General features: G+C 34.9%; 1 protein-coding gene and 1 long non-coding RNA gene across 2 annotated transcripts; both read left to right on the forward strand.

Annotated features, from left to right (window-relative positions):
* The first annotated feature begins 11,824 nt into the window (after window positions 1-11,824).
* LOC127856395 (uncharacterized) lies at window positions 11,825-39,494 on the forward strand. Its single transcript, XR_008038015.1, has 3 exons — window positions 11,825-11,916; window positions 25,825-26,278; window positions 39,267-39,494. It is a non-coding gene; the product is annotated as an uncharacterized LOC127856395 (long non-coding RNA).
* A 1,754-nt stretch (window positions 39,495-41,248) lies between these two features.
* LOC127854614 (prostatic spermine-binding protein-like) lies at window positions 41,249-42,022 on the forward strand (the record flags this gene model as incomplete). The annotated part of the gene is made up of 1 exon (XM_052389678.1): window positions 41,249-42,022. A coding segment is annotated over exon 1 (774 nt), but the record flags the coding sequence as incomplete, so codon positions are not given.
* Window positions 42,023-72,089: the final 30,067 nt, after the last annotated feature.

Genomic DNA, 72,089 nt, shown 5'->3' on the forward strand with positions numbered 1-72,089 from the left:
TTGCTTATATAAGTAAAACATACATCCGCTTTTATCATGAGCGTTGATGGTCGAGTGGTCTAGGTGGGAGACTTTTTACTCCCGGACTCCAGGGGTCATGGTTCGAGCCCTTTTGATGATAACTTTTTTTCCCCTTTTTTAAATCGTATTCTTTTTTTTACTAGAGATTTTTAGTTCCAATAATTAAATTTATCAATATAAAGCATTTACTGACAAGCTTCAATACATTTATGACATGACAAAATATGTTGGACGGACCCTTTAAACAAACTTATCTTTAAAAAAAACTGCATCAACATGCTTTTTTGAGTATGAGTTACGATAATATAGAGGTCATTTTACAGACAATTGACATAAATGTGAATAAACTTAATAAAAAATAGCCGACAACGGCCGATTAAATATCCCGGATACGTTTTAGTTTATTTATCGTACCCGGGGTACATGTAAGTATACTTAAGAGTACCCGGGGTACATGTAAGTAGTATACGAGCGGACAATGACCAATCGAACGTCATTTATAGTATCAGTAGCTGGTAGATACAACTTAAGTTCGTTGTATTCACTAACATCACACAACTTACAAGGTACAGTTTATAAATAAGCTACGTTGTTTGCGAAAATAATTAAAAAAAGTCGACATAGAATGTCACAAAATGCGTCGTATAAGTGGAGTCTAACAATTTTACCTCCGAGTGGGACACGTTTTCGTTGTTCCGGAAACTGAAAACTGCGGCGTTCGGCCGACTGGATGGTGTTTGTGTCAATGAGCATGTGCAGACTTGGGGCGATCCGGTCGATGTTGCCACTGCGCATGTGCAGACTTTGGGCGATCCGGTCGATGTTGTCACTGCGCGTATGCAGACTTGGTGAGCTCCGGTCGATGTTGTCACTGCGCGTATGCAGACTTGGTGAGCTCCGGTCGATGTTGTCACTGCGCATTTGCAGACTTGGGGCGATTCGGTCGATGTTGTCACTGCGCATGTGCAGACTTAGGGCGACCCGGTCGATGTTGTAACTGCACGAGTGCAGACTTGTTGCGATCCGGTCGATGTTGTCACTGCGCATGTACATACTTGGGGCGATCCGGTCGATGTTGTCACTGTGCATGTGCAGACTTGGGGCGATCCGGTCGATGTTGTCACTGCGCGTATGCAGACTTGGTGAGCTCCGGTCGATGTTGTCACTGCGCGTATGCAGACTTGGTGAGCTCCGGTCGATGTTGTCACTGCGCATTTGCAGACTTGGGGCGATTCGGTCGATGTTGTCACTGCGCATGTGCAGACTTAGGGCGACCCGGTCGATGTTGTAACTGCACGAGTGCAGACTTGTTGCGATCCGGTCGATGTTGTCACTGCGCATGTACATACTTGGGGCGATCCGGTCGATGTTGTCACTGTGCATGTGCAGACTTGGGGCGATCCGGTCGATGTTGTCACTGCGCATATGCAGACTTGGGGCGACCCGGTCGATGTTGTCACTGTGCGAGTGCAGACTTGTTGCGATCCGGTTGATGTTGTCACTGCGCATGTGCAGACTTGGGGCGATCCGGTCGATGTTGTCACTGCGCATTACATTCGCGTCCGGGCAAGCTTGATCATCATTAAGGGATATAAAACAGGAAATAAAATACATATGTAACTAAATTGTTAAAGAGAAAACGATCATACGATTTAAAGGGGCGGGCATTCATCAACATGAGGCAAACATGAGGCAAACATATTAAATGGTAACGCGTGGGTAAAAACGTGCGTTTATTTCAAATACTTGCGTTAAAAGAGAAAAACAATGCATTTCCTCTTATGAGGCTCGATTGGTCATATTTGGCTCGGATCTTACTTAAATGTACCCCGGCTACGGAAAATTAACTAACACGTACCCGGAAAATTTAGACCAATTGAGAAAATTTATTCCCGCCCAAACTCGATGTCGTAAAACTACAAAATTCGAAAAAAACAACATCTTTTTGAACAAAACCTTTCTAAACATGCTTTTTTGAGTAGGAGTTTCGATAATATTTATGCCATTTCACAGAATATTGACATAAATATGAATATTCTTAATTTGACTAAAAAAGCCGAGAACAACTAATTTAGCGTTAGAATTCCCCGTTACGTTTCAGTATGTTTTCCGTACCCGGGGTACATTTAAGTATACTTAAGAGTACCCGGGGTACATTTGAGTAGTAACCGAGCCGACAATGACCAAAGTTGATTTAAAATAATGTTACGATTAGCTCTTGTACTCAGCTGTCAAACATTTTCGTGCACGTGGAACTCATTTTGTTAAAAATAACGACATCAAGCATGAGTTGATCATTAATTATTATTGAAATTACAAGGCGTCATCGTTGACAGAGGTAATTTTCGTATAATAACGATGGTTTAAGGTAATTAATATTTGATACATTTGACACTCACTTGGAACTGATTTTATTAAAGCATTACAACTATTTTCTTTTGACGATTATTAATAAAATTGTAAATTGTATTTTTAAAAATTTCATTAAATATATTCTTTTCAGAATGTAGTTTAATTGGACTATATAACGGACTATATAACGGTTTAGAATTATTCGGTTGTTGTTGTTTTTTTATGTTAAGCAAATCCAATCCGCTTTAAAGGAAATTTGTGTTAAAAATGAAGTGTCATCTTAACGAAAATCCAGGTTAGGCGGATTTACATGGGGCCTAGAATTTCAAGAACGAGGCATGTTAATTTTCATCGGGGATGGGAAAAAGGGAAGTTTGTTTTTGCAGTTATATTTCCTGCCTAGCATCCGATGAATAGAAAAGTGATCTCAGCATAGATCTGGCGATCATCTGATAGCGAACAAACGATACACAAACACCCCATAGAATACCGTGTGAAAGATTTATAGCGAACAGCAAACATTGACTTATGACACGTGATACTTACATCTCTGATCAACAGCGCCCCGTGCGGCGGTCCCGCTATGTGCGTCCGGTTTCTGTGGGCTCTCTCTCCGGGATCGCGGCGCATGGTGGCTGGTGGAGTCATACACGCAGTCCGGGTCCAGCAAAAGGGTACTGGGCCGAAAACCAAGAGCGAATAACATTTGGTACTGATCGGCTGCTGAAATGTCAGCTTACTTCCCCAAACATAGTTTTTTTAATCACAAAATCGTGATAACAAAGTAAGGTATATGTGGTGTTTGTTATACCGTCGAGTTAGCATAATCATTGGGAACATGTCAAAATATACAAAACAAAATTAAATGTATGAACATTGCAGTATTTTATTTATTTACTTGTAGTTGTCTGCACTAAACAGTATAATTTATCTGTAAGTTATTATGTTTAGTTTTATATATCGCTCAATCAATTGCGACAAATCCTACAGACTGACTGATTAAAGTAATCGCAGCGGTTATTTCCTGTTTGCTGATCGAAAGCTGCTTCGTGCGTGTCGTGTTTTTTTAAATTGTGAGCGGTTAGAATGCATGTATATTATTTGCAATCAACACCCTATAACGTATGTCATTAAAGTTGTCTAGAGTCGTACTTGCTGTACTTATTGAAACAAAAAATATTTGTCAGAAAATAATAATCGTTAAAAATGACGTCATCGCATGTTGTTGTTTTTTATAAAGAAGGCAATGTTTTGAACTGAAACATGCTCGGAACCAGTGACATATCTGAATGTGAACATGTCGAGTTTGTCTAAATTACAAGGTATGCACCGATTTCTGAAGGGGAACGGCGAAGCAGGCATACGACTTAATTCAGTGTTTTAATTCAAAAGCTTTGCGCAATCCAAAGATTCTTCATAACACAATTGCAAAATGTGCCCCATCAAAACGAACCAGCAAAATAAATAGAAGCACATTTATTATTAAAATTACGAAATTCCCTTAGGTGTTCAAAAGGTACCTTGGTCATGTCTTATCAAATATTGAACGGACAATTACAGTGACGGCTTAAGGTAGCGCACCTCTAATGATTTCCCGCGATTTATTTTACGATCATTGCCGATCTTCAATGATCGGTTTTTTCCGAGAGATGAATTTTATTTTTTTCAAACTTCGAATTTTGATATGTGTTTACCTTATATATTTAGAATACATTTTTTTCACTATAAATATTGACTTTGATCCAATTATCATCTGAAAAATACGATTTCGCGATTTCTTCAAATATCGACGAGCCTTATTACCTGTTTACTTATGAAAATCTAATTTAAGGCTGCATTGACGTGAAGTTGTCGTGGCCGAGTGGTTAAGGCGATGGACTAAAAATCTTTAAGAATCGTCCCGCGCAGGTTTAAATCCTGCCGACATCGCATACTTTTTGCAACGCATTTTATTTCTTTTCTAACGTAATTTGATTTAATATAGCACATAAGCTATGTTTATTGTTAAAAATGTTGAAAATTGTATGCACATCCTTCAATTTTTTTAAATTAAAACAACATCATGGCTAATTTGGGTAATTAACTGCTGAAAATACGAATGATGCATGTTGCATTTTTATTTTTATTTCAAAAAGTAAACGGTAAATATGTCTATTTCTTGGTATTTTTGCTGTATATAGTGTTTCTATAAAAAAATAGTTTAAAATATAACTTAAATGATTTTATTTTGAATTTTATGACACTTTGTTTTTAACCGACCCAATTTTTACTTGGCTGAAATCACTTACATTTCATTGCGCTATTCCATAGATAAAAATTTGTAAAAAATAAATGTCTGTAAAAGAATACTTATTTCATCTTCTTAAATTTTAAACACCTTTACTGCATATGTACACACCAACTGCATGCTCATATAAGGACATTTGAATGAATTATGGAACTTTTATATACCCCAGGGGTGAAAATAAACTGGACAATAGCCGAGCGTGAGGGTGGTTTGAAAAAAACGGTATATATTTTAAAAAAGCATGGAAAGCCTTCCTACAAATTTGCATGTAGTTCAGTGAAATGATGCTGATTAGGAAAATAATTAATTAAATTATATTTGGATATGTGCCCATTAGGGGTGCGCTACCTTAATTGTATACTCACCGTTAATAGACATCAATCATAAATATTATTCTTAAATAAAGGGAATGTAAACTATTGATAGGAATTTAATAGAATTATTGAAAGAAAAGTTATCTAAGAGGTTAAGACGTGTTATTGTACTTCATCAAAAATTGCACCGTAACTAAAGATAAAACCCGCTCGGAAAAAATGGGCTTTTTGTGTGCGTAAAGTCAAGTGTCGTCCAAGATAAGCATGTACAGTTCGCACAAGCTAATCTAGGATGACACTTTCTGATTATATGGCATGTTTTGTTTAAAGGCAGTAAAATAATTAGCGACCATCCAGCAAACTGCACAGGCTAATATGGGACGACACTTTACGCACATGCATTAAGTCCGGTTTTCCCAGGGCTAAAATATGTATCGTATGATGTTCTATAAGACGGGCTGTATTCAATTACCGACCATTTACCTTTTGCAGAGATGGACGATCTGTCAGGCCCGGCGGTAAAGGGCCGACACCGACCGGAAGTGGGCCGGCTGTCCACTTTATCAACTTCCATGGAGGAACCAGACCCGCCCTGCGCACGCCACTTTGAGAATAGAAATTGTGCTTTAGTAAGGTAAGAGTGTTACAGGGGCCTTTTCACAGATTTTTGGCATGTTATGACGTTTGTCATTAAATGCTTTATATTGCTAAATGTATACATTGGATCTAAAAAGCTCCAGTAAAAGAAAATAATAAAATTAAAGAAAGAAAAAAGCAACCCCCAACTGGGCTCGCAACACTGATCCCTGGCGTAAAATGCTATCGCATAGACAATTCGGCCATCCGCGCTCATACAATGGGTAGTGAATTTTATACTCTTTTTAAGCAATCCTCGTTGTATCACAAAATATAACGACCCCAACAAACTATTCAATTGTTTCTCGTTGCAACGCTTAATAATTTTCAGGTTTTTAAAACGTCAAACAATGCATATAATGGATATTTTAAAGCATGGTAAATGTTCAGTATTAATGTTTCCGCACAAATATCATAACTACAACGAACATTTGCGAATCTGAAGCATTTTTTTTAATTTGTCAATTTACCGAAACGTGTTAAGGCCTAATTCTAGGATTAATGCATGTGCGTAAAGTGCCATTTCAGATAAGCCTGTGCAGTCCGCAAAGGCTAATAGGGACGTCACTCTCCGCATAAATTTAATTTTCGTACAGAAGAGAATTCGTTTTATCGATAAAAACTAAAAAAGCGGAAAGTTTGGTCCCTGATTAGCTGCGGACTGCACAAGCTTAGCTGGGATCGATTTTTATGCATAAACATAAATATCGGCTTTCCGTCTCAGAGAATGAGGCTCGTCATAATCTTGTTGTGCCCTCCCCTTTCCTCCCAAAATTAGATGTGTATATAAAAATAATACCATGTTAACATCTGTTTTCAGTATAGGTGAACATCATTGCTTTTCTTTTTAATTTTATGCATATTTGTCGATTTGTTTTACATTTGAACAAAAGTTAACTTTGGAATTTCGTTGAAATAACAACTATATGACGTCAACATGATGACGTCATTATCAAATTGCGAGTCGGGCACACTTCGTTGTTCGGTTACCTGATAAGATTTCGAGTCTGGGTCGAATGCGAGGATGCTGGTGTAACCCTTCGGTAGCGGTTGATGCTTGAAGAGCTGCGCAGACTCGCGCCCAAGGGCGTGCATAGCGTCGGGGTCCGGCATGTCTCTCCCCCGCCCACCGGCCCCTGCCCAAAGTTGTAGACGGTCACGATGCTGCAGTGGACAGGGGTACGGAACGCGTACTGGGGACCTGATCTTGGAACGAAAAACATTAACATATTAAAATACAAGCGCAGATTGAGTGTTATTATACTGACATTAAACTGATACAATATAACACTGGATATAGTATTTAAGTTGTTAGTAGTTGTTATTAGTACGTAACGCGCATAGGGGACCCGATTTATAAACATAGCAACAGCAGCATGCAGATAAAACAGCAGCAGCAAAAGCAGCAGTAGCAGAAGTAATAGTACAAGAAGTAGTTGATGTTACTGTTGTTGTTGTGGTGGTAGCAGAAGTTATAGTAGTAGTAGTAGTAGTAGTAGTAGTAAAAGTAGTAGTAGTAGTAGTAGTAATAGTAGTAGTAGTAGTAGTAGTAGTAGTAGTAATAGTAGTAGAAGTAGTAGTAGTAGTAGTAGTAGTAGTAGTAGTAGTAGTAGTAGTAGTAGTAGTAGTAGTAGTAGTAGTAGTAGTAGTAGTAGTAGAAGTAGTAGTAGTAGTAGTAGTAGTAGTAGTTGTAGTAGTAGTAGTAGTAGTAGTAGTAGTAGTAGTAGTAGTAGTAGTAGTAGTAGTAGTAGTAGTAGTAGTAGTAGTGGTAGTAGTAGTAGTAGTAGTAGTAGTAGTAGTAGTAGTAGTAGAAGTAGTAGTAGTAGTAGTAGAAGTAGTAGTAGTAGTAGTAGTAGTAGTAGTAGTAGTAGTAGTAGTAGTAATAGTAGTAGTAGTAGTAGTAGAAGTAGTAGTAGTAGTAGTAGTAGTAGTAGTAGTAGTAGTAGTAGTAGTTGTTGTAGTAGTAGAAGTAGTAGTAGTAGTAGTAGTAGTAGTAGTAGTAGTAGTAGTAGTAGTATAGTAGTAGCAGTAGTTGTAGTAGTAGTAGTAGTAGTAGTAGTAGTAGTAGTAGTAGTAGTAGTAGTAGTAGTAGTAGTAGTAGTAGTAGTAGTAGTACGTAGTAGTAGTAGTAGTAGTAGAAGTAGTAGTAGAAGTAGTAGTAGAAATAGTAGTAGAAGTAGTAGTAGTAGTTGTTGTTGTTGTTGTTGTTGTAGTAGTAGAAATCGTAGTAGTAGTAGTTGTTGTAGTAGTAGTAGTAGTAGTAGTAGTAGCAGCAGCAGTAGAAGAAGTAGTAGTAGTAGTAGTAGTAGTTGTTGTTGTTGTTGTTGCTGTTGTAATAGTAGTAGCAGGAAGTAGTAGTAGTAGTAGTAGTAGTAGTAGTAGTAGTTGTAGTAGTAGTAGTAGTAGTAGTAGTACTTGTAGTAGTAGTAGTAGTAGTAGTAGTAGTAGTTGTTGTAGTAGTAGTAGTAGTAGTAGTAGTAGTAGTAGTAGTAGTAGTAGTAGTAGTAGTAGTAGTAGTAGTAGTAGTAGTAGTAGTAGTAGTAGTAGTAGTAGTAGTAGCAGCAGAAGCAGAAACAGTAGCATTAGCAGTAGCAGTAGCAGAAATAGTAGCATTAGCATTAGAAGTAGCAGTGGCAGAGGTAATAGTGGTGGTGGTGATTGTAGTGGTAACGGCAACGGCAGCGGCAGCGGTAGTAATAGTGATAGTATTTGTTGTTGTTGAAGTAGAGGTAGTATTTCGTTAATCATAATCATCATCATCATTATCATCATCATCATCACCACCACCAAAACCAACACCATCAACACTATCTCCATCATTATCCGCATCATCATCAGAATCACTTTCATTATTACCTCACACCTGTTGGCACAGAGCACTGAGATCCCGGCCAATGTCCCGACGACGTCGGTCGCACTTCATCCTCCGTCAGTACGCCTTTCTTAAGTATGAGCGCCTGGCTCGATGTCGGCATTACCTTGGTAACGGAACCGCATTTTTAAAAACCAAAAACGTTTTTTCATAACTAAAAGAAAGTCATAGATTCAAATAAATGTAGATATATTTCACTCTAGACATCGCTTCGTATATGGATAGTAGTCAATAACAATAAATAAAATGATGAAGCATTTGTAACTCTTTTCGTCGATAATTTTAAGAACAATACATTCTGCATTACTGACAGCGTTTAGTTTAAACATATTTATTTTAGCTCGATTGCGTAAACTGCCCCAGGCTAATCGAAACGCTCTCGAGTCCGTTTCCAGGTTTCACTCGGTGTCTTTGGGAGATGAAGACAGAACGCTCCCACAGAAGGGAGCGAACGAGTGACCTCCCGGCGTTTCAATGACAGCGTGTAGAATGTGAAATTTTAGTAGTGACTTTTAGGCCTCTGAATCGCCCTGTGCGATTGATTTACCTCACCAGAACAAAGTTTGATTCCTGATGAATGTATTTTTTTAAATAAATATTCCCGTTATTATTGTAAAAATTTATGCATATAACAAATAATTATAAAAATAAATTTTGGTAGTAGACACGTTTAATAACAGTAAACATCAATACGATAATCCTTCATTCAAATAATGTAACCTGTATTCTAGCAATTCGTGGCTATATATTAAATTGTATTCTCGCATTTCATGGCAAAATGTTTACATATTTTCGGATAATACAATTACATGTACAAGCAAAAACTATGATCGTAAGACTTTTGGACTAAATATATTAATTAGTCATCTATTTTATTAATGATTAGTTGTAAACATTCCAAATTTCTTAAATGGTTCCGTGTCTACATTATATCATTGTGTAACGTAACAATACTTTGCGATGACGATCTATTCTGGCATGCATATGTTATTATTTGATTTACAATGAAGTATAGCATTTTTTATGTGAACAAAATCGAGCTAGGTGAAAAAAATGAGGCGCACTCTTTGAAAATGGGGACTAATGAATATGCTGCGTATAGTGTAATCCCAGATGTGGACTTCACAGGCTAATCAGGGACGACTCTTTCCGCTGTTATGCAAGTTTTCGTTAAAAAAGGAAAATCCAGTTTAAGCGGAAGGTGTTGTGTCTAATTAGCTAGTGCTGACAGTCTTATCTGGGACAACACTTTACGCACATGCATTAAGCGCCGTTTTCCTAGAGTGCTGGTCATATATTTATATTCAGTGAAAACACACACACAATAAAGGCAACCTGTTTCTATCAACAACCTTCGAGTACACTTTTAGACTTTTCTAATACATCACTTTATCATATCAATATAGCTCCCTTATTTTTGAACGGCTTGTGTTGAAATTTCGACCATGGATAATTCTACACATATCTGATAATACCTGAAAATTAAATTGAAATTGAAAAAAAATCAAATAAAACTTACCAAATTTAAAACGTTACTTCAAAGATCAAATTCGCAAACTCGAACAACGTTAAATAATAACAATGTGAAAAGTAAAACGCATAAACTTACACGTCATAATAATTGACCGGCTTGCAACATGCCGATTGAACAGTTTCGCTCCTGAATATCCATACGAGCCATATTGTTTTTCTTTCATTACTGTTATGTTTTCCTCGTGCAAAAATTTACCTAGAATTATGATATTGAAACTAAATCGGAATAACATGTATATCGCCATTTACAACAATTGTTGATTTTTCTAACGCAATACTTTTTAAAACTAACATAGCTCAGTAATGAGTGAATATATTTATTTGAAATTTCACATGTGATCATTTGACTACAATATGTGCAAGCTAACGATAAAATCATTCATCCGTGACGATCAGACGCTTTAACAAGTGAGAAAGGTAGTCTGTAAAATACAAAGTGCGCGATTTCGCTCCTGAATATTCATACGAGCTTTATTGTTTTGTAAATTAATTTTATGTTTTCCTTATGTAAGAACCCTCCTAAAATAATTACATTTAAATAAAAATAGAATTAAATTGCGTTTCAACATTTCCACGTGCAAAAAAATGGAACCACACCTAGCCCACGTGCTGGAAGCACGTGCATTATGTCCAGTTGTCCCAGTTTTGTATGTTTTATTTTTGTGTGTATTAAGAATCCGATTAGATTCTACATAAAGCATCAGATCGTAAACACACTAAACATAAACTTTGAACAAGAAAATGTTAACCGAACAAAATGCCAACAAACCGCATAGCAAATCGGAAAATATATCTGGATTTTGTATAGATGTGTGCTTGTAGCATATATCCTTTGTAGACTTACCTCATAATGCCGTTGCATTAAATCGGTATGTTGCGTATTCCGCACGTCCCAAACTTTTTTGAAAACGGCCATTAGAATTGCGCCGCGCTGTGGGTTAACGGGACTTAATGCATGTGCGTAAAGTTTCGTTCTAGATAATCCCGCACAGGCTAATCACAGACCGACTGCACAGGCTAATCTGGGACGTCGCTGTGCGCACTTGAATCAAGACCAGTTTTCCAAGAGCGAGGCAAAATTCAACATACACCGATTTCAAGATGAATAGCAGGTATCACCGAACGTGAGTATCGACGATGTTAATACACGACAAATGTGGCGTAATAAAACCTACCCAGAAAAAAGAACAGATGGTTCGCAATTTTGCAGTCACCATTTAATTAAACATACCTATACATGTATTATAATATTAAGGGGCCTTTTCACGTTTTGGTAATTTGACAAATTACAAAAAATGGTTTCAGATACGCAAATGTTCGTTGTAGTTATGATATTTTTGAGGAAACGGTATAACTGAACATTTAACATGCTCTAAAAATCCAATATTTGCATCTTTTGACGATTTACAAACCTGAAAATAATAAAGCGTTGCAACGCGAAACGATTTACTAATTTGGATAGTTCTGTTGTTGTCGTTATATTGTGTGACACTACGAGGATTGCTATATGAAGTATAAAATACATCATTCATTTTATGAGCACGGATGCCCGTGTGGTCTAAGCCTTAGACTTTTACTCCTGGTGTCAGTGGTTCGAGCCCTGTTGAGAGTTACTTTTTTTAATTATTATTCTAGTTTTTTATTGCAGCTTTTTAGATCCAATGTTTAAATTGATCAATATAAAGCATTTAATGGTGAACTTTAATACATGCCAAAATCTGTGAAAAGATACCTTCAAATCTCATTTCAGTTGAGACCGACCCAACTTGCCGTCTCGACTTAAATATTATTACTTGTTAAGGATGTAAGCAACGTTCTTCAAAAGGAGGTTAGATTTATAACCTTTTGCGGGAAATCGTCTACCAATCTAACACGAAAATAAACAGTTTTCAGATGAAAAGGTAACATTCTCTTACTTTTCTTATTGATAAAACTACTAGTGGGTTGCTTCGGTACACAAATACGCGTTCAATTGACTGACGGCTTCGTATACGTTCAATTTATGTTTGAGGTTATTTTACACTAACTCAAATGCCAATGCTGCCATAGAGACCCATAATGAAACGGGCGGCATTGTTTTCCAGATAGATACGACACAAATAACATGTACCATTAGATATTACACATCAATCAAATGAGGATTGATACAGTAAATACTGTTTACAAATATATTCTATACGGATGAAGGATTCTTAATATGATAATATGTGCTACCTAATTTACGTGCAAAAGCTTATTTAATGTTTGATAAAGATAACACGGGTAATATATGTCTGCACTAGTGCTGCAACAATACGCCAAAAACCGTATTGCAATATATTGTCAGTTAAAAAACCCGTATTGCAATATATCGCAATATATTGCTAACTTGTACCAAAATTATAACTTGCCAATTATCCGAAAATCCCGAATATTCCAGTTTTAAAGCAAATTTTGGTAAATATTTACTATATGCCGGTAAATATGCTCAAGAATAACAAGACACACAATCATTCGCAACTTTTCTTATATATTAAATACATTTTGGCATTTGTTACTATTTAAAGATGTGATGAAATAACGTCCAACCCAGGCATTCTTTTTCCACTGAACACGCGTAATTCACCTGACGTGATGTTCCCATTTTTATACAACACAAAATACACCCATACTTTCCATGCGATGTCCTACATGTCTGTATCATTTTCGCGCGCTCTTTATTGAGACAAAGGATAAAGCACTTTTTATTTGACGCTATATTTTTTTATTGTCACATTAGCATTAAAATTTTGAAGCGTATTTCCGAAATTTGGATTACAAATTTAAAAATGCTCAATTTAGAATCGAACGAAACATTTACAGCTGTGCGCAATTAATTCAACGATAATCTGTTCAAAAGCATCGAACGAATGCTCCGATGTAACAACGTTACTCCGTATAATATACTTTTCAGAATGCTATTTTAACGAAACAAAAAATTACACTGCTTATTTTGTTTACCTTATCATTATTTTGGATGGCTTTTCTGGACGAAATGTGAATTAATTTTTGTAAAAATTTTGTACCGGTATGATGAAAATCGTATCGCAATACAATATGCAGATTGCGTATTGCGATATATACCGATATACCGGTATATTGTTGCAGCACTAGTCTGCACATTATCATGCAACAAAACATTCAATTTCTTTACAAAACAATATGTAATTTAGCAAAACAATAAAATATAATTTGTTTAAATCTTAAACAAGTTTATGAAGCTATGCTTTTTGTATAGTAACCCCTTGTACTGTTTTCAAACTCTTAAACATGTATTTCATTTTTTGTTTCCATTTTTTAAAAACAATGTTAGAATTTAAAAAAATAAAATAAAAATCTCGCGAAACTGTGATTTATTGATGTTTTCCATATGCAGGGATGCCATTTATGTTTTAGGGCAAGATTATTTCTAAAACGATTTTATTTAACTTAAGCATAAAAAAGAAAGGTGCCGTACTTCATTATTTTGGTCCCATGTCTAAATCATTAACCTCGTAAATGTATCCCCTGCATATGTAAATGAAAAACTTTTTGTACTTAATTAATATTAATAAATATATAAATGCAACAATGCTTGCGGGAGTGTTTGCGTCTATCTTGAAAGAAGTGCAAAGACCTCATTCACTGCGCAAAATTACACAGACCAGAAATATCACCTTTGGCTTTGGACACAATACTCTTTGCATATCTTCCGCACTGTTAGAGCTTATGTCATGAAATGTGGTAAACTTATTGAATTTTTCTGAATCCTCAGGAATTAACAGTTGGTAAAAACTATCGCTTATGGCATACACAGATTGAACATTACTAGGTTGGTGCTAAGGAGAAAATACTAGTAGCAAAAATTTAGGTTTATGATGAAGACCCACATTATAAGCTTAACACTAAATATATGAGTGTACCTGTCACTTTATGTGTGAGACAAAAAATAAACAACAACATACTTATTATCACGAATTTACTGTTATCAACAAGAATTGTTTTACCAGTAAATAATTTACCAAACCATATTTAAATAAAATATAATCAAATATTTTTCACCTGAATTTAATTACATTAATTTTTTATTTTCATTTCATTTAATTCATTTTCATGTTTTGAAAGTAAAGATACTCAGTCATTATGGAATGTGGCATTAAACATATAGACAGCAGCTGCGTATTGCATGTGAATGAGGCAGTTTCCACATGAATATGATTATAAAATAACAACCCGATTATTAAACTGCATGTACATCCCAATTGATTTAAGTCAAGTTTTTGTATGTTCAAGCTCATTAACAAAATAACACATTCAGTATGTTCATTTATACCCTTATCTTCTCGCCCTTGTTTCTGTGCACTCAACACATATAGTATTAGACACACTGTTATGAGTTTGCATATATTCCGTAAGTTCCTACCACGTGTTTGTTAGTTAAAAAACACGCTCAGTCATGGCACTAAATGTCAATGAGTTGACTTCATCAAAGATGTAGAACCAAAAGAAATACTCCACTCATCCAGTACGCCTTCTATGAAGAAATAATAACAAGCAGTCATCAAATAAAATGAATACCGTATCCTACACTTTCGCTTCTTATATGGTCTTCAAAAGTAAGTAATCAGTGGTAATCAGAGACAGTTGACAAGACTAAACGTCTGCTTTTCGCTTATTTGCAATTTTTTCAAAGTGTCAGCATAATGTGAAAAATAATAATGGTAATACACAACATGGTCTCAGGTGTGTCAAATGAATTTTTAGGCAAGGATTATTAATTATAGGTATAAATTCAAGTGTACAACACACTCTTTTGTGATTAAAATATTGCAAAGTGTGCTACTGGCACTGCATTATGCACATTTATATTTAAGCAAAAATTAAAATTCATTTATATAATAAACAAGAAATCCGATACTTAAAAACAACTTAGTAGATATTGTTTAATGTACAATGTATTACTCAAAGTCATCATCACACAATGAGACAACACAATGGTCTCTAAACAGAGTGTGCTTTTTAATTGATGCATACATTTAATGAATAAATTCTAGTAACAGAAATACAGAAACAAACGTCTAGAGCTGCCTGGGAACTATCATTTTTAATATCAACAATTCATTTGACATGCCTGATTGCAAATTGTTAATTTCACTATTTTTTCACATTGTTTTCACACCTGATATTTGTTATGCTGTATATTCTTTTTGCTTACAGACATACAGAGTCTCTTCACAATAATTGCAGTTTCTTTACAGTCCACTAAGGTTGAACATTACAGAGTCACAATTGCTAATGTTTCAGTCCCGGTCAAGCTTTATAGGTCCAGAATTGCTTGGTTGTTGAGTACAAAGCATGCAGTCAGTTTTGCTCAGCAGAATGCTGCATGGAATGTGTGAAGTCCAGCATTTGACAATGCAGCTTCTAAAAGAAAATCAAAAAGAATCTATATGAATTAGTCTATTTCCAATGTGTATGTAAGCACAGTTTGATTTTTTAAAGTTTGAAACAGTTTGGTACGAAAATGATCGAGTATGAGTCGGAGATGCAATATTGTTTACAATCACAACGTAACTTAATACATCACAAAAGAAAGGGTCTTGAGAATAATCACGTAGAATATACTCAAGAAATAACTCCAAAACTTAATAAAATGATAACTTTTATGTTCCATTAGTTTGACTGAATAATAATGACCTTAAATTTAAAATCGGCGAATTTTTGTATGTGCCGAAAACAGTTCCCATGTTATCAAAGGTAATCTTTAGCAATATAACATGTATATAGATTGATGTTTATGACATGTAACCAAACGCAATATTTTAATTGAATAATGACTTACCAATCGAGTGCATTCCATTTATTTATTAAATTTCAACAATGTAAACATCCACCAGAGTATGTCAGTTTCAATTTTTACTTCTTAATGACGTATCGACGAAAGCAGTGACGTCACACAGACATGTATAGTTGTCGACGAAAGAAACGCGGCCGTTCATGTTGTGAACAAATTAAACTTTTAAACAATTGTTTATTTATGTAAAGGGATAATATTAACTATAGAATATTGGTTTTTAATTGAAGAAGTTAATTCGAAACTAATCTTATTCGGTTTTGTAAACCGGAAGTACGCAAATAATTTAGACGGGTTATCTTTTTTAAGATTTTGTTAACAACATCTAGAGCAATTTTCAATTTGCAATGCATTATGGGAAACAGGAAGTGTCACACAGGGAGGCAAACAGACGTATTTTGATCGTAGAAAGTCATAATACAATAACATAGAGTACGATTCGCTTCTTAATAATTACTGCCATGCCTTATTATTTCACGAGGAATGCATCTACGTGTCATATAGCGTTTGTCGAAGTGCCTATGTGCTCCAGCGCTCTATGATTTTCCATCGCGAAAATAGGTGACGGCAGAAATTATTTGACTTGTATCCCTATAAGGTAATGTCTCTTTGTATTTCAGAAAAGTGATACAAATAAACGGTCAACGCCCGCTTTGCGGGCTTTTGCCCGTATTAAAAATTACTCCTATAAATATGAGGTCGATTTACATCAACCTCATATCGTTTAACGTCTTTTTGCAATAGCATCGTTCCAACATGAATTCATGTCGGAAGCTTTAACGGCATCAAATTCATAATATGATTATAGGTGCTACCTAATTTACAGGCAAAAGCTTTTAAAGTTTTTTTTTATGTATTTTTAATAAATACATGGACATGATTGTGTTCAAAATATTATAATTGTTGCAATAATTTAGTAATGCATCCAAAAAAATCAATCTTAAAACGTGATACATGTTCCAAGCTTAAAGATCTAGCATCTTATTTTTTTTTTTTCTAGCCACAGAATTTATAGCTGGTTCGGTGTCTGTGGTTTAGTGGATGGGGTGTCTGCTAACTGGCTTAGTCACTGGGAGGTGTCTGTATTGAACCCTTTAGTGGGAGCATTCTTTAGATAACCCTAAAGACATACTATGGCGTACCATTTGGGTTGAGTCAAGAAGACCTACAAGTTAAAAAGAAAAATGTACGGCAAAGTACAATAATTGTACGTCGACATAAATATAAAATACACTTCAAAGTATATATTTGTACGTCAAAGTACAATTTGTACTTCGACATACATGTTTGTACTTCTACGTACACATTTTCTGAACAGCCAATCAAAACACTAGTCTCTTGAGCTGCTTTTCCTTCAGATTTATTCATAATAAATGTTTAAAATCTCTTTTTTAATTGAGGAAAAAATGAATAAAAATATCAGAATGGCAAAAAAACAACAAATAGAAGTTTTAAGTATTTAATGCATTGAAATAGATTATATACAAATTTGAAGAAGATTCAATTGTTACCTTTTTAAAATTAAAATTATTCAGCATATTGTGAGTATTTATTGATCATGCGGGGCGGAGTATCATGACCGTCCAGCGCATTACTGTGTAGGAAATTCCCAACGGTAACCAAACAGTTACAAAGCATTAACGGGATAAATAATGTATTATAACCTCCCCGTTGGTCGTATTTTGTGATAACCATAACTTGCATAAGTCAGAGGTTAATTCCGCCACGCCAGGTCAATAAATACGCACAATATCTATGAGTTAGCGGTCGAAAGTCGCATAATTTGGTATAAATTATAATAATAATAATGTTTAATAAATACGCACAATATCTATGAGTAAGCGGTCGATAGTCGCATAATTCAGTATAAATAATAATAATAATAATAATAATGTTCAATGTCAAATATCTCTAAAAGCAACAGACGTAAGGTGTCTTCTGATTGGCTAACACTCAAGGGTCGGTGAAATTGTACGTCGAAGTACATTTCTTGTTCTACCTAGTACTTCTTGTAGACTTTCGACGTATTTACAGCTGTACAGCCCTTATCTGGAGCTCTGTCTATAGTCACAATTTGAATGCAAATATTAGAATGCATCATGTTATATCATCCATATTTTTTTATTTAAACATTCAAATAACACATAGCACAGTACATATATAAAAAGGTATGTGGTATTGTGTGGAGATACCAAACACTTCACATCATTTATTTGCACATAAAATAATAGTTACAAAATAAGTAAAACTAAAACACTGTCATCAACCTACATTTCAAGAATATTAACGTATATGAAATTACAAAGTGGTGTTATTGTATTACCTTTTACAAAATTAACATTGCTGGTTTTGTATTAGTCTTAAAACATTTATCATGGATTGACAAGTAACAACCAATTTATTAATTACACAATAGAATGGAAACCATATTAATTGCATTATGCGTTTACTAAACAAGCTATTTGCTACTGTTTAGAATTACACTATCTTACTAAAAATGATCACAGGTACTTAGTGCTTTTACATACTTGTGGTAAGTTTTGTATTACTAGTTTGACAACTATCGGCAGACACTTGTCGATATACAGACAAAATTTGCATGGGAACTTTCATATTTTTTCAGCATAATTGCCTTCAAATTGTTAATTTAACAACCCTTTGACATTGTTTGCACATATGATCTTATTATACCATAGATGATTTTTGTTTATAGATAGACATATATAGACTTTTCAAAGTTCTATAAAAGTTCACACATGTTCCATCCAAGTAAACCAACAGAACCAATAAAAATCACCACAGATAATAACAGATGTGTATAGCTTGGAAAAAATGATAGTTCAGGAATCCCTCCTTTGTTGATTTCTGTAAACCAAAACTTTCAGTTTTGCTGGATAGATAGGCTTGTATGAAGCCCAGCTCTTGCCTTCGCAGAACAGCTTCTAAAAAAAGGAAAACCAACAAATATCTTAAAATTTGATCAATAACGCAGACAATTTACAAGTGTCTTGTTTTTTGTTGATTTGAATCTGGCAGATTTTTTACGTAAGATTGTTGTACGAAAATCCAATGGTATCGGATTTTGTGGTTTGAGGCCTTAACTAATTATAGTGATATGTAACCTTTCGGGATATCGGTAAAGTGCGAGCAGACGAGGTGTAAATACGTTAAAAATTAAAGCTAAAAGACTAAAAAGTTAGATCGGAATATCTTTAAATTTTGAAAATAAATGTGTTTCTGGTGGATAACAACGACAACTTACCAGAATATTGCTCATGATCACAAGTAAAAACTTCTTTCTGAGAGCGAATGGAAAATGCGTCACAAATTCTGACAAATAAACAGTAGGGTGTCGTTATTGAAATACCGCGAGAATACTGGAAGAATAGAGATGCCAGCTATAATGTTTAAAACAAATATTTTTTTAACAAGCCTTTGTGATTTGTCAGGATAATAATAACAATAAGATATCGAAAAGATCAAAGCAAATAAATTCGACAGAAATCTGAGATTCGACAATACAATGTATATTAAAGACGGGTTATGTTCACCTAAATTGTGTTTGGTAAAGACTGTCACTATATGTAGTGAACCAGTCTTTGGCTTATACCCACTGAAGAAGAGCATTCAGGGGAGATAATTGAGTAATGACTTAATTTTGGAACGGTTGCGAAGAAAAAATAATGCGAGAATATTTAGTGTGATTCGCTACACAATTATGATGTCATTGATATAACAGGGTTTTTTTTGGCCCGATTTTATAGCCAAAATACGACTATGTTCCCAATCCCAAAAAGTATACTTTTTTCCCAAAATGTGGCAAAAAATTCCCAATTTCCAAAAAAAAAAAAAAAAAAAAAAATTAATATTTTTTTTATATTTTTTTTTATAGATTTTTTAGAAAGAAGTGTTTTATGCGTTATAATTTTATCTCAATTTTAATTCAATTACAACTAACAAAGTATTTTTTATGATTTTGTTCTTTTAATTTTAATGATTATAAAGTGTTATATCAAATTTAGTATTTCCCTAATAAGTGGACTTTTCGTTTGGAAAAAATGGCTAATGAATTAATTTTCCCAATTTCATGAAAATGCCGATAAAATTCCCAATCCCAAAGCCATGGGCTATCTTCCCAAAAAGTGGAAAAAAAAACCTGTATAACTTTTCCTGAGGTATGCATTTACATGTGATTTAGCATATGTCAAAGTGTTTTTGATTTGTTCAAGGCCATAAATAGCATCGCGAAAATAAATGTCGCGTGGCAATTTTTTTTGAGACGTATCCATATGTGGTATTCTCATGTAATTTTAAGTCTAAATTCCCATATGTATGAACGGTCAACGCCCGCTTCACGGGCTTTTGCCCGTACTAGTGGGTTGATTCGGTACACAAATACGCGTTCAATTGACTGACGGCTTCGTATACGTTTAATTTATGTTTGAGGTTATTTTACACTAAATCAAACGCCAATGCTGCCATAGAGACCCATATAGTTGCAATAATTCAACTATCAGCTTTATAACCCAATGGGTTGCTGATAGTTGCAATGCGCTCTCTCTTGGCCATGGGTGCAAAATGTTATCAACAATGCAAGGGTTAAGGAACACTGAAACTGCAAGATCTTATCAAAGTTTACCTGTCTAAAGGTCACAATATACTAAATAGTTTCCCTATAATTCAATGTAAAAGCGACAACGTTGAGCGAAAATAAATTCAACATTTTGAACATAGAGACCCCCATAACCATACCTTTTCTTAAAGGCCATTCTAAGCGGAATCGATTTATGCAATAAAAAAGATATGTCATGTTCAAACCAAAAAAGAACTTGACGCTAATCAAATTCGACTGTTTTTGCAACTTTTTTTCGGCCGTTTCTTAGTGGAATGTAACCTTTTTCAGTGCACGGCTTTACTTAAGTCTCCAAGTTCATCATATTTCAGGGATTCGGTGGTGAACACCTATTTATGCCCTACCATTATCTCCGAAAGATAAAACCCGAACAATAGTTTAAGAAGTAAAACATGCCTTCGAGTCAACTATGATATTTTTTTAGAGAGTACAGCCCTACATGAAACGAGTATTTAGTATATTGTAACCTAAACCATAAACTCATGCGAATGGTACCATTTAAGCAAGCAATAATTGCTTTTTATTGACTTCGTCTTTCTTTCGTACTTTTTATCAAACATATTGGATCAGTTCGCAAATTCCCGAATTAAAATGTCGCTGTTGGCTAGCGCATTACACCAATTGTTTGCACAACGGATGAACATCAACTCTGCTAGGTGCTATGGGTCCGTATTCACCGACGTTTTGGTGAAAGTCTAAATTATAAACACAAACTTAAGAAAATAAATCAATCGAAATAACATTTAACCCATAATAATGGTCACAAAACGATCACATCAACATTACAAAAATTTACTTCATCAATGAAAATAGTCAAAATGTCAAAATGAATACATCTACATTGAACATTGAAACAAGTCTAACACGTCAAATGAAAAATATGCTACCATATTAATTGGTTCTTGTCCCAACGCTGTGTATCCCCAATGACAAAGTACTTTGGCAATTATAATTATAAATATCAACAATGTCATGCACAAATGTTACTACCTGCCAGTAAACAGTGAAATAAGCACTACTAGTACTATTCAGTGTAAGTGTTAATTATAGACATACATTTACTAGAAAAAATCATTCGAAATAATGCTAAACCCATGATAATGGTCACAAAACAATCAACATAAAGAGAACTTCATAATAGTTTGTCCGGACACGCTCCAAAACATGTACAGCTTCGTGAGCATCTGTTACAACAAATACACAACTGGCAAACACACACTTCACATGTGTCATCTTGACAACCATCGCCTTGGGCAGGAATAGGATTCATGTCTTTAGTTCTTAGCTCCTTCAGAACGGTACGTCTGACGCATTCCGTCCCATTCACCATGGTATTCATAGCGTCATGGCAATCCGTTATGGACCGATATACACACCTGTACGACCTGAAATCGCAAAAGGAAGATCTTTTTGACATACATGTAATATAAGATTTTTTTTTATAGGAACACAGACATAGAAAAGCATAGTACAGTGTAGTTTACCCAATTACAAAGATCTTCACACTATTGTACATCATACATAAATTTTAAACAAACAAGCCAACATTCTGATTAAAACAGAATTGAATTGAATTAAAATTACACACTTGCAGAATATTATAGTCTTGACCAGTGTGGGTGTTGTCTGAAACTGTTGCAGCAACCACACCAGCTCTTCCTCAGCGTGATCAGTCGATTTCTAACCGCCAGTCGAATATTCGGTCTGGAGATTTTATCATACAAATAGTATCATAATTATAATAGTTATAGCGTTGTATTTAATTATCTGGGTACACTTTTACTAATTTAACTACTAACGCAAATATCTGACGTACACAGGGAGTTTAATTAAATTGTATGTTATTTATTTTTCAAAGATTACTACCAATTATTATCAAACTATTAGTTAATTAAGAAGCATGGATTGTATTATAAATATGCGCACCCGATCAGAAAACGTAAGTAGCTTCTTTTAATAGTTCCCAGATAATTTTAGGAATTGCCTTTCCACTAACATAGTGACTTTCACCACCAGGGGATTAGGATGGAGTGACGAAGAATATACAGAAAACCAATCTTAGGACTTGTATTGCAAAATGTCGTTAACTTGAACACAAACTCTAAATTAGTCTTAATTAATAATGACAATGTTAAAGGCATGAGTTAAAAGCACACCTGGAAGGCGACATGAAAAAAAATGCCGGAGGTGAAATGGAAGTGTTTTTTTTAAGCAACTTTCTTTTAAAAGCGTTCTCTTAGTCGCGAGAAGGGCACGCTAGGCGCGGGAAATTTTAACTGTCAAGTGAACATGACTCAGATCACAGCGCACGATTGGCTGACCTGTTACACAAAATTGGGCAACCTATTGGCACGATTCCCCCCGATTGGCTGACCCGTTATGCAAAATGAGTCAACCAAAGGGCACAATTCCTATCCGCGTTGCGTTTTTACATAACTTAGAACCAATTGCGATTCATAAAACCGTTTATTAGTGGATACAGTTTTATTTATACCACGTTTGCTGTTAATTGTAATTATATAAAACTTACTGCTAAGCATTTAATATTTGCTACGAGGATTGTGGTATTTTGTCTCATTTACCTGTCGGGTAATACGCCGACGGATAACGCATCGTTGGACAACAGCAGACCTTGGTGTATATTCTGCTGTACCTTCTCTGTTGCTGTAGCAGTAACTGCAAGCAAGGGTACATCAGTTCTGTCAGGCTGCGCAGTTCCCCAATTTGTCGGAACTCTGGTCGGAAATCTTCGCCCCTAATAATGTTATACTGTAAATAAGTACAATTTATTTTTGTTTTGTAAAGTAGAATTCATGGAGTAATGGTAAGGTAAACAAAGTTGACTTTTTTTCAACAGATGTTGACCGAATATCTGAATATTCGTTCGGAAGGATGACCAAATATTCGAATACTGAAATCGGTATTCGTTGCCATCCCTAATAAAAATATAAACAAACAAGCACATTTGTTAAATTGATACCACACGCCACATGCTTGCAACGCCAAATTCTGTAAACAACTACTGCTTTAGATTCATACATGATACACTTAAATAAAGGTTCAATCAAATCCAAAAAGCAGTTAAAATACCAATATTATAAACATGTATTTTTATGTAAAAAGTGGCCATAACTCCATTATTGACCAATTGTTTGAGTGACAATTTGACCTTTACCATCCTCTTATCAATATGTACACTCATTCCAAGTTTAAATGAAATCTGCACAAGCAGTTCCAAGATTACTCTCCAGACACAATAGTGTGATTATTTTCAAGCAAAAAAGGCCATTACTCTGTTATTTGCAAATGAATTGCAACAGCATTTTACACACATCATTATATTATGATATATACACTTATATCAAGTTTCCATGAAATCCGTTCAAGCAATTCTGAGATATTGTTCCGGACGGACAATGCTAAAACTATATCCGTCCACCTATGGCGGTGGATAATAACAAAAAGAAAAGAGAAGCTATTTCTTAAATTTTTTATTTATTTTATATCTTACAACAAAACAGTACTGCAAGAATGTTAAGCGAACAAACTATAATAATAACATATTAGATCAACACCATGTATAAGAGAATATGCATAATTTAAAACCCAAACATAATAAAATATAACATTTAACTGCATCATGATTCAAGATGTGAAGATATTGATACTTTATTGCATTATTATGTAAATCATAACAAAATAATCATTTATATACAAAATGAAATCCAAATGTACTGTTTTATCATTATTAAATTATAAATCTTATTGAAACTTCATCTTGTCATTATAAAGGCTACAGTATATGTGTGAATTAAAGTCAATTGTGGTCAAAAACTAGAAAACCTAGTAATGTCTTCAACAATTGGTAACCAATTTTTAGCTCGACTATAATATATAAAATATATATAGTGGAGCTATCCTACTCACCCCGGCATCGGCGTGAGCGTCTGCGTGAGTGTCTGCGTTAGCGTTAGCGTCTGCGTTAGTGTGCAAATGTGAAAGTTTTCGTACTACCCCAAATATTTTCTTTGTCCCTTGACTTATTGCTTTCATATTTTGCATACTTGTTTACCAACATGACCCCAACCTATTAACAATAGCAGACAACTCTATCAAGCATTTTGTAAAAATTATGGCCCCTTTTCCACTTAGAATATGCAGCAAATGTTAAAGTTTTCGTACTACCCCATTTATTTTCATTGTCCCTTGACATATTGCTTTCATATTTTGCATACTTGTTTAACAACATCACCCCAACCTATAAACAAGAGCAGACAACTCTATCAAGCATTTTGTCATAATTATTGCCCCTTTTATACTTAGAATGCATATTATTGATAAAACTATATTAAAGTTTGCGTACTACCCCAAATATTTCCTATATCCTTTGACATATTGCTTTTATATGTTGCATACTTGTTTACCAACATAACCACAACCTATAAACAAGAGCAGACCACTGTTTCAAGCATTTTGACATAATTATGGCCCCTTTTACTTTTAGATAATTGAACATTTTGCTTAAATTACCATAAGTTCTTTATTTATGATCACATTTTATTATTACTTTGACAAAACAACACTTACCTGAATACCACAATGGATTCCACCCAAACAAGATCCCACGCCCCTACCCAGAATCCCTTCCCCCCCCAACCTACCCCCCCCCCAAATTTTTATTTTTTATGTTTTTTTAAACATCATCTAATAAATTTCCACACCTCACATTATACCCCCCCCCCCTCTCACCTTCACCCCCTCTACCCCCCCCCCCGATTTTTTTTTGAAAGATTGTCTAATAAATGACCACACCCCACATTATACCCCCTCTCAACCCTCCGCCCCCCACCCACCCCCCCCCCCCCAAAAAAAAAAAAAAAATTTCCTTTTTTTATTTTTGAAAGATCGTCTAATAAATTATTGAATATGGACAATTTCCCCATGATGCGTTACGTTATACTGTCAAGCACTCGAATAATGGAGCGCGCTGTCCTCTGACAGCTCTTGTTCAAATCTTATTTAATCGAGCTATACAAACATTTGAAAAAAAACAAGACTCAACACAATAAGAGTTGGAACATTTTTTATCCTATGATTCATGATTTCAACGTAGTGTTTGGTATTTAATAAAGAATATAAATACAATGTAGATACAGGTATGAATTTTTGCAAAAACCTGCTTATCTTTTAGGTGCACTTTTTGCTCTAACAGGTGATCTACTTAGTACATGTATGTAGTGAACAAAATGGATTTCTTTACAAATAATTTTACTTACAAAAATCAGATTCATTATCTCATTCATTTTTGTTTTTGTATATTCACAGTTGATGTACTGGAGACAGATTGGTCAGCCAGTGAAAGATGTTCTGTTGGTATTGAGAATAAATGGAATTCTAGCCAGACACAGGACATCTACTTACCTGTCCATGTGGAAGTGAGTGTAGTTGTTATAGTTTCTGTTGAGCAGCAGAATTAATAATTGAACTTAAATCAGATCCTGGAAATCTACTGACAAGATCCAGTGTCTAGGTGACATTGACTGGTTGGAATAGTAGTCTAGTGAGTAGTGGTAACAGAACTAAATCAAGACACTAGACATGTACGGACCTCCATCATGTCTTGGTGGAAGTGACTGCGGCTGGAATAGTTGTCAAGTGAGCAGCAGGAATTGAACTCAAGTCAGCAACTGGACCTGTACTTACCTCCAACTTGTTGAGGTGGAAGTGACTGCGGCTGGGATAGTTGTCAAGTCAAGAATTACCAGCCAAGTCTTGGCAGGTAAGATAAACTATATTTCAATAACAGCCACGGCCTCAGTGGCATGCAGCCGAATCACAAATTGCGTGCTTAACTATGGTTTAAGTTCTTAGGTATGGGATATTTTGATCCGTCATTGTCTGCTGTCAAATGTGTGTTGCCTGTCATTTCAAGTACCACTTTTGGCTTTTGACATCTTCCTTTAAACCATAGGAAAATTTGGACATGTCTTTGCAGTCCTTACCCAATTGAGGAGAAATCCCTATTTGATACTGTGTGTTGAAAATTTGTGTTGAACATTGAAGTTTAAGACAATTATTTATTAATTCCAGATAAAAGTAAGTTGTTCTAAGCAATTCATTATCAAGCCTGTTATTTATCACCAGTATTAATGTGGTCAAATTATTTTGAATGAGTATTTCATAAATTCCATATATTTACCTCAAACATCATGTTTATGACTTTAGTTCATGTCTAAAAGTATATTCAGTATGTATTTCAGTTTAATAAAGACATTAAGAACTTCTACAATTCCATGAAGTGAAATTAAGTAATAATTCCTGGACAAACAGAGAAGTTTGGTAAAAAATTTAATTTTGAGTTATCTCCCTTGGACTGGCATTACTCGTATATGTCACTCCATTATCAAATGTAGCATGATCCAACAAGGGAGGTCACATTTGGGTTGTTTACCAAAAGTGGTTCTTTATTACTTCACTTTACATGAGTCTAACTAACTTTTAAGAGCTCTTTTCTAGTTGGATTAAACAGTCTGAAATCACCCACTCCAGAAAGTCGAAACACTTATCTGACAGAACATTCAATTTCATGCTGCATGCAAGCTATTTACATCACAAAAATTGTGAACCAAAAAGATTGGAATATTTGTTTTCACTGTTATAGACAGTGTTCCTGATTGAAATCAACGTGCTATTGCTTGAAAATCATTTATTTATTGGTATACACAAGAAATGTCATTATGTGGTAGAATATTTGCAGAAATAAGAATTTTAAAAACATTTTGTGCCTGTCAACATTTTCGATCGTATTTATATACACTGTATTGATAGACATAGGCCAAAGGACAGAATATCCTTCATATTTCAAGTGTGTCGGCCTTGATATTGTCACTTTACTAAATGAGAAGCAAAATCATACATGTATCAACCCGTTATAGTCAGTAACATTAAAATATTTGGGTGCAGTCATTTGTTTTTTGTAAACCGCGACATGCTGTTTTTCAGAAAAATGACGATCGGTAATTTTTGTAACCATTGGACATTTCACATCACATAAATCTTTTCAACAGATCTTCGTAAGCAAAAAAAATAAATTATTCTTTATCAATCAAACAAAATTCAAAGGTTATTTTTTAACCTAGCTGTTTATTGACAAATTGGATATCTTAAAACGTAATGAAACACACAAGAGCTTTAACCCTTTGCATGCTGGGAAATTTGTCGTCTGCTAAAATATCGTCTGCTGAATTTCTAAAATTAGCACTTTCTTCGATTTTTTTCAAAGAATACTATCATAATAGCAATCAGTTTGGATCCTGATGAGACGCCACACTCTGTGGTGTCTCATCTGGATCCAAACTGTTTGCAAAGGCCTTTAAAATTCAGTTCCCGCACTGAAAGGGTTAACACCTTACTGGTCAGGCCTGTAATGATTCAGTCTTTCTCTTTCAAGCTCGCATAAAGGCTTTAGAGCAATTTATGCCTCAAACAGACACTTATTGTTATGGCCCCATAATTTTTTTTTTAATATTTACATATTTTCCACATTTTGACATTTAAAGCAACATGCCTCTTCGGTAAGCTCTCGATTCATTAATATCATCCTTTTAATCAGTGACATTTTAATATCTTAGCAACCATTATGAAATTTGTCACCTGTTTATTGTTAATGGCCGTACCATGTTGTCGACACCAAGGGTTTCAAATAACCAGTGCTCAATGTCATTAAAATGCACTTTTGTGTCATACGGAATACATTAGTGCGCTTGCTGGTGACATATTTGTCAATATTACACCTCAGAGATATTGGTCCTTCTATATCTATATGACCGGTTTCAGTCTGTAAAATGCGATCGAAAAACCTTAGAGCATATGGACCGGTCACTATTTTTTTGTATATGGACCTTCGGGGTTACACACCGCTATATGTGCACTGTGTTGACGCGTCATTGAACAGCATTGACACTATTTCAGCTTTAACAAGAGTACAAAAAAAAACTTAATTTAGAATAAACGACACGCTAACCTCAATGCCAACGTTAACGTTAATACAATGTTTAAAACAATAAAGTCGAAACGATATTCACTTCCATTTTCTATTCTTCCATCCCTTTATCGAAACTCATTTTAAATCACACTATTTTATTGTATTCCTATCGAAGTTTACATAATGTATGATAAACACACAATCCAAAATACGTTTTGCATTCGTTTGATGCCTTAAACAAATAACTAATTGTTAACAAAATAGCACGTCCAACATGTCCTAAACATCCAGAGCATTTAGCTCCAACTGGAATGTTTCGTCAAAGAAACTACGTCACACAATTTACGTCATCGTTTGCGCATTCAGTTGCATGAAAAATAAAACTACAGAAAGCCGGTTTAACACTGTACAGTGATACAGGGGATACTCTTCGGTGTAATATAAGAAATAGTAAACTCCACTTCGGTCCCAATGGCATAATAGTGACCAGCCAGACAGCCAAAAACTGTATATGGACCTCAGCCTACGGCTTCGGTCCATATAGGGTTTGTGGCTGCCTGGCTGGTCACTATAATGCCATAGGGACCTCAGTGGGATTTACTATTTCTTAAATATCACACCTTCTGAATTCTTATTCAGTCCCATTATCAAGCGTCCTATTAGAGCACGTTTCCATAGTTTCTTGTGGTGAAAAATGATAAATCAAAATATCAAATTAAGCAGGATAAATTAGTTACATTCAAAAGGTCTTCATCTCTCTACAAAGTTATTGAACCATAATTCAAACTTTTGAAGAACTTCAAGCTGACAAGGATGCTCAGCTTACAACTATCAATTAAAAACCTATTGCATCAAAAGCCAAAAGCTTAATTAAAAAAAGAAAAGAAATGTATATAGTTCTGTTATAAAAGTAGTTGATAAGAACAATAATATGTCACCAGAAGTAGTCTTGGAATTGAAGCATGTAAGAAATTTGTTGATATGTGTTCATACAAAAATGATGACACTTCAATAGAATTTTTGTTTTCTGTTAACCGTTTCCCCCATAAGCAGCAAAGTGAAAATGGATTTTGCAAACAGCATTAAACCAGAACAGCCTGCGAGTAACTCGCAGTCCGTTCAGGTTTTATGCTGTTTGCTGTTCATTAACTAAGGGTTGGAAATGTAGCCTTTAAGAAACTTGAATCTAGTAAGAAAGGTCTTCAATTAAATTTAACTTTCTATGGGACTACAAATGCGTCAAAATACGTATCTAAATGGTAAAGGGGCACTTTTTCAACTCATCTATAATTCAAAGTTGTGTCCACACATAGCGAGCTGTTATGGATGCACCAACAGTACTGCTGAACAAATAGAATCATCAATTGTCTTACTCTAGAAACTATAAAGTTCTGAAATCTGAGCTCGAAAGTCCATATAGCTACAATACCGGTTATGCATAAAGAACCACCTCTCAAAACTTTTCATAAAATTAAACTTTGCTGATATTGTTTATAATTGACATCTTACTATCCACAATTCAAACAAATACATTGCCATAATTATGTTTAATAGATAATACCAATTTGTTACTAAATAGTCTTATAGTTTCTGCCCACAAGTCAGCTGGTGATGCTGCTTGACTATAAATCAAGTCAGCATAGTCTATTGTATCAAATGTTGTAGTATATTTTCAGTCACACAAAGTATTTTTCAGCATAGCTGTCTAATCCAGCTTTAAATCTTAGCTGACCTTTGTAAGCTAGGTAACAATCAACTTGAATATAAAATTCCAGAGTACTTTTAACCCTTTGCATGCTGGGAAATTTGTCGTCTGCTAAAATGTCGTCTGCTGATTTTCTCAAAATAGCATTTTTTTATATTTTTTTCAAAGAATACTATTAGAATAGCAAACAGTTTGGATCCTGATGAGACGCCACGTTCTGTGGCGTCTCATCTTGAACCAACCTGTTTGCAAAGGCCTTCAAAATTCGGTTCCAGCACTGAAAGAGTTAAGTAGTACCTGAGCCAACAAGGACCAATCAAGGGCAAGTTCTCTGTCCACGGAGCAAATCTTTTTCTACTTTTTGTTTTGTGAAATTATTCATACTGTTGATGTCTTTTTGGATTTTCAAATTATTTTAAGGGAGGAATACCAAAACCAACAACAACAAAAAAATAATTAGGTCGTACTATGTATAAGTACCAACTTCCCATGTAGTACTTACAGCAATACCAAGAAGTAACATCTTGTATCTAAATCAGTTTCCTGAAAATAAGATAGCTGTGATCTATAGATAGCTTGTGAATGGGAGAGATGGGAAATGAACAGTTATTATCTCATGAAGCCAATTAACAATAGCTTGTTATGAGCTAACAGGAGGATAAATTGGGTAATCACTTGGCAGAAATGGAATTGGGAGAATACCTCCAATTTGGAGAAATAGGCAAATTATCATTCTGTTAGAAATGGCTTATTATCATTCTGTTAATCAATGGGAGCTTCTCTGTTTGCTGTGTAACCTAATTAGACAACCCGGGTGTACTTTGTCCAGGGTTTTCCATGGAAATCCATGGAAAATATGAGGCTGGAGTATTCGGACTAAGTTTCCAGCCTTTTCCAGCGTCAATATTTTAAAAAAAGGGTGGAAAATTGTCCATGGTATGTGGAAATAGCCTGGAATAGTTTCCATGGTTTTCCAGGCTCCCTGGAATAATTACCATGGAACAATTTCCAGGGTTTTCCAGCCAGCATGGAATAAATACCGTCCGAATACTCCATGTAATCTGGAAAACCATGGAAAACCATGGATTTATTTCCAGGGTTTTCCAGATTACATGGAGTATTCGGACGGTATTTTTTCCATGCTGGCTGGAAAACCCTGGAAAATGTTCCAGGGTTTTTCCATGTTCAATATTCCATGGATGCCTGGTATAACATGGAAAATTGTCCAGCGTTTACCATGGTCACTGAATAGAAAAAGAAATTTCTGGTCTAAAAACAATATTCATGTATTAAATGAATACAATACTCACAGCTTAAGTAAATCATAATTTAAGGTTAGATTAAAACAAAACAAAAAATCAACATAATACCTTAGTTTCTTCGATGTATTATTTTGTTCACAATTCATCAAAATATAACATCAGATTACAAATTGTGTTACATTTATTTAACAAATTATTCAGATCAAACAAGTGTTGTTTAATACATGCTTACAAAGCCTCTAGGTCCATAATCATAAATCAGGCCCTTACATAACAGAACAAGCGCTCCTTTAAAAGTTAAAAAGTATAATGCAACCTTCACAACATGTATTCAAAGTAACAAAATACAAGCAAGTCAAGTAATATACAGTAACAATTCACGAACCCTGTACAAACGATATACAAGAAACAAAATGAAAAATTTAAGTTATTTTTAGCTGCTTCATGTATGTCACAAAATATGTAGCTGAACATGAGCACAAGGATAATATTTTTATGTCCCCCACTATAGTAGTGGGGGACATATTGTTTTTGCCCTGTCTGTTGGTTAGTCTGTTGGTTGGTTGGTCTGTTGGTTGGTTGGTTGGTTGGTTTGCACCAACTTAAACATTTTGCAATAACTTTTGCTATATTGAAGATAGCAACTTGATATTTGGCATGCATGTGTATCTCATGGAGCTGCACATTTTGAGTGGTGAAAGGTCAAGGTCATCCTTCAAGGTCAGAGGTCAAATATATGTGGCCAAAATCGCTCATTTTATGAATACTTTTGCAATATTGAAGATAGCAACTTGATATTTGGCATGCATGTGTATCTCATGGAGCTGCACATTTTGAGTGGTGAAAGGTCAAGGTCATACTTCAAGGTCAGAGGTCAAATATATGTGGCCCAAATCGCTTATTTTATGAATACTTTTGCAATATTAAAGATAGCAACTTGATATTTGGCATGCATGTGTAACTTATAGAGCTGCACATTTTGAGTGTTGAAAGGTCAAGGTCATCCTTCAAGGTCAGAGGTCAAATATATGTGGCCCAAATCGCTTATTTTATGAAAACTTTTGCAATATTGAAGATAGCAACTTGATATTTGGCATGCATGTGTAACTTATGGAGCTGCACATTTTGAGTGGTGAAAGGTCAAGGTCAAGGTCATCCTTCCAAGTCAAATATATGGGTCAAAATTGCTCATGTAATGCAACTTCTGCAATATTGAAGCTAGCAATTTTATATTTGACATGCATGTGTATCTCATGGAGCTGCACATTTTGAGTGGTGAAGGGTCAAGGTCAAGGTCATCCTTCAAGGTCAAACGTCATATAGGGGGACATTGTGTTTCACAAACACATCTTGTTCTCAGCTACTTTCACTTTAATGCAATTTAGGTGCTTAATTTCATTAAAATACTTTTATATAATTTTATTGTTCAAAGAAATTCAGAACATAATAGATGTACATGTATTACTTTCCATGTGACAATTTAAAATATAATTGCAAATCTAAAACTTGTGTAGGCAGCTTAGTAAATTATAAGTACCCAGGTGGGATAAAATTACAGTTTTTAAAAACTTTTTTGTTAATTAGCTGGGCTTCAGTAGGTCGTGGATCTTTTATAGAACTTGTACTGCTGTTATACTGTAGGGCTCCTGCATGATCTCTGAAAGAAAAACAAAGCAAACAATATTACAAGAAAGTCATAAGTTTTTTACATTCATCTGTAAAAGTAAATGTGCAGCAATCATATGATTGAATATCTATACTTTAATGCTCATTCATATTTTTATCTATTTTAGATATTTCATATCACTGCTCAATTCTGTACATCTGGCTTTTTTGTATTCGAGCGAACATTTACGATCCTAAGTAGTTTGCAAGCGGGCTTTAATCTACTTGCAAACAGGAAAACTGAGACTTTAAAGTGAATAAATTGGTGATTTAACTTATATTTTTATAATGACTCTCTTTTATTTTTAAATTTATATTGTTGTTTTCTTAAATGCCCCAAAACGGGGTACACTAGCATGTTTCTGGAAACTCAAACATATATAGGAATTTTATATTCAGATATTGCTATATGAAAGTTATGCTAATTTGCTAATTCATATAAAAATAACCTGTAATTGAAACTAGACCAAAATATTGGATACCAAAAAGACAAAATACTTTCAGGTGGTTAACACTAAATTACTTATATGAGCCCGGGGCATAACAATATTTACCATGAATTTGTGGCCATGTTAGTCCTCTTGGTAAATGCGCCAAAAGAGCCGCTTTGCTGTCTTGGGTTATTTCCCTGCCAAACTCTGCAGTATCTTCCATCAACTGGTCAGCTACAGTTAAAGCACATAATGAAAATGTATATAGAAAAGAATTCAAGTATTGTTTTAAATATTTAGTAAAATGGTCTTTTAATAATAACTTACAATGAAGTTAATACATCACAAAGCATAGCATAACAAAATTTGTTGGTATGATTAGTACAAATTGTTTATTGCTATAATTAGAAAGATGTGTAATTCTATTGGTATGAAAATGCACAGTGAAACCTAAAAAACAATGTTATTGGTTTAATTAATTTATTTATAAACATTAACAGCATTAATGAGCATTGAGTTCTTATCATGCACAGCACATAACTCCCTTAGCCTCAGTTCCCTAGCCATGCATTATAAACTTCCGATACTACATTCAAGCTTATTAATATCTCCACATAGGACTTCCTTTATCAAGCTGCAAACTGCACTTAGTGAAAATGTGTGTGACAGCTGCTTTTAAACTTCTATATTTGCCATACTTTTACCTAAAATGTCACATAAAAAAGGTCTACAATGATGACATAAGAAGAATAAATTTAAAGGAATATTTAAAAATAATGAAAAGCACAAACCTTCAGTTGTTGTTTTATTCCTAGACAGACTTCTGAAACACTTGTATGCATCACTTTTTAACAACATTTCATGTCACTTTCCAAATGATATCCATACATTATTATTTTAAGAAATTCTTGTTAATGGAAAAACTCATTAACTCTACTGTTTGTGAAATTACATTAACTTCATTTTAACAACAAGTTTAACCTGCATTTTTTCTTCAATACGCCTTCTCCAGAATTTCAATCTAACAGGTAAACTTTCTGTATTTGAACTCAGCCAATCAGAAAAGGCTGTGATATTTTATAACCAATAGATTAGCCGCAGACACATCTGACTCACACACAGGCTTTTCAGATCGTTTGTTAATTGCAAACCTGGACTGTAGTTAAATATTGAGTGTGTATACACCTTGAACAGGGTTAAGGAATTTAAACTTGTAGACATTGCTTTGAAAGTTACTACTATTACTTCTACTACTAGTACTACTACTACTTCTGCAAAACTACTACTACTATTACAACAGCCACAACAACAACAACAACTACCTACTACTACTACTACTACTACTACTACTACTGCTACTACTACTACTGCTACTACTACTGCTACTTCTACTTCTACTACTACTACTACTACTACATCTACTACTACTACTACTACTACTACTACTACTACTACTACTACTACTACTACTACTGCTGCTACTACTGCTACTACTACTACTACTACTACTACTACTTCAACTACTACTACTGCTTCAACTACTACTACTACTGCTACTGCTGCTGCTACTGCTGCTGCTGCTACTACTCCTGCTGCTGCTGCTGCTGCTACTACTACTACTGCTACTGCTGCTGCTGCTACTATTACAACTCCTGCTGCAGCGACTACTACTACTACTGCTGCTGCTGCTGCTGCTGTTACTACTACTACTACTTCTACCACTACTACTGCTGCTACTTCTACTTCTACTACTACTACTACTACTACTACTACTACTACTACTACTACTACTACTACTCCTACTACTTCAACTACTACTGCTACTACTACTGCTACTACTACTGATGCTGCTGATGCTGCTACTGCTACTACTGCTGCTGCTGCTACTTCTACTACTACTACTGCTGCTGCTGCTAATGCTACTTCCTTAACTACTACTACTACTGCTGCTACTAGTATTGTTATTATTATTTATACTACTATTGCTACCATTACTGCTACTATTCCTGTAAATGCTAAAACAACAACACAATAGTAACTGCTACTGTCACTTAAATTTGCACCAATAGTATAATTATCAGTAGTTTAACTGCTTGTACAACTTATACAACAACCACTTTTACTTCTACTCCTACAAAATATTCTACTGCCAGCACCAGCATTACTACTTCTACTACTACTACTACTACTACTACTACTATAACTACTACTATTTCTGCCCAAACTATGCACATTGTTTTATGTTTTATTCATATGTTGTGTAAATTGTTGAACTCTGATTTACTTTGAATAAAATGTGTTGCATTTTTATAAGTTACTTTCTCCTCTTATAAAGTCTAAGTTTTTTCCAGGGTTAGCTGAAAATGTTAGAGTCTTTTCCATGCTTAAAAAATTCTATGTTCCACTTTCCATGCCATCTGGAAATATTTTCCAGGGTTATCCAGCCTAAATCCAGCGTTTTCCATTCCTTTTCCATGCTTTTCCATCCAAGGCTGGAAAATGCTTGGAAAAAAAGTCCACGTTTCATGGACATTTCTAGAACAAAACCCTGGAAAACCCTGGAAACTGTTTCAAATTCCAGGGATTACCATGGAATTCCATGTTATACCATGGATTTCCAGCCTAAGTTCCATGATTACCCTGGACAATGTACACCCGGGAACCCTGTTAGAGACCGGTTGGAATGGTAATAATGCTATTAGTCAGGTGTAACTTGCATTTTTTCCTCAGAATCATTCATCATTCTCATCAAAGGTACAGTTACCCAATTGTCACTGGTAATGAGTGTTGGTTGGGTATGATATGGTTTGCACAAATAACAACATATAACTAACTAAAAATGGTCTATATTGTTTCAACTTGATTTCCCTTTTAAAAGTATAATTTAAGTTGCTAGAACTATTAACCCATTTATGCCTAGCGTCTAGAAAAAAAGACCTTGGCAAACAGCGTAGACCCAGATGAGACGCCACATGATGGCATCATCATGCGGCGTCTCATCAGGGTCTGCCCTGTTTGCTTATAGGAATTTCTCTAAGAAATATTCTAAATATAGAAATAAATATACTAGACATCCCTAATTTTGGAAATAAATTGATCCAATTTAGAAGGATGGGAGAGTCCACTAGGCATAAATGGGTTAAACAAGCTTAATAATATCATGGTTGATACTGTGTCTGCTCAACAATCTGAAGGTTTCCACACATTGGAAAGATCTTCTCTATGTAAACCACCCTCGAAGAAAAAGGAAATTAAGGCATTTGCATAAGGTGTCATCCCAGATCAGCCTGTGCAGTCTGCAAAGGCAAATCAGGGACAACACTTTCCGCCATAACTGGCTTATTGCAAAGAAGATACTTAATTCAAACGTAAATAATATAAAGGTAAAGCTAGTGTCGTCCCTGATTAGCCTTTGTGGACTGTGCAATGAGGCTAATCTTGAACGACACTTTACAAACATGTGTTAAGCCCAGATTTCGTAGAATGTGTCTCATTTATACCACTTACTTATCCTCTTATCCTACCAAGGATTAAGCATTTTTGAAAAATAAAGCAAACAATTAATCTCAAGAAACTCAGGAGAGAAATTTGTGTTCTTATCCAATTCTTTAATAACATAACACCAAATATAAATATTTTTTATTTCGTTTATGAGCTTTTGGCTTTCGATGCATTAGAGTTTAAATAAATAGTTATAAGCTAAGCTTCTTTATCAAGTTTCCTAATAGTTAAAAAAACAACTGCTGAAACGCTGATCTTACACTGGGATTAGATTGAAGAAAAGTGCACCGAGAATGAACATTTAGATAGCACATGTTTAAGGGACTTCCTAATATACATAAGACAAATGTATTTAAAGTACAACTAGTGTATTATTTGAGTAACCCCATGTTCTTCGCTTCTCCTTCTGCTCCTATGTTTGTCACATAATCAATATACAATATAATTGACTAACATCAGCCCCATATACATCTCACATACACAAATGTAGTTTTTTCAAGGGCGTTTTGTTAGTAGGCATTTTCTTGAATGACTTTATGTTCAGGTACACAAAGTCAAGAACAATTAGAATTATATACTAACATACAAGTGCATCAAATCATGCTTATGACATAATGCTAATGTCAACATAATAACAAGCTTTCTTTTTTTCAATACGCTATTATAACCAATAAGATTGGGGTTACAAAGACTAAAAGCCAATTTTATGACTTGGTATGCATTTAATTGATAAATGTAAAGGTCTCTAGGGAAAACCTGACTTCATGCATGTGGGTAAAATAATTGTCATACTCTATCAGACTGTGCAGTTTACACAGGTTAATTTGGAACAACACTTTCCACCTATACTAAATTTTCATTTAGAAACAAGATGTGTTAGTGAAACACTATGTCCCCCCATATATTTGACCTTTGACCTTGAAGGATGACCTTGACCTGTCACCACTCAAAATGTGCAGCTCCATGAGATACACATGTATGCTAAATATCAAGTTGCTATATTCAATATTGCAAAAGTTATGGCAAATGTTAAAGTTTGATGCAAACAAACCAACAGACAGACATGGAAAAAACAATATGTTTCCATGATAGACTCGGAAACATGAAAACATCAATTTGATGAAAAAAATCCATAAAAGCCGAAAGTGTCATCCTTGATTAAGATAAGCAGACAGGACAGGCTAACCTGGAACTAAAATTGAGGCGTGTTCTGAGAAAACTTGGCATAATGCATGTGCGCAAAGTGTCATCCCAGATTAGCCTGTGCAGTCCGCAGGGACGACACTTTCCGCTTTTATGGTATTTTTAGTTTCAAGGAAGTCCCTCCTTACTGAAAAACAAGATTAGGTGGAAAGTGTTGTCCCTGATTAGCCTGTGCGGTCTGCACAGTCTTAGATCTGGGGCGACACTTTACTCACATGCATTATGCCCAGATTTCTCAGAACACGACTCAATTTATCACATGCATTTAGTCTGCTTATCAATTTAGTAACATTTGTTTCACATGTAATACAATACTCTTACTAAAGGCAGAAGGGTCAACCATAGACCCCTAACCCCTTAAATCCCTTGAAATTCCTTTGATGCCCACTTTGGTATCTATCTGTTCAATGACTGTTAATGCATTAATTACATCCTTTTGTGATCAAGTAATCCTATACCACAATAATCTACAGAACTGTCAATACTACTAATACCTCTGTCAACAAAATAATCAGGCCCTGATTAGATTCCAGATACTGATGGTTTGAACCATGATAAGAAAATCATAAAATTATTTACAAATACATGTGCGAAGATATGATTCAGTGCATCCTTTCAGATTGCAGGTAAGATTCTGCATTGCACTCACTAAATTTTCACATCTTTCAATATTCATTTGAGCCTTGAAATGGGAAAATGGGGCTTAATGCACTTTCGTAAAGTAAAACTGTCGTCCCAGATTAGCCTGTGCATTCAATCAGGGACGACACTTTCTGCCTTGAGTGGATTATCCATAAGAAGCAACTTCCTTTAAACAAATAATACCATAAAAGCTGCATGTTTTGTCCCTGATTAGCCTGTGCGGACTCATTAACAGGCTATAAATCTGAGGCAATACGTTACACATGTACATTAAGCCCTATTTTCCCAAAGCACAGCTTATTTATTTCTGAATTTTTTTATATAGTTTTTCATATATGTGCAAAATGACATTGAGCATGGGATACTAATTTCAGTGTCCACACATGCAAGCCACATGATTTCTTATACAACAAGAACTGCAACTCCATATCTTCAAGAACATTTTCATACTGGAAAAGGGCTACGGGCAAAGGGCATTAACTCCATAAAACAATGCTTCTATTGCACAGAACTCTTCCTTAAAACTAGTTGAACCATGTATGAAGTTTGAAGTTGGTAACTTGACTTATTTATGCCTAGCGTCTACAAAAAAGGACTTGGCAAACAGTGTAGATCCAGATGAGACGCTGCATGATGCGGCATCTCATCTGGGTCTGCGCTGTTTGCTTAAAGACATTTCTGTAAGATATATTCTAAATATAAAAAAAAATATGCTAGACATCCCTAATTTTGAAAATAAATTGATCCAATGTTGAAGGATGGGAGAGTCCACTAGGCATAAATGGGTTAAATAAATTCAAAATTATGCCCCAGACTAAAGTAAACAAGACACACTTGTGGTCAGACAAAGAGACCAGTTGATTAACCCATTTATGCCTAGTGGACTCTCCCATCCTTCTAAATTGGATCAGTTTATTGCCAAAATTAAGGATGTCTAGTATATTTATTTCTATATTTAAAATATTTCTTACAGAAATTCCTATAAGCAAACAGCGCAGACTTCCCTTGAAAACAATATACAACTTTCTATATTTAACATGGTCTAGAGATGATACAAGATCATTTAGCATGAAAACTGAGCAATATTTCATTTTCAAAGAGAAATTAACATCATTGATAAAGACTAAAGAGCTGGTTGCTGGGTTTTACACTAATAAGATTTTAATTGCCATGGTGATAGGCAAATAGATATCAAAGCGCTGAAGGCACTGAAGATGTTCGCTATTGCCTAATTTAACACGCAATTCATTTTTGAAAATCAATCGCAAGTTTGAAATGAACACACGTCAACTTTATAAAGTGTGTGTCATAGCGCACGGGTCGAGTTTTGTGTGCACTTTTTATCATCCTTATTATTTCATAGAAATAACTAAGACAAAATAAAAACAACATGCTTTTTGGAAGTTCTGAAAGCATAGAAAGTATGATGAAAATGGTAATGATAACTTAATATAAAGAAAATTTGCAGTCACCATCATATTAAAGGAATACTTTTTTCTAATATCAAATGACTATCTCACCAAGAATATAAATTCATAATGAAAGTTCAGTGTACAAAACTTTTGATTTTTGACACCATATACAAATTCAAAATATACAATAATCTTCGTATCTTGTAAATGGAGGAATAAAAGTATATAAACATTGCTGTTTATGCTTTACTTGTTACCCGAGCAGTTCACACGGTGTCAACAACGCTAACATAAACATAGGTATAGAGCACTAATGCGCTTGTAGGCGTAGCTGTTTCAGTTTTCATCTTAGTGACTTTTACATAACGCCAACAGACACGCATGAATATTTTCGAATATTTAATAAGCTGATTCGAGATACAACCTCATTAATAATGCTCATTGCTTAATAAAATTCTTATTTCAAGTAAAAAAATTTTCAGATCAGGCATATAGATCTTTAATAATTAAATGCAACCACTTCTGTCATATCAAAATAGAAGACTTAAAAGCCTGTAAACCGATGCTCAATACTAAGATTTTACAGTAAAACATTTATTTATTCTTTTGGGGTAATGATATATATAAACATTTGGATTTCACAATAAATGATATTTAAGAACATCTGTACATTTTTTTAAAATAAATAATAATTATAAATAATATTACAAAAAAAGGTTTTGTGGAGTTGTGTGGAGTTGGTCTGTGTTAAAAAAAAGACAGATAATAATTGACACGAATTGGTCTCAGCATGTTCAATAAATTATAACAGTATGTTTCCGTGGGAACATATAACACAGGCAAGTGTTATATGGTGTACAACAAATGTCTATTGTAAATGACAATATTTAATCTTCCCATCATTTATATACATTATATAATATATTACATGTATTTTTCTGTTTATGACAAAAAAGCATGTCATAGCTAATGATGAAGATGATGATGTAGATGATGATGATGAGAATGATGAGAAGGATGATAATGATGATAATGATAATGATGATGATGATGGTGATGGTGGTGGTGGTGGTGGTGGTGGTGATGATGATGGTGATGATGGTGATGATGATAATGATTTTGATGATGTTGAAGATGATGATCAGGAGGAGGAGAAAGAGGATGATGATGATGATGCTTCTGCTGCTGCTGATGATGATAACGACGATGGTGATGGTGGTGGTGGTGGAGTCGATGATGACGATGATGATGATGATGATGATGATGACGATGACTATGACGATGATGTTGATGATGATGATGATGATGTTGATGGTGATGGTGATGGTGGTGGTGGTGATGATGATGGTGATGATGATGATGTTGACGATGAGAATGATGATGGTGATGGTGGTGGTGATGATGATGATGGTGATGATGATGATGATGATTGTGATGATTGTCATGATGGTGATTATGATGATGCTGCTGCTGCTGCTGATGATGATGATGATGATTGCGATGGTGGTGATGATGATGATGATGATGATGATGATGATGATGATGATGATGATGATGGTGATGATGATTGTGATGATTGTCATGATGGTGATGATGATGATGATTGTGATGATGATGATGATGATGATGATGATGATGATGATGATGATGATGGTGATGGTGATGATGATTGTGATGATTGTCATAACGGTGATGGTGATGATGATGATGATGATGATGATGATGGTGATGGTGGTGGTGGTGGTGGTGATGATTATGGTGATGATGATGTTGATGATGATGGTGATGATGATTGTGATGATTGACATGATGGTGATGGTGGTGGTGGTGGTGGTGATGATGATGATGGTGATGGTGATGATGATGATGATGATGATAATGATGATGGTGATGGTGGTGGTGGTGGTGGTGATGATTATGGTGATGATGGTGATGATGATGTTGATGAAGATGGTGATGATGATTGTGATGATTGACATGATGGTGATGGTGGTGATGACGATTATTATGAAATTTATACAGATATTATGATTATTATTTGACAATTGTGATAATGATAATGAAGATGAAGAAAATGATGATAATGCACTGACTCTTGTTACTCATATTTATTTTTATTTTTTTCTCAAAATTTCTTTACAAGTTTTTGATAAAACCTTGCGAAAACCACCTGCTAATATTTTTTTTGTTACATGAAGTTTTAGATGAATGCCACAGAACCATTTGCGCTCTTGTGTTCTTTCTTGTATACCTCCATGGCCAGTCAGGCCTTTGACTGGATTAAAACAATCAGGAATTGAGTTTAATGATGCTTACTATTGCTAATCTTAAATCATGACAAGTTGGTACTTTATTTTATTTTCACTGTTAATCAAAATAACCTATCTCATGTGAGCACATTGCATCCTATCAATGTTTGTGGTTCTGCTTTTAAATAAAATTCTACAACACCAACATTTTTAATAAAAAAGTAACACTCTGGTCACAATGCACATGCTATATGTCTAGTCGTTAACATTAACTTATACAATTGACATTGTATTTTTTTAAGGCTAGGGACCAAGTACTGACTGTACAATACTGATCTATACATCGTATCTTACAAGCTGTTTCTTGTGAAAAGTTTGCTGTCTCATCATTATGTCTAAAGCTGGACTTTTAAGTCCAGCTTTAGACATAATCTCACTACCAACACCCTACCAGCTCACATGGAAATATGTATAATAGGTGCCCAATATACATAATTATGAATCTTTATCATGACCTGGCAGTGATGGGGAAAGATTTGTGCTTAATATCATTCAACATGTATTTCTATGAAGTCAGTCAAGAGCCACTTATTCAGAAAACGGACGCAATTTTTATTAACTGCTATTCCTAGAAATCCACGATTTAAGTACTCACAGTCAACAAGGATGAATGTTGACCCTTTTTTTTACTGAAGCTGTCTTTAATCCAGATGTTTTGGCCGAGATTTCTTACCATACTTGTATGCAGCAAGAAAATTGATGGCAGATATTATTGCGCTCATGTTCATATTCTTTGCACGTTTATGCTGTTTGCATCTGCCTTCAATGTCAACATTAGTAGATTTCACGCAACCAATCTGCCTTCCATGTAAATAAAAGTAGATTTTATGGAAACATTTGACTATATCTGCAAGGCGCAGGATGTTAGTCCAAAATTAAAATTAAGGATGTTTGGGTAGCTATGAATATTTAGAATTTTTAAGTAATTAAACTTTGGCCGTATATAGACGTATATATATATATATTTGATATAATGTGATAATGCTGGAACAAGGCTTACTTAATTATTTAAATAAATAATTTTATAAAATTTAATTAATATTTATTAAAATATTTATTGCAGGACCTTTGCCCCATCAGCATGCATGGTTGTCAGGTACAGAAAAACATTAATAACTGAAAAAGGAACCAGACTGCGCTAGATAAAACATTCGCACAAAAGAGAAGGGGGGGGGGGCGCTACGAAAAAATAACATTACAGGTATTTCACTGTTGTAAATATGGGGTTATATGGGGCAAAGGTCCTGCAATAAATATTTTATTAAATATTTATTAAATCTTATAAAATTAATAATTAATAATTAAATTTAACTAACAAAATTAATAATTCAATTTAACTAACAAAAGATACATGAAAAAGCTCTTTATTACTTTATTAAAATTTTCGATTTTCGATTGGAAATGGGGCAGAATTGGGGCCCTACGGGAATGGGCGGAAATGGCATGATCGTCTATGAACCATGCACATTTGCGTTGCTCTTCTAGTTTGAAACCTAACTTAATTAAAACTAACTTTCACAACAACAAAAACTTTGCATTTTCGCAACAAATATGGGGTGGTATTTCACTGATGTAAATATGGGGTGGTAATTCACTGATGTTAATAGGGGTGGTATTTCACTGATGTAAATATGGGGTGGTATTTCATTAGTGTAAATATCGGATGATAATTCACTGATGTACATGTAAATATGGGGTGATATTTCACTGATGTTAATATGGGGTGGTATTTCATTAGTGTAAATATCGGATGATAATTCACTGATGTACATGTAAATATGGGGTGGTAGTTCACTGATGTGAATATGGGGCGGTATTTCACTGATGTATATTTGGGGTGGTATTTCATGGAATTATTCACAGAACAGTTTATTTATAATGATAGTGTTAAACTTAATGTCAAATAAAGAATGTGTGTTTTTGACCGAATAAATTTAGTTTATATGGTGCAAAAATTAAGGGCCCAGAAGACAATTAACCAATCATATTTGTCCTGCTATGGTATCAGTGTTTTTATTTTGTTCAAATTTGGGTCTGGTATGGGGGCCCATTCCATATTATCCATTATAAAGTATTTGTTAGCATGAAATTAATAAGATTAATTACAAATTTTTAGTACATAAGACGTGATACTTCTCAAATCAAAGTGAACCAGCCCCATTCTCAAAATAGTGAACAAAAACACTGGGTATATTTAGGACAAACATCTTGTCGATTATAATTTTATTTACAGTTGTCTCATTTAAAGACATTGACTTGTAAAATGTATTTTTAGCAAGGCTGTTTTCGGAGAAAACCCGAGCTATTGTCATAGCCAGCTCGTCCGCAGTCCGACGTAGGCATCGTGCTAAAACCTTAACATTGTCTCTAAAAGTGCTTCCACCTACAACTTTGAAACTTCATATGTAGATGCACCTTGATGAATTCTACATGCCACACCCATTTTTGGGTCACTAAGTCAAAGGTCAAGGTCACTGTGACCTTTAATATCAAACTTTAACATAGGCTCTAAAATCAAAGTGCTTCCATCTACAACTTTGAAACTTTATGTAGTTGCACCTTGATGAGTTCTACATGCCACACCCATTTTTGGGTCACTATGTCAAAGGTCAAGGTCATAGTGACCTCTAATATAAAACTTTAACAAAAACCTTAACATTGCCTCTAAAATCAAAGTGCTTCCACATATAACTTTGAAACTTGATATGTAGATGCACCTTGATGAGTTCTACATGCCACACCCATTTTGGGTCACTAGGTCAAAGGTCAAGGTCACTGTGACCTCTAAAAAAAAGTAAAAAATTCTGACAAGCTTTCGCAGCCGAGCGTGGCATCCGGTGCTCTTGTTTAAAAATAGCGATACCATGACATTAACTGGTAATGAAACACTTAATTATTGAATATTTCAATCCCAAATTGAACAATTGGGTTGTTTACCTAGTTATTGGTGTTAAATTAATAAAAGGACTTTTTATTTCCGTGCCCAATATCAAGAATGTGTTTTCAACTTGTAGGTGGATCATGCTCAAACTTTCACAGCTGAGGGACATTAGTGTGCAAATATTCGTAAATACATGTAAAGACAACCAGTTGTGTCAGAATTATGGCCCATTGTATGATTTTCAATAATATATAAGCCCAAATATTTTGTGTACTCAATTTCTCCTTAAGTTTGCGCCAAATGTTTGTAAAAAACTTTCACAGCTTAATTTCTTTTTTGCTTTTGAAAAACCAAGATTAATACCACGTTTTTCAAGCAAGTTTTTTTAGGTACGATAAACCTGATAATTGCGGCATCCGTGCCGAGAAAGACTCTTTATAAATTTGAATGACTTGTGTTAATTTCAATCTTGCGATTAATTTTGGAAAATGAATTGCGTCTAATATTATGCAATTGCAAACAACTTTAGTGCCTTCAGCGCTTTGATTTTTCTATGGACTATATAGGCCTTGAAAGTGTGTACTCAACTCCTCCTAAACTGCTGAGCCGATTTTGCTCACACTTTTATAGTAGAATGACCTTAATGTAAATATAATTATATAGAAAGGAATTTGTGCCATTTTAGCAGAATTTTGTCATTTTTTATTATTTTATGGGCCCACCAAGTGGGAGGCATTTAGCAATGTACTTGTCAATCAAACTGTCCATCTGTAAGTTCGTCCTTGATAACATCCGTCTTGAAACTTATGCTGTGTATCTCTTTTGTTTTATAGCTAATAGGTGGATCTCTTTCAAACTTTCACAGTTGGATGGTTTTTATATGTATATGCTTGTAAAGAAGTTTTAAGTGAAACACTTTTTGGCAGAATAATGGTCCTTGTTATCCCCCGCAAAGGCTGATGGATATAGAAATGGCCTTTTCCGTCCGTTAGTCGGTCAGTTAGTCCATCTTTCTGTCACAAAGCTTGTTAGGGCTATATCTATGAAACTATATAAGATATCAACATGGCACTTCATGGATGTGTAGATATCAATGAGGAGAAGTGCCATGCACAATACACATAACTCAAACTATCTTTAATAAGAGTTATTGCCCTTTGTTTCCGTATCATGGAACATTTTAGCGCTTTATCACAGATGCCATGCAAGATTTCAACATGAAACTTCATGGGTGTATCAATATTAATAAGAAGAAGTTCCGTGACTAAGAACCATGACCCTTCACTTTCTTAAATTAGAGTTATTGTCTTTTGTTGTTTTTATGTCCCCCACTATAGTAGTGGGGGACATATTGTTTTTGCCCTGTCTGTTGGTCTGATGGTTGGTTGGTTGGTTTGCGCCAACTTTAACATTTGCAATAACTTTTGCAATATTGAAGAGAGCAAATTGATATTTGGCATGCATATGTATCTCATTGAGCTGCACATTTTGAGTGGTGAAAGGTCAAGGTCAAGGTCATCCTTCAAGGTCAAAGGTCAAATATATGTCAAAGGTCAAATATATGGGTCAAAATCGCTCATTTAATGTACACTTTTGCAGTATTTCAATATTCAAGATAGCAACTTGATATTTGGCATGCATGTGTATCTCATGGAGCTGCACATTTAGAGTGGTGAAAGGTCAAGGTCAAGGTCATCCTTCAAGGTCAGAGGTCAAATATATGTGGCCCAAATCGCTAATTTTCTGAATACTTTTGCAATATTGAAGATAGCAACTTGATATTTGGCATGCATGTGTATCTCATGGAGCTGCACATTTTTAGTGGTGAAAGGTCAAGGTCATCCTTCAAGGTCAAATATATGGGTCAAAATTGCTCATGTAATGTCACTTCTGCAATATTGAAGCTAGCAATTTTATATTTGAAATGCATGTGTATCTCATGGAGCTGCACATTTTATGTGTATCTCATGGAGCTGCACATTTTGAGTGGTGAAGGGTCAAGGTCAAGGTCATCTTACAAGGTCAAGGTCATCCTACAAAGTCAAATGTCATATAGGGGGACATTGTGTTTCACAAACGCATCTTGTTGTACAATGGAATTTTACATGGTTATATCTCAGATATGATAATTCATGGATGTGAAGAAATCAATGAAAAGAAGTTACATGAACATAACCATAACCCTGCATTTTCTTAACTCATAGTTAATGCCCTTGGCTGTTTTTGTATGATGTAACTTTTCAAGGCTATATCTCAGATACAATACCATATTTCAACATGTAAATTCATGGGTGTTAGATATCAATGAGGAGAATTCATAAACCAATTACCATACACTTAATTATTATTTATGAGTATACCTTTATATCAAAGGATTTGCACCCAACCACAACTCAATTTATGTTTAGGGGGATATGAATTCAACGAATGTACTGGTTCTTTTTTTACACACCTGAGTACAAAATGCGGTGAGCTATGGTAGTAGCTGGCCCAGCGGCGTGTCGTCTGTTGTCATTTGTAAGAAGTCAGTTGTCAATTAGCTCCAAACCGCCAAGCGTATTTTCATCAAAAAGCACAGATTTCATAGTTGTTATGTCACATCATCAGTGGTTGTTTATAGTATTTTGTTCAAATCTAACCCAGCGACTACTTTAACTACCTGCTTTGACCAGCGCACTTTCTCTGTCAGTACGATCTCAGACCAGAAAGTGGTTGACGATTGTCCGTGCTTACTAAAGGAAGAGCTGGAGGAGAGAGTGCGTAGTCTGAAGGCAGGGAAATCTCCAGGAGTGGACAACTTCTTTTCTGAGCTGATTAAGCACTGAAGAGAAGCCTTATGTTTAAATGATATTAAAGAAAGGAATTTTGATGTGTGGAGTGTTGCCAAAATTATGGCCTTGTGTCTGTTTTTTTCCACTAAAGAATATATATTCTCAAAATGTGTTTTATTATTTCCTCTTTTACTTCTATGTGAATCTTTCCATAACTTTCATAGTTTAAGTACGTCAGTAAAGAACGGAATTTTGACAGCCACCAATTTGTGCTGAGTTATGGCCCTTTGTGTTTTTAACCAGGTTTTCCGAAGGAAAAAACTGGTTATTAGATTGGGGATGTCGGCAGGCGGGCTGGTGGGCTGGCGGTGGAACAAGCTTGTTGGGGCCATAACTTTGTCGTTCATTGTCAAATTTTAAAATCATTTGGCACATTTGTTCACCATCATTAGACGGTGTGTCACGCGAATGAATTACGTCAATATCTCCAAGGTCAAGGTCACAATTTGAGTTTGAAGGTCAAAAATGGCCATAAATGAGCTTGTCAGGGCCATAACTTTGTGATTCATGGTGAGATTTCAAAATCATTTGGCACATTTGTTCACCATCATTACCTGTGTTGCACGAAAGAATCACGTCGATATCTCCAAGGTCAAGGTCACAACTTGAGTTTGATGGTCAAAAATGGCCATAAATGAGCTTGTCTGGGCCATTACTATGTCATTCATTGTGACATTTTAAAATCATTTGGCACATTTGTTCACCATTATTGGACTCTGGTTATTAGATTGGCGATGTCGGCGGGCGGGCTGGTGGGCTGGCGGGCGGCACAAGCTTGTCCGGGCCATAACTTTGTCGTTCATTGTCAGATTTTAAAATCATTTGGCACATTTGTTCACCATCATTAGATGGTATGTCGCGCGATAGAATTACGTCGATATCTCCAAGGTCAAGGTCACAATTTGAGTTTGAAGGTCAAAAATGGCCATAAATGAGCTTGTCTGGGCCATTACTTTGTGATTCATTGTGAGATTTTAAAATCATATGGCTCATTTGTTCACCATTATTGGATGGTGTGTTGCGCGTAAGAATTACTTCAATATCTCCAAGGTCAAGGTCGCCACAACTAAAAATATATTGATTTTGAAACAACTATGTAACTATAAACAATCAGTAACAATGCACATTTTGATTTTGAGTTGTCTCTCTTTATCAGACTTTTTATGCTCCCGGTAGGGTGGCATATAGCAGTTGAACTGTCCGTCAGTATGTCAGTATGTGTGTATGTCAGTCTGTCTGTCCATCCGGAAAAAAAAATCAAGTTTAACGTTGGCCATTACTTTTGCATTATTGAAGATAGAAACTTGATATTTGGCATGCATGTGTATCTCATGAAGCTGCACATTTTGAGTGGTGGAAGTTCAAGGTCAAGGTCATCCTTCAAGGTCAAAGGTCAAATAAATAATAATTTCAAAGCAGCGTTCTTATGAAGCTGCACATGTTGAGTTGTGGAAGTTCAAGGTCAAGGTCATCCTTCAAGGTCAAAGGTAAAAAATAAAAGTAAAAAATAAATAAATTCAAAGCGGCGTTCTCATGAAGCTGCACATTTTGAGTGTTGGAAGCTCAAGGCCATTCTTCAAGGTCAAAGGTAAAAAAAATAAATATGTTTTTTAACTCAACTTTTCTTTAAATGCTGGCAAATTTCCCTTAACAGCCTATCTTTCCCTAAATAGAAAGATCATATTTAAGTGATCTTAAAGGGAGTCATTTTTTGTGCAATCAACTATTGCAAAATTATGTCTGTCATTTTTCATGTGTTGATATATATATATATATGTGCGCTTCATAAAATTATGACTGTTTGTAGTATTTTGCTCAAGTATTAAGTATATTAAGAAGATTTTTTGGTTATAATTTATATTTGATTAAATTTGACTGTGTCCATGGGGGATGAGTGTCTGTGACATATCTAGTTCTGTATGATATGGACTGAAAGTGGCACATACATATTAACATTTGTTCTCTTTTTTGTGTAAGAATTTTTTATTATACTCCCATTAACATTGGTAATGGGAGCTATATAGAAGTCACTTTGTCGGTCTTTCGGTTGGTCTGTCGGTCGGTTGGTCTGTCGCTCTGTAGGTCTGTACCGAAACTTCATCCGATCGATATAGGTCATGTTTGAATATGGGTCATGCCAAGTCAAAAACTAGGTCGCGGGGACACTTAATGAGTTTTAAACAGAAAGTTTAACCGGACCAAAACTTTGATATTTATCGTTAGATTTAATAATTACTTGGTAGGTTTGTTCATCCTAATGGGACGGTGTGTATTGTGAAAAAAGTACGTCGATATCTCCAAGGTTAAGATCACCCCTGGAGTTCAAAGGTTAAATGCTTTTCTGGGCCATAACTTTATCATTAATTGTGAGATTTTAAAATCATTTTGCAAATTTGTTCACAATCATTGGACGGTGTGTCGCGCGAAAGAATTTTGTCGATATATCCAAGGTCAAGGTCACACTTTGAGTTAAAAGATAAAAAAATGGCCTTAAATGAGCTTGTCAAGGCAATAACTATGTCGTTCATATGTCGTTCATTGTAAGATTTTAAAATCATTTGGCACAGTTACTCATCATCAACGGACGCTGTGTGTCATGCAAAAGAACTAGGTCAATATCTCAAAGGTAAAAAATAGTCACAAAATGAGCTTGTCCGGGCCATAACTATGTCATTCATTGTGAGATTTGGCACATTTGTTCACCATCATTGGAAGGTGTGTCGCAAGAAAAAAATTACGTCAATATCGTCAAGGTCTAGGTCACACTTTGAGTTCAAAGGTCAAAATGGCTATAAATGAGCTTGTCCGGGCCATAACTATGTCATTCATTGTGAGATTTTAAAATCATTCGGCACATTTGTTCACCATCATTGGACGGTGTGGCGGGCGAAAAAAGTATGTCGATATCTCCAAGGTCAAGGTCAAGGTTTGAGTTCGAAGGTAAAAAATTGCCATAAATGAGCTTGTCCGGGCCATAACTATTGTGGTTTATTTTAGATTTTAAAATGACTCTGTAAATTAATTTTGTTCACAGTCATTGGACGGGGTGTCATGTGAAAGAATTCAAGAGTTCAATGGTCAAAATGGCTTTAAATGATAATTGCATAATAATTCTTCCAAATTGCCATAAATTAGATTCTCTTGTTTTGTGAAGACAGCATGCAAAATAGTCTGTGTCAATGCGGCACATGAGGGTATACGTCACGTCTGTGACAAAGCTCTAGTTTTGTTTGCAGATTTCAGTCTGAAATCCAACTTTTCTTTTACAACATTTATGCTTGAAATTGTTCAATCTATAAAAAAACACTTTTAGTTGGAAATTTTGTTATTGCCTCTTTCAAAAAGCACTTTTGATGTTTAAACATTTAGACTGGAGGAGGATGTATTGTACATTGTAATTTAGTGGTTCAATACAGAGTCAAGAATGCACACTCCAACCACTAGTTAATTACAATCAGTGTTCTGCGTAACAAGGAAGATTTTAGGATGGCAAGTCTATTAATAATGACAAATTTTTAACTGAAACTGATAGACACACTCAATTAACAATGCTTTCATTGTTACTTCTTACTTGGAAAAGTATTTTTAGTATTACTAAGCATTGATTCAAGAGGTTTGTATTTAGAAGATTCAATCCGCACTGTTATTATGCAATTTCAAACAAGCCCAACAATAAACTTTGCAAACAAATTGTAATTGACGGACATGTATATGTTAACATAAAATATATCAATGTGCTATGTTTTCTCCTAGATCATCTATGACAGTATATTACTTGCATATAACTGCATATACAATTGTTATCATTTATGTCAATGGTTTTCATACCTAGATACAATAAATAATGTCCCTTTTGCCTTATAATAATGTCTTGAGCAAACGTTTTGGTTCAAATTGAAGTCATAAGTGAATTTTAATGAGTTAAAAAATTTACTGCAATTAACATTATAATTTCACCATTGGTAATAGGGCCTATATAGGAGTAACTTTGTTAGTCGGTCTGTCTGTCGGTCTGTCTGTCTGTCCAGAAATTTTGTCTGGACCATAACTATGTCATTTATTGTTAGATTTTAAAATGACTTGGTACATTTGTTCACCATCAAGGGACGGTGTGGTGCGCGAAAGAATTACGTCGATATGTCCAAGGCCAAGGTCATACTTGGAGTTCAAAAGTCAAAAGCTTGTCCTGGCCATTACTTTGTTTATCATTGTGAGATTTTTAAATAATTTGCCATATGTGTTCACCATCAGCGGACGGTGTGTCCTGAGAAAGAATTACGTCGATATCTTAAATGTCAAGGTCATACAGTTTGAGCTCAAAGGTAAAAGATGGCCATAAATGAGCTTGTCCGGGCCATTACTATGTCGTTCATTGCAAGATTTTAAAATCATTTGGCACATTTGTTCACCATCATTGGACGGTGTGTCGCTCGAAAGAATTGTATGGATATCTCCAAGGCCAATGTCAGTATACTTTTAGTTCAAAGGTCAAAAATGGCCATAAATGATCTTGTCCGAGCCATAACTATATCAATGTTTTTTTCAATGTTTTTTTCAAAGTCATTGGACGGCGTGTCATGTGAAAGAATTCAAGAATTAAAAGTTCAAAATGGCGATAAATGAAAATGGCATAATAATTCTTAAAACTTGCCATAAGTTATGTTCTCTTGTTTTGTGAAGACAGCATGCAAAATAGTCTGTGTCAATGCAGCATGTGGAGGTATACATCAGGTCTGTGACAAAGCTGTAGTTAATTTTGTTTTAATTAGTCCCCTACCAGTTTCACTGGAGGGGACTCATGGTTTTGTATCCATCCGTCCGCCAGTTCGTCACACTTTTCTGGATCCTGCGATAACTCTAAAAGTTCTTAGTATTTTTTCATGAAACTTGGAATATGGATAGATGGCAATATGGACATTATTTTTTTTATGCACATCATTTCATTTTGTTCCTACATCAAAAATTCCAGTTTATATGGCAACAAATAGACAAGAATACTGCTTAAAATGGTGATGTTTATGTCCCCCACTATAGTAGTGGGGGACATATTGTTTTTGGTTGGTCTGTTGGTTGCTCTGTTGGTTGGTTGGTCTGTTGGTTGGTTTGCGCCAACTTTAACATTTGCAATAACTTTTTCAATATTGAAGATAGCAACTTGATATTTGGAATGCATATGTATCTCATGAAGCTTCACATATTGAGTGGTGAAAGGTCAAGGTCAAGGTCATCCTTCAAGGTCAAAGGTCAAATATATGGGTCAAAATCGCTCATTTAATGTACACTTTTGCAGTATTTCAATAGTCAAGGTAGCAACTTGATATTTGGCATGCATGTGTATCTCATGGAGCTGCACTTTTTGAGTGGTGAAAGGTCAAGGTCAAGGTCATCCTTCAAGGTCAGATGTCAAATATATGTAGCCAAAATCGCTCATTTTATGAGTAGTTTTGCAATATTGAAGATAGCAACTTGATATTTGGCATGCATGGGTATCTCATGGAGCTGCACATTTTGAGTGGTGAAAGGTCAAGGTCAAGGTAATCCTTCAAGGTCAGAGGTCAAATATATGTGGCCCAAATCGCTTATTTTATGAATACTTGTGCAATATTGAAGATAGCAACTTGATATTTGGCATGCATGTGTATCTTATGGAGCCGCAACTTTTGAGTGGTGAAAGTTGAAGGTCATCCTTTAAGGTCAAATATATGGGTCAAAATTGCTCATGTAATGTCACTTCTGCAATATTGAAGCATAGCAATTTTATATTTGAAATGCATGTGTATCTCATGGAGCTGCACATTTTGAGTGGTGAAGGATCAAGGTCTAGGTCATCCTTCAAGGTCAAATTTAACGTCATATAGGGGGACATTGTGTTTTACAAACACATCTTGTTTCTGGATCCTGCGATAACTCTAAAAGTTCTTCATATTTTTTCATGAAACTTGGAATACGGATAGGTGGCAATATGGACATTATGCACGTCATTTAATTTTGTTCTTACGTAAAAAATTGTGGTTGCTATGGCAACAAATAGACTAGAAATACTGCTGAAAATGGTGTGTTTTTTTCTGGATCCTGCGATAACTTTAAAAGTTCTGAATTTTTTTTCATGAAACTTGAAACATGGATAGATGACAATATGGACATTATGCACGTCATTTTATCTTGTTCCTACGTCAAAATTTCTGGTTTCTATGGCAACAAATAGACTAGAAATACTGCTGAAAATGGTGTTTTTTTCTGGATCCTGCGATAACTTTAAAAGTTCTGAATATTTTTTCATGAAACTTGGAACATGGATAGATGGCATTATGGACATTATGCACGTCATTTCATTGTGTTCCTACGTCAAAAATTCTGGTTGCTATGGCAACAAATAAAAAAAATATTCTGACAATGGTGGAATTTCTGACAATGGTGGAGCCGGTAGGGGACTTTTATTGCTTGGCAATAGTCTTGTTAATTATCCTTCTACAAACACCCGCGACCTATTTTCTGTAGACATAGACTAAAATTCAAGGATGTTTTGCGATAAATCATGTGGTTTTACTGCAATAAATCATGGAGTTATTCTGCAATCAAAACCTATACATATTGATGGGCTTGTTTACTTCTTTGAGTGTGACCTGCATGGGTCAGCCATCTCACAATTTTGATGCAAGCGTTTTACAAATCGAATATATTCACAATATGTCACAAAACACAGCCTTTCTAAACTGTTTGACATGTACTTTTAAGCTTTACACTGTCAAAAGCATAAATTTGACATTCAAAAGTACAATATGTGTTGCTGTTTTTTGTTTGCATTGCATTTCTGATTTTGCAAATTGTGTTTCCCACTCAGATTACGTGTTATGCTTATTTAAATGCAAAAGGCGGAGGGATATAGCTTTGTCATTGTCCTTGCGTCAGCCATCAGTCCGCCTATCAGTCCGTCCATCTGTCTGTCTGTCACTTATGTTTAGGGCTATATCTCAGACACTATATAAGTTTCAACATGAAACTTCATAGGTGTACAGATATTAATGAGGATAAGGCGGGGGATACCAATTCAAAGAAATTGCTTTTTGTTAAGAATTGAAAATTATAAAACTGGTGAAATCACTGTTGTAACTTAAGATTGGCTTATAAACCACAGTTACCACACCATTGCATTTGACCATATTACCCCTGCGAAGATTATTAGAACTGTTCTATAACATTTCTAGAACTGTACTGGAACTAATGACTAGAAGTGTTCTGGAATCATCCTTAAAATGCTCTAGAACGATTTAGAACAGTTGTTGAACGTTAAATGAGAATAATTTCTAGAACAATTTGTTCTGAAACAGTTCTGAAGGTGTGTTCTAGAACAATTCTTGAACTATCGTTAAAGTTAATTTTTTGTTATAATATGATTATTTATCATTCAAAATGATGTTTTCACTAATTAATAGCATAGCCACACGCTAACCACCTGTGGACCTGTGATGCTCACTAAAATAACTTCTTGAGGCCCGGGAATAGTTTATTATGAGACTTTAATCTATCGATGACTACAAGAAGACGAGACTTGGCAAAACATTAAATAATCTAAAAATTTGTGAAATTAACATTAATAACATGCAAGAGTAAAATGGCATTGGTCACCTTTACACCCATGTATTCTGGAATTCCTGACTGAATAAGGTAAATTACTGAAATTTTAAGAAAAGCATATGTCTAAAACATCATTACAGAAGAAAACACTTTGTTTACTTTGTTTACATAAAACGAAAAAACAAGTGTTATTTTGTCCAAATTATGTTGCCTTCCAGAAGTAGTTTCACACTTGGTAGTGTGGCTCACACATGAGGTAAAATGGCCGTGGTAACTACTTGGGAGGCAAAACAACTAGGGGAAAGGAAACTACTTGGGAGCAAAACAACCTGATACTGTACAGAATTTAATTTTGTATAACATGTTGATTTTTGTAAACCACAATCATTTGCTTGTGAATTAAGTTTCTGTAATTATAAACCTGTTAATGAGTTAAAGAGTTTATATTTGTTTCAAAATATACATTCATATGTCTTTTTTCCAGGTCCACTGAAGCGTGTGAAGAAACTGTATTTTGATGATGAAACACTTCCAGTGCCACATTCTACGCACTATTGGAGACAGACTACACAAATAAACTACACAAATATCTGAATAATGTTATGAAAAAGATGGATGCAATCCACCCATTACAGTTACCAGAAGCTCCTGTAGTTAGTCACCTAATTCCAGTTTAGTTCGTTGAGATTCTTGTGATAGTGAATGTTGAGGAACTCTGTGAAGTCCTAGTGTTTTAATTGACACAAGATTACATGCAAATTCAGAAGACACTAAGTATGCAGAATTCCGAACAGATACAGTAATTTTTTTTTTAATAATGTGTAATTTGGTGACAAATTATAGTCAGTTATATACATGTATATGTATGTGTGTAGCAGAAGATTTTGTAAGGACTTAAAGGAGAAGTACTTTTTGATATTTCAGGGATAATTTTCTCCAGTTCTCCATAAAAGCTTATGTTTGGATACTCATTAGGAGTGCCTCGTAACATTGTTTCTAGTGAGTACCCCCATAATGTTTTAGGATTAGAAATAAGACAAAGTATCCCAGACCTATCAACAAACACTCCTCCTTAACATTAGTCCTCTGTTTGTGTATGATATATATATATCTCATGATATGACAGCAATATCTTGCAGACACCACAGCAAGCAAAGTTTCAATGTGAAAATTGTTTTGAAATATTATTTGAAAGAAGTCAAATTATCATTGTCTGAACTAGTTTATTTTAAATATGTAGAACAATTGTAGGACAATTGTAGACTTTGGTTCTAGACCTGTTCTATATGTGTTCTTATTCCCCATTAGAATGTTTGTAGAACTTACTGGTTCTTAAAGAGTTCTAAATGTGTTCTAGAACTACAGTTTAGAACATTTTTAGAAATTTCTTGTTATTTTGTTCTAGAAATGTTCTAAAAATGTTCTTGTGTATAATTGTAACAGTTTCAGAACTAAGCCTTGTTCCACAAATGTCTTGAATTATTCTAGAAAACAGTTCTGGAACAATTTCAGAACATAAGTTCTAGAACGCGAATATGGAACATTCTAGAACTGTTCTTGATGTTCTAGAACAGTTTCAGAACCGTTCCAATTTCTAGAACAAATCTTCGCAGGGGAAGTAAGTTGTATAGTCAAACTCGAGATCCCTTGTTGAAGTGCTTTTTCACAGATATGTGCATGTATTGAAGTTTGTCACTAAATGCTTTATATTGATACATGTAAACATTGGATCTAATAAGTTTCAGGAAAAAAGCAAAAATTCAATTATAAACATTAAATAGTAACTCTCAACTCGAACCACTGGCCCCTGGAGTAAAAGTCTACCTCTTATACCACTCGGCCATCTGTGCTAATACAATGAGGGATGTACATGTATTTTTATACTTTATATAAGCAATCGTCATAGTTTCAAAAAATATAACCATAACAACAGAACACTCCAAATTATTGAATCGTTTTGCATTGCAACGCTTTATATTTATCAGATTTTTAAATCCTCAGAAGATGCATATATAATGGATATTTTAGATAATGATAAATGTTCAGTAGTACTGTTTCCTCACAAATATCATAACTGCAACGAAAATTTACGAATCTGAAACAACTTTGTTAAATTTAGTCAATTTACCAAAACATGAAAAGGTCCCTTTAAAAAAGTCAGTGTAGATTCACTTTAAAGAAATCACATAAGATTAAAGCATGCACTTTTACAACGGAAATAGCTTGAACAAGAAACACCATGTTGCGCAAGTGAAAACACATGAGTAATGTGGTGATGACCAATAGCCAGACAAGTGCAGCAATCTGGAGTTGATTTTGTAGTCTTATCCATTTATAAGTTTAAATATTGATTGAATCTTTCTTTCCAAATTGATTTAATTGCATTTTCATGAAATGCGTTAACATTTCAGACATTGTAGGGAATCCTTCGGGCATGTGACATGGAACAATTATTATTGACAAAGGGTTTAAACTTGGAAAAAAATATATGGCTAACATTTCTCACAAGAGGACAAAAATCAATGTATTACTAATTCGTCAAACCAAGCAATAGACATAACATAGACAACATTTTAATGTTTGTCAAAAGTATTGACTATGGATCATTGACGATACAGTTAACCTGTCAGAATAATGTTGCTCATATGATATACAAGATAAGTATTGCTGCAAAGCATCAAAGGGCGTCGGAAATTTCAGTGTAAAAGGCACCTTAGGAAGTTACATGGAACGATTTTTTTTCTACAGTACATATTAATATATTGGCCGATTATTTTCAACAAAATAGAAACAGATACTGGAGTGGTATAACCATTATCTATAATTTTGTGTTATAACCCCCAAATAACCATCGTTTATGATGTTGTGTTATATTACTCCCAAAAAACCATTATCTATGATTTTGTGTTGTAACCCCCAAATATTTCATAGTTCATTTTATTTACATTGGTTTCCTTTTTTTACTGGCATCCGTGTGCAGTTTTCATTAATGGAACAGAACTGTGTAGGTTTTAAAAAATCATCATTTTGTAAGCGTAATTTCATATTATTTTCAACTTTAAGGGGACATGATTCTGAACTTATTTTTACGTTGCTCATTTAGGATAGGGTTTGAGTACTCATTGATATGAAAACACTTTAAAAGTTTGAAAATAAATTGAATGAAAACTGTAAATTGCATAAAGAAGCTGCATTTTACAATACTTTGAAATTCAGTAAAAGATCATAATAGATTTATTTCTCCGATATTCATCATTTTCAATAGGGTTTGAGTAATACTGATATAAAAACTCTTAACAAGTTTGGAAAGATTCAGACGAAAGTTGTGAAATCTATTAAACAAGTGGAAATTGTTAATTTTGTCAAATTAAATAGAAAAAAATTCTGGGCTTATTGCCCCGATGTTTCTCATTTTCAATCAGGTAAAAATGCTGATTGTTATGACACTGTAAGTTTGGAAATAATATGATGAAAAATGTTGACATAATCACCTAACCAAGCAGTTTTTCACTTTTATTTTTAAATTCAAAGAGACATAATTCTGGACTTAAGAGAGTTTGGGTTGAGTCCTCATTGATAAAAAAAAACCTGTGCAAGTTTAGGAACAATCGGATGAAAATTTTGGACTTCGAACAACGATTTCAAAATTTCTCAAATTCTAAGGAAGATAACTATGGACATTATGGCGGGATAATGCTAAAGGGCCCATACCACCTGGATAATAATACCTGTCGCGCTTCGCGCTCTATATGTGGTTCTTTAAAAAAAAAACTCTGAGGAGTGTTTGACTCTAGGGAAACGGGTTGCTGGGACACAGCTCCTCCTTGATAAGCGACTGCTTCCTTTATCGCAACTCATTATTACAATCAATAATACGTGTAGCGCTTTGCGCTATATATGTGGTAGGGATAGTACTTAGGGCCTATGATAGACAACCATAAAAAATACATGGATAATATATGTGTTGTTTGCATTTATTTGTTAAAGGGGCCTTTTCACAGATTTTGGCATTTTTTAACTTATTCATTAAATGCTTTATATTAATAAATGTAAACATTGGATCGTAAAAGCTTCAGTAAAAAATCAAGAATAAAATTAAAAAAAGGAAAAAAACATTGTCCGGAGCAGGATTCGAACCAGTGACCCCTGGAGTCCTGCCAGAGTCCTGAAGTAAAAACGCTTTAGCCTACTGAGCTATTCCGCCGAGTACACATGCTTGACGTATTTTATACCTTATATAAGCAATCTTCGTAGTTTCACAAAATTTAACGACAAAAACAGAACTCTCCAAATTATTCAATCGTTTCGCGTTGCAACGCTTCATAATTTTTAGGTTTTAAAATCGTCAAAAGATGCATATAATGGCTATATTAGACCATGGTAAATGTTCATTATTACTGTTTCCTCACAAATATCATAACTAAAACGAAAATTTGCGAATCTGAAACAACTTTTTTCAATTTTGTCAATTTACCAAAGCGTGAAAAGATCCCTTTTGTTAATATAAAAACAGGTGTATTTTTTATAAGATATTTAAGTGATGTAAGACATTTTAATTAACGTTGTCACCACGCGGCATCCATTAATTTTAATAAAAATGTCAAATTGTAGTTAAATGGATTTTAAAATGTCTACATAAAATAAAGCTTTATTATATTCATTAACCTGACTGAAAACAATTGTCAGCCGCAGAACTGTTCCGTTCGTGCTGGAACCTGGGATTGAACCAGGGGCCTTAAGATGATTGTTGCGTAAACAACTTCAGTCTAACACTCTCTCAACTGAGCTATTCCGGCTGACATCATTTATGTACAGCTATAATAAAATTGGTGAAGTTGTGTTTAGCGATAGTTATTATATGTCTTCTAATAAACTAATACATTGTACGTTTTCGTACCACTACGTCTTCCAATAAACTTGCTTGCGCGAAAAGTCGTCAAATATCGTACAACATTGATTTTCCACTAAATAAGCAAATTAGAAAAACCACAAAATAAATATATTTTGATTATGTTTTGTTTTATACAAAACCAGAAAGTTTCGCGTATTTGCCCAGTCCCTGTGATCTTTCCCCTGTGATCAGTTGTGGATCAGTTATTAATTAAAACAATAGGCTTTGCATTATTGGCAATAAATGTTGTAATAAATGTAATAGGCACACATGCAGTACTTATTTACACTAATTTACACAAAAAATCACCACTATGCAAGATATTCTTTAAACAAAAATACATACATTGATCCGTAAAATAACTTCTCCCATAAGCGAAAAAAAAATGCATTACATACTAGTCGCCTCTCCAGAGCGACGCCAATGATTTTATTTTTTGAACGCAATGTGCTCAGCCTAAGAAAATATGATAATAGACTTTTTAGTGTACTAAAAACTATGCATAGAAACATAATTTTACAATTTCTACAAGTATTTTGATTTTGCATAAATAAATGTGTTTTTATGACAAATCCACACCCAAACTGCAACAAAAAATGTCAAAGATGACAGTAGCCAAATGCAGATTGACGACTCACATGACGAAGCTATTGGTACAAGTCCTATGATACTTGAGACTGTTGATGACAAAGTCTATGCACCGAGCAATGGTGCTCATGAAACACTGGAAACAGTGGGACAAGTTGAAGATGGTGTAGGCAAATTCATTAAAATACCATTCTTCAATTGGTACAATTCAGAACTTGATTTTCCCAATTGGAAGATTTTGCGACTCATTTTTTCCCAATCTGATGATTTCATGACGCGAAAAATTTCCAAAGGCATGTGTACCGGACCTGTTCCCAATTGGGTGAAAAAAATCACTAAAAGTAGATTACAGTTACATTACAGATCTAGTAAAGAAAACTCCGACATTAAGATATGGCAAATTAAAACATATTCCAAGCAAATTCATGCACATAATTTCACTATAGAAATAAAACTGTTTATCTGAAAAATATTTAGGTCTCGGTAAAATTTGGGTCAATGGATATAAAAAAAACTGGTCAACAGGTTAAAGGTTACGCAAAAATTGTTGAAACTGTAGAAGCTACCCTTATGATTCATTGGTCCGAATTTGTATCATCGAAATATCACAAAAACTGTCAATTTTAAGTTAAGTGTATTAAAAACTTAGGTTACCATTTAAATGCTTAGAAAAACTTATAGACACTGTAAATGCTATATTTTGTTTTAGTCAAATGAAACTTGGTCTGAATGGTTAAGGGTCACATGGTTTATGTAGATTTTATAAATATTAACATACTATGCACCATCAGTGCCCCCATCAACTCGCATAAATAAAGTTGCTAGTATGTTTATTTTGATTTTTTTGCATGAAAATAACCATTATTATTTATTTTTAGGTCATATAGAAAAAATAAGAATTATTTTCCAAAACTTAGTAGTAACGTTGAGAATAAAATTTCAGAGTTAAGAATTCTTTTTGAAAATCTGGTAGTAATTTAAGAATTTCACAAAACCTTATCTGGAGCTCTGACATCCTTTTAAACACTTAGACCAAAACAACTTATAACTTGTTATACTCTGAACAGGCTTGTCACTTAGGTTTCGCAAATTTATTTATAATGTTGTAAATGCATAGTGATTCTCTACAACAGTGGTTTAAATTTGAATGCAGTTGTATAAGCTGGTCACAATAAGAGGTTCACACAATTTGTATAACAAAATGACTGTTAAATATTCTTTGCTTTAATATATTCATTTCATCTTGTATTTTGGTCCTCTAAAAATAGTTTTAGCAAATGCGGTTATTTGCCTGTCAGCTAACCGACTGAAGGGATCGACTTATTTTTCGTGGGAATGTTACGAGTTAGCTATGTCGTGGGAACGACTTTCTTAGTACAGGGAAAAAATAGAGATAGAAAACAGAGGAGTGCAAAACTAAATAAAAGAGGAGTGCAGTATATTGTTTAATGCAATCCTCCTTTATTTAATGCACTGCTCTTTTTTCATTGCATCACTCATGTATTTAGTTTTGCATCCCTCTCTTTTCTCGTGTTCTCTTGACTTAGTCATTTCCACGACATAGCTAACTCGTTCCATCGAGTTATTATGTTGTGGGAACGAGATAGAAAAAGAGGATTGCATTTAAAACAAAAGAGGAGTAAATGTCACATCTATGGAAACGTACATCAGAGATCTGGATAATATATTTTTATGTCCCCCACCACTATCATGGGTGACATATTGTTTTTGCCCTGGCTGTTGGTTTGTTTTTGACAGTGTTTGTTTGTTTGCTCCAACTTTAACATTTGCAATAACTTTTTCAATATTCAAGATAGCAACTTGATATTTGGCATGCATGTGTATCTCATGGAGCGGCACATTTTGAGTGGTGAAAGGTCAAGGTCATCCTTCAAGGTCAGAGGTCAAATATATGGGCCAAAATCGCTCATTTTATGAATACTTTTGCAATATATTGAAGATAGCAAGTTGATATTTGGCATGCATGTGTATCTCATGGAGCTGCACATTGTGATCGGTGAAAGGTCAAGGTCATCCTTCAAGGTCAAAGGTCAAATATATAGATTCAAAGCGGTGCAAATGGGGACATTGTGTTTCTGACAAACACATATCTTGTTTAAACCTAAATAAAGTGTCTTAATATCATGCCACTTGAAATAAAAGTGGAAATGGCTTTTGCAACCATCATAAAACCAGAACATCCTGCGAGTAACTCGCATGCTCTTCAGGTTTTATGCTGTTTGCTGCTCATCAGTGGCTCATGGTTGGAAATGAAGCCTTTAAACTTAACTAGTAAGAAAGGTATTGTATTAAATTAAACTTTCTAAGGGACATCAAATGAGTCAAAATGTGCATCAAAGTGGTAAAGGGTTACTACATTCAGAAGCAATCATCTATACACAACATGTAGTACTTTCAACGTAATATATTATTTGATTAAATTCTAAATTGCTGACTGACATGGAAAATACATTTAGTATAAAAATATTTTAATATATTCATCAATAGGAACTTAGCTTAAAACAGGGATACTACATTATGAAGTTAACATTGACTTCAATATCAATGCCAATATGAAGTTTAAAACACTGAACCTGTCAAAAATATAGAAGCTTTTAGTTGGATTTGCTATGATTACATTACCATTGTAAGAATTTAATATTCACTCTCTACATACACACCATCTACATACTGCGAAAGGAAGATTTTAATACTTAGTCATGTCAGCACACTTTAACCGCTGCTCGAAAACCATGAGTGTTCTTCTTTTAACAAGGAAGATTAGTGACAGCTGGTCTGTTGATAGTGAGAAGTGTTCAATCAAAACTAAGTGATGTCGGAAGCATACACAGACTAGAACAATACCCCCATTGTGAGTAAGCACTAGAAAAAGTATTTTGCTTTTATGGAATGAAAACCCCAGTCCGGTCAACAACTTTTTTTTCAGAAGATTCAATGAGCACATGATTGTATTATTATGGTAAAACACTTTTATAGTCAAGTTTATAGTTAATGTAAGCAAAAAATAAATAAATTTGACTAACCAGTTTCAGTCAAATGCCTTGCAACGCCAAGGACCCCAGCCTATTTACAAACTTGTTGAATAAAACCCCTGTTCACAGTGCTCTGTCAATTCTAATACAGATGTACCTAGCTTGTTTTCTTCTTAGCTAACATAAGCACAATGTGTAGTGATTTTGTGATGACATTTATTTCCATTGTTAAACACACATTGCCCGTTATCAAAAATTACACTGTTAACACACTAGAGATTATATTTATTTCAAATATTGACGAAACTTTGTCAGAACATTGGTCTAAATAAAAAATATGTCTTTTACAAAACTAGGTCCAAAAACTAGATGGCTACGTCAAATGAAAAAAAAGAGCATTCTAGAAGTAACATGTTTACCCAATTAACCCCTTGATGATCTTGTCTTCAACCATGTCATACCAATATTCTCATGGTTTTCCATTGTGGCTCTTTCCTGCTTACTACTCAGTACTGATTCCCGGCTCTTTCAAGCTTACTACTCAGTACTAATTCCCGGCTCTTTCATGCTTAGCACTGACAGTACTGATTCCCGGCTCTTTCAAGCTTAGAACGCAGTACTGATTCCCGGCTTTTTCAAGCTTACTACTCAGTACTGATTCCAGGCTTTTTCAAGCTTACTACTCAGTACTGATTCCCGGCTCTTTCATGCTTACTACTCAGTACTGATTCCCGGCTCTTTCATTCTTTCTTCTCAGTACTGATTCCCTGCTTACTACTCAGTACTGATTCTTGGCTCTTTCATGCTTTAATTACTCAGTACTGATTCTCGGCTCTTTAATGCTTACTACTCAGTACTGATTCCTGATATTCTCATGGTTTTTCAGTGTGGTTCTTGAATGCTTACTACATGTTCTCAGTACTGATTCCTGATATTCTCATGGTTTTCCAATGTGTCTTTTTCATGCTTACTACTCATTACTGTTTCCCAGCTTACAACTCACTACTGATTCCCGGCTCTTTTATGCTTGCTACTCAAAACTGCTTCCCAAACGAAAAGTTGTGCTTGTCCGAAAGTGCAAGTTTCTTAAATTGTACATGTTGAATATACATATATATTTATAGTAAATAATATAAACAAATATAATAGCTTAAAACATCTGCCAATAATACAGACACTCAATTAATCTGATTTAAATATTTTTAATATGATTTAATATATTATAACAGTAATAGAAAACTGAATTAGAATTGGAATACATTTTAAAGCAATAAATAGTTTTGTAAACATGATTTCTGTGCATGTCCCTTAAGTCTGATATCTATAATTTGTGCATATTTTTTTTTAAATAGAAGTTATACTCTAAACAAATATCTACGAAACTCGATCATGATCCCTATAAAGTGAAGGTTTTTCCTTTACAATTTATCTCAAGGGAGATATAAATAATTGTTCTTGCTCGTTGATTTACACATATATTGCCTTTTTCTGGAACTCATTCTTAAAATTAACTCATATACAGTACAGCCAAAGCGGCACAAACATAATCCGCGGCTACGCCACGGCCATATTATTAGTCCGCGGCGGCCGAATCGTGTGTTCACGCGGCGTATCGCCGTGGCACTCGGCATCGATCCGCGCAACGACGCCGAGTCTGTATTAACCACGCGTACTTTCGCGGAGTAAATCCGCCGCATACGTACGCGGCAGATCGAGTGAAAAGATATCCACCTACAAGTACATACATGTATGTGTAGCGTAGAATTAATTACGCGCAACTGTTAATGTTTCGTTCGATAATCATTATTAAATTTGTAATCCGAAACACACTTCCGAATTTTAATGCTAACGCGTCCTTTGGCAAATTCTAGCGTCAAATAAACAGTGCTAAAATATCCTTTGTTTCATAAAAAGCGCGCGAAAATTATGCAGACATGTAGAACGTCGTTTGGAAAGTTTGGGTGTATTTTGTGTTGTATAAATACATGAACATCACGTCAGGCGTAAATCGCGTGTTCAGTGGAGAAAAAAAACGCCCCGATTAGACGTTATTTCATCATCTCCATAAATAGTAACAAATGCCAAAATGTATTTGATACTTAAGGAAATATCGAGAATGTTTGTGTATCGTAAATATTAACCAGCATTTGCTTTAAAACTGGAATATACGGGATAATCGGGTAATTAGTAGCGATATTAACTGTATAATATGAACAAAATAAAACGTGTTTATATACGCATATTCAAACAATAGTTATAATAAGCTGATAATTAACAAAACTATAAATACGTCGTCACCGTCTTGATTATTGATGTGGCTTCAAACTGCTAATTTTCTCAGCTTAAATATAATAGCGGAATCAACATGCAATTAATTTATAAATCCACCATATGCTGGAGCCTTGACCACTTGTATGTGCGAAAACATAATTACGTGACCTTGTTTATGTGTGAAATACATACGCTACGGGCGGGAAACAAACTTAATAATTGGCCAGACACATTAACCATGCTTACATGTATATGCTAATACAATCCGCGCACAATAAATTTATTATGATTTTAATTATTATTATACGCCCGTCTATGACGGGACGTATTATGGTATACCCCGCGTCCGTCTGTCCGTCCGTCCGTCTGTTAATGTCGTACGCTACGTCAAATATCCTTTGACAGATTTTCTTCAAATTTTAACACAATCTTAATATTGATAAACCCTGATCCCCTTTCGTTTTTGACGGAATTCTGAATTGTCGTTCCAGAGTTATGGGACTTTGTTCGTCAAAATTTCGTGATTTCATTGAATGTCCTACTGTAGCTCAAATATCCTTCGATGGATTTTTTTCAAATTTCAACACAATCTTAATATTGATAAACCCTGATCCCCTTTCGTTTTTGACGGAATTCTGAATTGTCGTTCCAGAGTTATGGGACTTTGTTGGTCAAAATTTCGTGATTTCATTGAATGTCCTACTGTAGCTCAAATATCCTTCGATGGATTTTTTTCAAATTTCAACACAATCTTAATATTGATAAACCCTGATCCCCTTTCGTTTTTGACGGAATTCTGAATTGTCGTTCCAGAGTTATGGGACTTTGTTCGTCAAAATTTCGTTATTTCATTGAATGTCCTACCGTAGCTCAAATATCCTTCGATGGATTTTTTTCAAATTTCAACACAATCTTAATATTGATAAACCCTGATCCCCTTTCGTTTTTGACGGAATTCTGAATTGTTGTTCCACAGTTATGGGACTTTGTTGAATGTCAAGGAGACGGCGCTCCATGCTCATGTACTTATAAAATAAACCATGTATTCAAATACAAATAAACTGAAGTAAAAAAATGATTCAAAGGGTTATTTATTACCTTACTACTTCATTGGCGAACGACGGGCGTATCATGCGCTCATGGCGCAGCTCTTTTTATAATTGTTCTTTCAAAATTTGTTAACTACATGTAACTAATAATTAAAAAAAATAATATTTCATGATCGCATCGACTCGGCATCATGTCGCGGACCGCGGCATGCCTCGGCGGACAGATGCGAAGTTTCGCGGCGAAATGCGACTTGCCGCCGCATACTGACGCGGCTTCAACGACTGACGCGGCATCGACTCGTTTCACCTTGCCGCCGCGGAAAGCGAAATACGTTTGTTCCGCTTTGGCTGTACTGTATTTACTTAGCGCATTATTGGGGAGCATTGATAAGTTTTACTTATATTCTTGTTTTTTGGCGTAGCTGTTTAACGTCACTTTTGACCTTAGATGACCTTCATTCATGATAGGTCCGAAATTAATAAACCGAATTGTACTTTGGCTAATAATACAAAAATCACCGTAAACATTGGTAGTCTGGCTCCCAGACTAAAAGATTGGATGCATACAGTATCATTTGAACTGAAATATGAATATATTGTAAATTACATGTTAATTACAATAAATTAATAACTGCCATGATACAATACATCCTCTTAACATTACATCGAAACGTTTCTCATTAGTTTACGAAGCAGTATAGCATTAATCACATGTCTGTACAATTAAACGAATCTATTGTTTACATGCCGTAGCGGCCACACTAAACACTACAAAAACAGGCTAGATTGCACTTTACCGGTACGCAGTTGTTTACCACTATTGACAAAGCGGAGGTTTGGGGGCGGTAGCCTGCGATACTAAGGAAATATATTGGTGTTGGAAATATATCTGTCTATGATTTATTGCAATCCATATTTGCGTTTATTATTGTAAATATGTTTCTTTGTATTTTGTTTTGTTCATTTTTAGCTCCACTGGCCAAAGGCCAGCGGGGCTTATGTCATGGTCCTGTGTCCGTCGTGTGTGTGTGCGTGCGTCCGTGCGTGCGTGCGTGCGTTAACTTTTTCTTAAAACATCTTCTTCTCCTAAACAACTGGTCCAATTTTGATGTAATTTCTCAGGAATGTTCCTGTGGTGAACCTCTTTCAAATTTGTTCAAATGATGCCCCTGGGGTCAAATTTGACTTTGCCCCTGGGGGTCAAAAAATTGAAAATTTGCTTATATAAGGCATATTTTGTGCAAACTTTATAAATCTTCTTGTCAAGAACCATTGGGCCTAGGGCTACCAAACTTTGTATGTAGTGACATTTTATAGTCCTCTACCAAGTTTGTTCAAATTATGCCCCTGGGGTCAAATTTGACCCTGCCCCGGGGGGGTCAAAAAATTGAAAATTTGCTTATATAAGGCCTATTTTGTGCAAACTTTATAAATCTTTTTGTCCATAACCGTATGGCGTAGGGCTACCAAATTTGGTATGTAGTGACATCTTATAGTCCTCTACCAAGTTTGTTCAAATTAAGCCCCTGGGATCAAATTTGACCCTACCCCGGGGGGGGGGGTCAAAAAATTGAAAATTTGCTTATATAAGGCCTATTTTGTGAAAACTTTAAAAATTTTCTTGTCCATAACCATTGGGCCTAGGGCTACCAAATTTTGTATGTAGTGACATCTAATAGTCCTCTACCAAGTTTGTTCAAATTATGCCCCTGGGGTCAAATTTAACCCCGCCCTGGGGGGTCAAAAAATCGAAAATTTGCTTATATAAGTCCTATTTTGTGCAAACTTTAAAAATCTTCTTGTCCATTACCGTATGGCATAGGGCTACCAAATTTGGTATATAATGACATCTTATAGTCCTCACCAAGTTTCTTCAAATTAAGCCCCTGGGATCAAATTTGACCGTTCCCCAGGGGTCACAAAATTGAACATATGCTTATATTGGGCCCATTTTGTGCAAATTATAAAAATCTTTTTGTCCATAACCATTGGGCCTATTTCTATCAAATTTGGTAGGTAGTGACATCTAATAGTTCTCTACTTAGTTTTTTCAAATTATGCCCCTGGGAACAAATTTGACCTTGCCCCAGGGGTCACAAAAATGAACATACATGTATGCTTAAATAAGGCCTATTTTGTGCAAACTTCAAACATCTTCTTGTTCTTAATTATAGAGCTTAGCTGGGCTACTAAATTTGGTATGTTGTGATATCTAATAGTTCTCTACCAAATTTGTTCAAATTTTTCCCCAGGGCTCAAATTTGACCCTGTCCCGGGAGGTCACAAAACTGAACATATGACGTTTACCAGGGGAGATTACTGCGGCCGTGTGGCTGTGACCAACAACAACAACAACATCTTGTAAACATGAGATAAAACCCTGTCATTTAGTGCCATTTTAGATCAGATGGTGACTGCTTACAAAGGAATTGAAGTAAAAACATGTGTTCTGAATGTTTTTCTTATAAACTGAAAAAAGTCGGGATTTATTTAAATATGTCGAAAGTGACCATATATCCGGATAAAAAAAATTCGGATGACATGTTTATTTAATGTCTTTTTTGTTGTGTTTAAACCAGTTTAATAATATCTTATTGATTTTAAAACACAACTTCCATGAACATAATTATTTCCATAAAAGTCAATATATGATTCTGCATTGTAAACTCAAACTTTGTATCCAAGAGAAGGTGTTGGATTTAATGAAGTGCAATGTTCTTAACTGTCTATATGCTGCTTTTTAATAACTAATGATTCATTGTTCCATTTGTGAATTGTGACTCATGAATTGTGGAGATATGATTGTCAATTGCTCAACGATCTATATAAATTTCTGATCATTTTATAATTTTCTTAATATAAGTTATGAATTGATCTTAGAAGTCATATGTATTACTTAATTAAATACATTTATAAATATAAGAAATAATCTTTAGATTTTCATAATATTCTCAGGCCTGTTGGTCTAAGGGATGTGTGGGTTGTTAATTATATGTATGCCCCTCTTCGAAGAAGAGGGTGTTTATTGTTTTGCACATGTCGGTCCGTCCGTCATCCGTATGTCCGTCCACCAGATGGTTTCTGGATGATAACTCAAGAACGCTTAGGCCTAGAATTATGACACTTCAAAGGTACATTGATCATGACTCAGGCAGATGACACCTGCTGATTTTGAAGTCACTAGGTCAAAGGTCAAGGTCACGGTGACCCGAAATAGTAAAATGTTTTCCGGATGATAACTCAAGAACGCTTATGCCTATGATCATGAAATTTGATAGGTACATTGATCATGACTCGCAGATGAACCCTATTGATTTTCAGGTCACTAGGTCAAAGGTCAAGGTCACGGTGACCGGAAATAGTAAAATGGTTTCCGGATGATAACTCAAGAACGTTTTATGCCTAGGATCATGAAACTTCATAGTTGCATTGATCATGATTCACAGATGACCCCTATTGATTCTCAGGTGAAAGGTCAAGGTCACTGTGACCCGAAATAGTAAAATGTTTTCTGGATGATAACTCAAGAACGCTTATTCCTAGGATCATGAAACTTCATAGGTACATGGATCATGACTCGAAGATTACCCCTAGTGATTTTCAGGTCACTAGGTCAAAGGTCACGGTGACTCAACTTAGAAAATGGTTTCCTTATTATAAATCAAGAACACTTACGCCTAGGATCATGAAACTTCATAGGTACATTTATCATGACTCGCAGATGACCCCTATTGACTTTCAGGTCACTAGGTCAAAGGTCAAGGTCACAGTGACTTCACACACAAAAATGGTTTCCGGATGATAACTAAAGAAAGCTTACGCCTAGGATCATGAAACTTCATAGGTACATTAATCATGACTCACAGATGGACCCCTATTGATTTTCAGGTCACTAGGTCAAAGGTCAAGGTCACAGTGCCAAAATATGTATTCACTCAATGGCTGCCAGTACAACTGACAGCCCATATGGGGGGGGCATGCATGTTTTACAAACAGCCCTTGTTTGAGATGATTCTTTACAAAGAAAGATGCTACTATTGTATTTGTTATAAATGTGTGAAAGGCTCTAAGAAGGAACCAGAGATTATTAACCCTTTACCAAACACCAACAGGATTTTACGGGTTTATAGCTGAAGACTTTATAAAAAATTATGATAAAATGAGAAATTGCTCAAGATGAGCAATTTCTCCTTTTATCACAATTATTTCTACCCTACCTGATTATTTCCTTAATATTCCATTACAATTTAATTGTCGTCTGCAACCTTTTTATGTCCCCCACTATAGTAGTGTGGGATATATTGTTTTTGCCCTGTCTGTTGGTCTGTTGGTGTGTTGGTCTGTTGGTCTGTCTCTTGGTCTGTTTGCGCCAACTTTAACATTTTGCAATAACTTTT

The sequence above is a fragment of the Dreissena polymorpha genome, chromosome 13 (assembly GCF_020536995.1).
Source record: "Dreissena polymorpha isolate Duluth1 chromosome 13, UMN_Dpol_1.0, whole genome shotgun sequence".
In the NCBI taxonomy this organism is placed as follows: Eukaryota; Metazoa; Mollusca; class Bivalvia; order Myida; family Dreissenidae; genus Dreissena; species Dreissena polymorpha.